This window comes from Phoxinus phoxinus (assembly GCF_949152265.1).
Source record: "Phoxinus phoxinus genome assembly, chromosome: 17".
Taxonomy (NCBI): domain Eukaryota; kingdom Metazoa; phylum Chordata; class Actinopteri; order Cypriniformes; family Leuciscidae; genus Phoxinus; species Phoxinus phoxinus.
Window position 1 is genome coordinate 11762530 of NC_136892.1, and position 60948 is coordinate 11823477.

Genomic DNA, 60948 nt, shown 5'->3' on the forward strand with positions numbered 1-60948 from the left:
TATAGAAGGAGTCGAAGGCAGATGCACTCTCTGAATAAAGAGTGTCTGAGTTGTGTTCCTGAGCCAGGAGAGGACAACCAAGACATGGAGGGAAGTATCACCTTCTATGAGATTGAGGAGACTGATGAGAGTGCCTTCTCCCCAATACCGGTGAGACACCGTTCTACTTTAGTAACAGTTGGGATTTTAAGACCATTCACACCTATAACGATAACCATGTTAGTGTCCATACCAGTGCACCATAACATTGTTTATTGTAAGTGCACTTTGCTGCTTTAAATGCTTGAGCTTTTTAAAGTTGAGTGATTGGCTGTTAAAGCTTTTATCATTCATCAGCTAGAAAAGGAATCCAATTATTTAGTTCCTCTGCCATTTATTGTTATAGTTGTGGTGTGGATTTCACTATTCTTGTAGAATAATAATGATTATAGTTATTGTATAACTGTAAAGTTATATTGGTGTGAATGGGCCTTGATACTAAGATCAGTCTCTTTGTGTGTATCTGAAGGGTCAAGCAGTGTCCAACCCCATGGTTCCAGGGACCACTACTTACTGGGTGCCAAGAGTTCCCAGTCCAATCCCTCCTTCAGGCAAACAGACCATGACATCATCAGAGGAGGACCCTGATGAGAGGAGTACTGCTGGAGACCAAGGTACAGCCAAACCTTGCTAGTGTAGAGTCACTGGATATGAATGTGGTTTGGTTCTGAATACCCCATGGCTCTGTTAAAACTCACTGACAACTAGCCACATGGTCACATTTTTTTTTCATCACCTTGTCTCCTTTGGAGTTTAGGGTACATTCAAAATAAGAGTGTAGGGAGGCGGAGTGAGTTTGTTACACTGTCTTTTTATGATATCCCAAAAACTTCTACAGTGGTGAGTTAACTTTTTCAGGTGCAGAGTTAGTGTCTCGCTTTCGCTCCGACATCAGATTTTGTGCGACAGTAGTAGCTACACGCTGCTCTTTCATATGATGGGTGGCAACCAGTGTTAAGGTGTCATACCGCCACCTAATAGATTGTAGTGTCAGTCAGTAGATGCTTTTTTTCTTTCTTTTTTTAAACAATATATTTAAGCTATCCTCAATGACAAAATATGACTTAGAAAATAGTGCCTTATTCAACAGAAAATCACAAAATGCAAAACAATGCTGGTGCATTTTACTTATCATTTATCTAATCTATGGCTGTCACTAATGATTATTTTGTAATTGGTAAATTATTTTGCTGCCTCAAAGTCCATGAATAAAAATGCTCTCATATATGGGATATACTCGTCAGATTAGATCCCCTAAATCTAAACTCATGCCTGCATTTGATGTTGTCACATGCATTTGGTACACACTGTTGGTAGTGATTTTTACATTTTAACCCATCAATAATTCAGCTGAAGATTCTTTACGACTGAAGCTTACTTTTGTAAGTTACACACACAAGTTTTTACTGGCTACAGTTTGAAACAGCCTTTGCCTTGAAATTATGTCTATGATGCCCATATGTTGTGTAATGATGAATGGTGGTTTATTTGAACGGTTTGTCTTGACTAGGTGAATACTCTGAGGAGTACATCTACTCTGCTGCAGGTTAGTTCATTAACGACTTAAATGCTAGAAACATTTCAGCATTATGCTCTTGTCATTATATCCTGTCCTTTGATATTAAAACATCATGTTTCTGTATTGCAGAGGCAGGATATCAGAATCCATCAGTGTATGCAGCAGCAGCAGAGTCTACCACCAATCTGGTACAGTCTTCTAGACTTCATTTGTCAAAGATGTCCACCAAAATGCTAATACTGTGGCTGACATGAGTTCCAATGAATGGGACAACATGGGAGTAGATGTGCTCTGACAGCTCTGCACAATCTCACCTAAACAAACCTGTATTATTCCCTTCATTTGAGAATATAGAAAATGGGACTATCATTAGATTGTTTCTGTGCAAAAAAAATTTGCTCTCTTATAATTCTTAAAATTGGAGTTTTAATGTGAGATTATATGCTGATCAGATTGAGTTTTAATGTGTCTTGCAGACCATTCAAGAAGGAAGTTCTCGTGCCGGGTCGCCACAAGAGGGAGTCGCCACCTACAGTTACTCACAACAGGCATGCATTGTTCATGATTTTCATAAAATTGTTACACAGTTGTGTTCATCCTCTTTGGGTGGGACATGTTCTGAATCTTTTCAGGTGGTTGTGAAGTCATCTGTCCTCTCCTCTTCTCAACAAATCAACTCTGCCCCGGCTGCAATTTTCACTTCAAACTCTTCCTCTTCATCCACTGGGAGCTCCCAGACTCCCCCAAACCCTCTGCAGCCCAACAGCATCCTGAACCAGGGACAGCCGCCACCCCAGAATGTTCTGGGCAGGCCTGGTATACTTCTCTGAGTTTCTTTATTTTATAACAGAGGAAAAAAGTTAGAAAATGTTAGCCAAGATGATGAATCAAGACACTCTTCCTCTGTATTTCCAGCAGTTCCGTGGTTTGTGAATGAGATGGGAGAGCCAGTCGCCTTGGCACCTCCTCCACCCTACTCGTATGACCCCAATGGCAGTGACCTTCCAAGAGGTCAGAGGGAACCACCTCCTTGTTGAATTATATCCTGCATATTTTTTTTTAACCTTTTTTTTTTACCTTTTCTCCCTAGATTGCAAAGTGCTTCAGTACTACTACAATTTGGGGGTACAGGTGAGTGTTTTTTGTTTTTGTGGATCGCCACATAGTTCACTCTAGAGAACTATATGTAATGTCCCGCACTAAGAAATGAGGCAAGGTTTATGTACGTTATGCTTAAAGTGAAAACCACATGGCATATTCTGGCTTTTATAAAACAAAAGCAGCATGATAAAAGGCTAACTATGAAAATCAACCATTTAGTAACTATTAAATAGTTAATGTAACTTTCTTCTGTGGAACACAAAAGAAAAACATCTCTGGTTACATATGTAACCTGTTTCCCTGAGAAGGGAAAGAGATACAGTGTCATGACGTTGACTCAGTGAACTCTGCGTGAGCCGGTGTCTAAACTTGCCAATCTGATTGGCCCAAAGTATGGAAGTCACAACACAACGTAGTGCATCACCAAGTCCATCAATGGAGGTTTGAAGACGCCGTGGCATGGCAATGAGATGAAACGTCTCGTTCCCCTCTCAGGGAACCAGGTTACATGCGTGAGACAGTTTAGTTACAAAACACTGTAACTAAAACTATTAAAATTAATTGAAAGCTGATATTTTAAAGGTTGCTTTGAATAGTTTTGGCAAGTTGAAACACAATTTTAACTGGAAATTAATTGGCTAAAACGGAAAGAAAAATGTATTAAACCTAAATAGTAATATATATAAAAAAGAAACTAATAAAAACAAAAATCAGATCTCAGTTACAAAAAGTTAAACGAGATTTTTATATTTTGAATTGCCTTTATTTTAATTTTATATTAGTTCTTTGTCCCCCTTGGTGTGGTTCGTTTGGGCAGGTGTGAATGCCATGGTGGCAGTGGCTCAGTGGTTCATGTAGGTTGTCTACAAACCGAAAGGTTGGTGGTTCAATCCCCGGTTCCACCTGACCAAGTGTCGAGGTGTCCATGAGCAAGACACCTAACCCCAGCTGCTCCCGACGAGCTGGATGGCGCCTTGCATGGCTGACACCGCCGTCGGTGTATGAATGGGTGAATGAGAGGCAAAATGTAAAGCGCTTTGGTGGCCATTGGGTCTGTGAAAGCGCTATATAAATGCAGTCCATTTACCAAAAGCGGACCAAGCAAGCGTACCGAGACCTCCTCGGAGAGCTTTCAAACGAACTCTGGAGCGGTTCGTTTGCGGTGAGAACGTGATCCGCCCCCGAACAGACCCAACTGCCAAATAACTGTGCATTTTTGGACTAAACCAGCTGCCGTAGTCAGCTGCGCTGTGCATTATGTCAATGTTTAGCAACATTAATGCACACGTTGCCTCCTCCTGAAGAGACTCGCTGCGTGCATTGCATAAAACATTATTTTCAAGCCGCATTCTCCCTTCATTCTCAAATGTTATTGTTTGCCTAAAGTGGTGTAGACAAACTAATTTAATAAACTATGACCAGGGATACAATCAGCCCACAAAGTTGTTTCTCCATAGTAAAAAGAGGCGTGTTGTCTGTTGGATTTTCCTCCGCTTTGTTTACTTCTGGGAGTTCTGTTGGATTTTCCCCGCACGTTAATTCTGACAATCGAAGTGCAGTTATAAAAATACGTTCAAGACCCACCTGGCCAACGAGTGATGTGGAATTTCACATGACTGCATTTTGGTTCGTTTCATAAACTGATTCGGACCAGAGCAATCATTGTGGTGTGAAAAGGAACCAAAAAGTATAATTTTTCTCCCTTGGTCCGGACCAAATGAACTGAACTACAGATGTGAAAGCACCCTAAAATTACACTGGTCAGCAGGAACTGCATAATGTGACTTGTACTTTAAATGTGACAAACCAGTGTTTTTGTATTTCCTCCAGTGGTATCAGCAGAGTTATTGGCACTCTATGGTGCAAATGCAGCAGGTGTATCAGCAGCCGCCTGCAGACGCTCAGTTCCAGCCGTACTCGAGCGCCATTCCTACCGCTGACCACACAGTTCCCCAGACCTACCCTGATCCTGTCCGCACGTGCCCCCATCCTCAAGGAGACGTGCCCAACAACGGTCAGCGTCCCTCTATCGTTACCACCACAAACCTCCACACTCTCTGCCTTGAGCTTGTCAAACAGTCTACTCTATTCTCCACTGTACACTCACACCCATGCCCTCCTCTCCTCAGGCACCTCTCTGGCTATGGAAAACCCTCCCACGGTGGTCCCCGGCACGGTGTTCTACCCCCTGGTGCAGGAGCAGTGCGGCCAGCCGCCCATTCACCCCAGCTATGAGCCCTACGTGCCTGTGCTTTCCACTACATATCACTACCTCACGCCCTGGACTCACGGTGCTGGCCCGCATCCCCGCGTCCACCATGCCACATACTGCCCCTCTTCCTCTCACTCCCCCGTCAACTACATCACCCAGAGCCACCCCACCCATATGCCACACTCACAGTTTGTCTAATAATCGTTTACCAGCAGAAATGTTCTCGCTTATGTTGTTCAGTTGTTAGTTCTGTATTGTTTTCACAGACGATTGGTTATTCAGGGATCCTGCAGTGTTACTCGGTACATGAATAGAAAGGCAGGACAGAGTAGATGTGCTTTTACCACCCTGTACGTTCTCTCCCAAATTAACATCATTTCACCGATTTAATAAGCATATATTGGATTCCCCCATTCAATTATTTGTGGATTTTAAAAAGTGACTTGATTCTAAATGTAATTAGAATTCACTTCTCATTTGTTTTTACAAATGTTTGCACGCTTCCAGAATGTAGTCGTTTAGCAACACACCAGGAGTTCAATCCTTAGGAAACCATTGTCTGTTTTTTCTATGTAAAAAAAAAAAAAAAAAAAAATCACTTATTGTAGCTGCACAAATAAAAAAGATACTAAATCAAGTTGTTTCCAAATCCATTTTAAGGTTACAAGCTGAACTGAAAATATGTATGTATGCACACACTGCTGCACTACTGTACACTATATACTATTTTATTTTGAATTAAATCAATATTTTTTATTTTTGATGCATTAAATTGATCAGAAATTACAGACTTTTACATTGTTAGATAAAAATCTATTTCAAATTAATGCTTTTTTCTGCATATTAGAGTGGAGCTGCGAGACATCGAGTACCGTGAGAGCGATTAGAGGGCAGGAATATCTCACTGTACTTTGATGTCATAGGTTTGTGCAGCGCCACATCAAGTCGAACACCACTATCGATCTCTGAAGGATCATGTCACTGAAGGCAAAGCTGAATTTTCAGCATCATATACTCCAGTCTTCAGAGGAATAAATTACACTTTAAATTATATTAAAATTGAAAAGTTATTTTAAATTGCAAAAATATTTCATAATTACTTTTTTTACTGTATTGATCAAACTAATGCAGGTTTGGTGAGCATAAGAAACTTTCAAAAAAATTGAAACGTACTGTCCCCAAACTTTACAATGGCTGTGTTACAGTTGTGCTTAAAAGTTTCCATACACCTTTGAGAATCAGCAAAATGTTCATTATTTTAACAAAATAATATAATCAAATATTTGTATTATATATTTAAAAATATTAAATATTATTTTATTGAATGCAGTCCTAAAATAAGTCTCTTATGTCCCCAAAGTCTGTATGTGAAGTTTTAGCTCAAAATACCCCACAGATATTTGTATACAGCATGTTAAAATTGTCACTTTTTGAGGGTGAGTAAAAACGCACCGTTTTTGTGTCTGTCCCTTTAAATGCAAATGAGCAGCTGCTCCTGGCACAGGGGGCGGAGCTACAACAGCTTGTGTCCTTTTACCTCACACATACCCCTTTTCCACCAACAAGAACCAGGTGCTGGTTCAGAGCTAGAGCTAGAGCCGGTTCGGAGTTGGTTCTACTGACGGTTCTTCTAAGAACCGGTTTGCCTTTCCACAGGCTAGAGAGCCAAAACAGAGCCAGATCTTACGTCACTGTGTATACATCTCATGTTGCCCAGCAACGCTAGCGCGGCAGCGCCAAACAAAAACACACCAGGCTTGTTCGAGATGGTTCGGCTTCTCGCAGACCGATCGCCGCGTGACATTAAAGCACTGCTAAAGCGATCAAAAGCACAAGGAGTCGTATGCTCTCCAAACACTCCCGGAGCTCTGATCGGTCCGCGCCGCTCCGATGCATCTCGAACAAGCCATCAACAATAACGGACGTTGCAATACTATGGATCCTCATGGGATTGCAAAAATACATCGGAATCCAACGCGTTCGTGCAGCTCGCCGTAACTTACATAGACGGATATTATAATCGAGCTGCTATTAGCTCGACTAGCTGCTATTTAAAAATGGCGGTCACAAGTTTCTATTCGTCTTGTTGGTCACGGTAACCCCGCCCCCAGCCCCTGACGCAAGCGGTTCTTACTTGGCTCCGTTCTAGACCCTGCAATGATTTGGTGCTACTTAAGAACCAGTTTTACTGGTTCGGAGCTGGTGCTTTGGCGGTGGAAAAACAAAGAACCGATTTGAAACTAGGCTCTGGCTCCGAACCAGCACCAGCTCTGCCTTGGTGGAAAAGGGGTAACAGAGCCATATAGAGAGAGTGAATGGAGTTGTTGCAACTCTCTCTCTATATGGCTCTGACCTCACACAGACATGCACTGAAATTTGCTATGTTTATGTTCAAACCGAAGTCAGACAATGATGGAGAGACTCGAAGAATGCCAACATGTAGAATGCAACAGGACATTTCTGAATGGTTAGTTGATGTAGATAACTACACATAAGCAAATCAGTTCTAGTCATTGATTAGCATATTCTGTCATGATAATCTTTAAATCGTGTTTCTGGGGGTGGTGTTTATGTAAATTTTAGGGTTGGTGATGTCACTAACCCGGGAGGAATGTCGTGTATTCCCTATACCAGCCGTTTGTTGTAGTCCTTAAAGATTTCTTAAGCAAATATCTTCCTTTGCTTTGAGCGTTGTAACTTTGCAGATGTTGTTTGTGCTCAAACAACAACATTACACACTAATTAAAGTTAGAAAAGGGAAATCATAATCAACCACCCCTTTAAGAGCCGAGTGGTGAAAGCTTTTGAACAAGATGATGTCCCAATTTCTTATTTTTAAATAATTATTTTTTCATTTAGTACTGCTCTTCGTAAACAACAGAAGATGCTTGCATGTTTCCCGGAAGACAAATTAAGTACGATTTACTTTGATCTTCAAATAAATAAATAAATCGCCCCCAGCTCTTAATGCATTGTTTCTTTTTCTGGAGCATTCACCTCTTCAGTTCTACATAAAAAAATAAGCATTTTGTATGATCTCTTGTTTTGTTAAAATTAACATTTTGAAAAACACAAAGGAAAAACTTCTGTTATAGCAGTGGGGTAAAGTATTTGAGTAAATGTTATTAGTAGAACTACTTAGTAACCAAAAAGATACTCAAGCACAGTAACAAAGGTATTAGCAACTTTTTACTCTCTATTTGACTACATTTTTGAACTAGCATGTCCTCTTTACTAATACATTTGTGATGGGTGATTCTGTTACTACATGGCAACTCATTTTTTCTGCAGCAGTATATTTCTGCTACAAAAATGATATCGCCGATCTACTGGTCAATGAAGGTGTTATATCTTGTGCATTTTCCCCTTACTCACCCACACCTTTCAACGTGGCTCCTTTACATGAATGCGAATGCATTAGCAGGTAGTTATGAATTTGCAGACGTTTTGTATATGATATGAGGTCGTGAACTGCAACCAGTAAAGAAACAGCAAATACAGTGCAGGTCGGCTTTGACTTGACATTATTTTATTTATCCGTCATATTGAAGAGATTTTTGAAGGATATTGATTAACTGACACTTGTGTTTAAAGACGTTTTGATTTTGAGGTGTTCAGTTTTATTTTGATTTTAGAAAATAATCGTGATTGCTCTCCTCACAATACAGCTTGTTTTTTACTAGCATGTCTCTCAGGTGAGGACTAGTGCATCTTTTAGCCTACATGTATGAGTAAAATACTTCAGTATACTGTTAAAAACAAATACTCTAAGGCCAGGTTTCACAGACAGGGCTTGGATTAAACCAGGATTAGGCCTTAGTTTATTTAGGACATTAAAGTTTAGCTTTTAAAAACGTGCCTTAGAAAAACAATAACATTACTGGTGTGCATCTTGAGACAACTATATTTTAAAGGAATGCTGACTTTTTTGGACTTTAGCTCATTCACCGTATCCCCCAGAGTTAGATAAGTCCATACATACCCTTTTCATCTCCGTGCGTCTGACGCAACCACCGCTAGCCTAGCTTAGCACAAAGACTGGAGGTAAACGGTTCCAGCTAGCATACTGCTCCCAATAAGAGACAAAATAACACCAACATTTTACTATTTACATGTTGTGATTTGCATAGTCACAGCGTGTACACATAACAAGGTCACATGAGAGACAGCCATCTTCTAACCGTATACATACTGGGAACTATATTCTCAGAAGGCGAAGCACTGCTACTTGGGCGGAGTGATTAGCGCAACACTGAGCGAACTCTCTGCTCCTCACCACGGGGCTTCTCAGGCGCTGCGAGCAAATCACTCCACAGAAGTAGCAGTGCTTCCCCTTCTGAGAATATAGTTCCCAGTATGTATACGGTTAGAAGATGGCTGTGAATAAGCGTATACAGTGAATAAGCTAAAGTCCCAAAAAGTTGTCGTTCCTTTAAGAAATGACAGTGCAAGTTGCTTTCAGTTAAAGCAGTTCAAACATGCATTTTAGTCTGGGACTAGCTTAAGCCTTGTCTGTGAAACTGGAGGTAAGACTTTTACTCAAGTTGTATTGCATGAATAGCTAACAAACTATCTTGAACCTGATAACTGCGTCTTTTTTTTGATGAGTGTTTTCGTCCAGGTTCAATTCTTCGTAGTTGCAGTGGCCTTTTGGTCAGGCTTTTTTTTTTTTTTTTTTTTTTGCAGTATTTGCATGTTGTAAAACGGGGACCTTTCCTTGGGACAGCACACCATGAACCGGTACTGTCCCTGAAAAATGGGCATGTCTGGTCACCCTGATTTAAAGATGACTCCCAGAGCAGCAAAAGTGCAGTTTCAATCATTACAGATGATAACCCAGATATGATTTATTTAGTGGCCACACACAAAAAAGAAATGAAATAGGAAACCACTGATGCTTCTATTGCAAATCAAGGTATAAAAATCTCATAGTTCTACATGGTGTAACAAAAAGGTGCCTTTATGTCAGAAAAAGAATATAGAAAAATAATTTGTAAGAAAATAAAGCTTACAAAAAAGAATTTTAGAATTTTACTGTTGATAATTGACAGCATAAATGAATACCATGATAAAGCAACACAAGTGCGAGATTACCAGCCCACAAGAGAAAGTGTAGAATGGATCTGATGTATTATATGTGACGGGTTCAGGGACATGAGATAAACTAAATAGCTCATCAACTTCCACATAAACTAAATATTAGATCATGCGTTGTGGTTTTTAGGAGCCGACTCCCTATTTAATATCAGTTGCTTTAAAACATCTGTGAAAAACAAATTAAAATATATTACCAGTCACATAGATGCATAATTTTTGTAGCATATTTTAAGATTCATTTGAAACCATTTGGTGCCCTTTATGCTAAATGTAGACGTAAGTGTATTACAAAGATGCATATATCTTAAGGTCTCCACCCTGTTACCTGTATTTTCTGATGCTAAAGTGTCACTTCATGGTCAGTCAATAAGTGACATTATGTATCCGACATTATATTACATATGGTTTTACTTCCACTTCTGAGCTCCTAAATGGACTTTCAATACGCGCTCTTAAAGTCTGCAGTTTAAGCTTGTTTTTAAAAAATATTTCACTAGCATAACACTGGAAAACATCACAGCAGAACTGAGCATGCGGCGCGCGATTGGTCTGTAATCTGAAGTGAAGGTTAAAAACATTTAATTTGAAGCTTTGCAAAATGAAACATTTTAAACAAAGGTTTTTACATCAGATGGATTTGTTCGAGAAGGTTGCTACTTTTGTTAAGGGTGCATCTGAACCAAAGTCCCTTTAAGGCAAGTCATTTCACTCGGCGGCCATCTTTGAAACGCCCCGCGGCAGTTATTTCAGTCGTGCAAGTACAGCTACTATCTCTTTGAATGGGGAAACGACATTCTCCAAAGCCGTTCACCAAGCTTACGAATTAAATGTCAAAATTTCACCAATAAAGTCTGACATGAATTGCATCATAAATGTTGTTTCTTACGCTCAAATGGCATTAAAAAGCATTTATTTCCGGTTGGTCAAACCAATGCCCATGTGCAGTCCCAAGTACGAGAGATGGAGTGACTTTACCAACTGCTAATTGGTTCATTTATTAAGAAGGCGGGAATTTTCCGCCATATTGCACATTGCCATTTCATCCCCATTCATAGGTTGCATCCGAAATCGCATACTTTTGAATAAGTATTTACTTTATGCCCGCTAAAAAAAGTATGTTCCATATAGTATGAATGTGTGTAGCATTAAAGTAATCTGGATGTACGACATGCACCATGTTGTCATTATTATGTGTGTTGCTTCAATGCCAATCACAAATCTCTCCCGCGGCCTCATGGGAGAGTAAAGTGTCCATCGTATGCACACTTCAGAATCTCGCTGGAAGTAGTAGGTCATCTGGGGACTTTTCTCAGTATGTGACAAAAGTAGTATGTCTGAATTCACAGTACTCATGAAAGACCTATATAGTAGGGAAGTATGCAATTTCCGATGCATCCACAGTATTATGAGCGAACCATCTTTGTATATCTAGTCTTTGATATGTACACCTCCCACAGAACAAATACTTGAAATAAAGATTGCCTGTTCAATGTAAGTTGCTCGGATACACCCTTAAGCAAATTTCGAAGAGCTCAGAAATACATTTTTGCTTTCTTTGGGATTTCTGATAATCATCACATTCTGACACCACAGGAGGTGACAACATAAAGTCAACAGCAAATGTTTACTTTTAAAGGGAATGTCTTTTTTTAATTAATTTTTTTATGTTCGAATACTTACTCCTGTCCTGGTCAACTAAGTCAATCCACCTTTACACTGCATACAACAGACCGGAACTCCAATTTGGGGAAAAAGTGTAAGCAACTAGACCGCATGAGACGTCAACCAGATGTGATGCATTTAAATCAATCCAATAGGCATTAAACAATACTTTTTTGCTTACCGTCAATTGTTTGTGATAATGTACGGTTATCGATAAAGAAGGAAATAATGATTAATATAATATTTATACTTTATTAAGGTTGTCTCAATACGTTTTATCCAAAAGTACAGGTGGTCATTTGTCCTACAGTAAATGCATAGCTTTTACTATTTGTATTCGATTATTCGTTCCACCATAGTTAAGGTCAAAGCTTGCGGAGATCCAAAAAGTTAATTGCTACTTGTTGTATTCAAATGTTGTGTGCAGTGAAAAGACAGCTCAAGACATTCAAGTTGATTTCCCAGAAAAGTGTAATGCAGTTCCTGCATCGCAATATGCCTATTTCCCTGCTAATAGTATGCGAGAGGTAGTACATCAAATTAGTAGTACATGCAAATTTGCAGTATTCATAAAAACAAATAATCGGGATGACTTGCTACTTCTGCAGAGATTTTGAAGTGTGCATAGATAGACACTTTACTATTCAATGAGGATATGGGAGAGGATCCATAAAAGTAAGGAAGCCACGCAACTGATGTCATAGATCACATGACAATGCCAACATGCCAGATGTACTGTAGTATGTACTAATTGTATTTATACTACACGCATGCATTACTATATAGAACAGGGCCGTGCCCGAAATCGCATACTCTCAGAGTTGGTACTCTTTAAAGCTGCAGTCTGTAGTTTTTTCTCTTTGTCGCCGTCTCTGTTCGAAATCTGCAATTGCAATTATTCGCGGAATTATCAACTTTATGTGGGTTGTGTCTCGGCACGGCACAGTGTGGATGAATCCAATGTTTTGAGGAGAATGTGTGGCTGTCAGTTGCCGCGCCGGTGTGGACACTGGCATTCGCAATCACAGATTATACTTTTTGGAAGTATGACCAACATAAGAATTTTCACCGGAAAATGTCTTCTGAACAAGTAACATCCACTTTTGTTCTGACCAACTAAGGGAAAAAAGCATTGCAGTAAATTGCGCTGATTAAATCTAACGATTGCTTATATCACGTCAAACCATGCAAATTATACTTTGTTCTCAAATTGTTAATGTAACAACATCAGCATTGCGTGATTACATTTAATGTCCTTCCGATATGATCTATGTTTTCGCCTGGGCCCGATTGCAGTCTCTCTTTTTCTGTAGCCACTCTTTTGCATTTTACAACGGTGAATCTCCAGTTGTCATGGGTGATTGTCGTTTGAACCACAATCAAAATTGATAAGTTTAATTATATCAAGTTCTGTGAGAAAAGGCTATAAATCTCCACCTCCAACATCCTCACACACAATATAGCCTACTAGCCGGGACACCTTCTTTATGTGTACAGATGTGACGTAATGACGCAAAGACATGCTCGAATTTCCCGCGGAAATCCACCAGTACCACTGGAATTAAAAACATTATTACAAGCTTACCGTTTTGAATCGAGCTAAGGCAGGCAGATAGTTTTGAACACTGGCTGGTTATGTACTTAATTTTATTTGGGATAATTTTTAACCCAAAAAAGTTACAGACTGCAGCTTTAAATAATTACTTTGTAACCATTAAAAAAGTACGTTCTGTATAGTATGAATATGTTTCGCATGCATGAAATCCAGACGCACGTCCTGATTTTGTGGAGTTAAATGCATTAACATGTCTTGTTGATCCTGGAACAACATTCCTGTCCAAAAATGTAACCCTAATATTCCTACCGCTAACCCTAACTTTTCCCTAACATCAGAGGGAAATAACACTGATGTAGAAGCACCTAACCCTGGTTGTAAGCCTAAACTTGACATAAACTGTAAACTTGTACCTCAAATCTGACTGGTTGATTAAAATGCTGTTCCAGAATCAACAAAGATGTTGATCCAGAAACATGTTGCACTTGGTGGAATCAGGTTCTACGGTTAGATCCATCATGTTGTCATTGTCATGGGATCTACCAGTGTTAGTTGTGTCACTTCACAAATCATCTCCTGTGGTGCCATGGGTTAGTAAAGTGTTCATCCAACACATTCTCACTCCCAACTCATCACACATTGACGCTTGGTCACGTAACGCACAGGGTAGCTTCCCCTTTAGCCTAATTTTTTCGAAGCACAGGGTACCCCATTACTTTCAATGAGAAACCTTTAGCATTTAACACAGGGGCGTTGGGCATGTGAATGTTATCGTCATGATGAACTTATATATTGGGTTATAATCTTGCCCATTATGACATGTTGGAGTGTGATTCTCAATTTAATCAGCCACCATAATTTTATTTACATTTATATATATATATATTTTAGATAAGTTTGAATATGTAACCCAACCCCACCCCAAAATCTAGCCATTTGTGTATTATGCAATATAAACACAGGATATAACAGGCAGATACGACTACAGGCACAATTTATTCAAAAAGTACAAATATCCCAAGTGTTCTGAGGCCAAAGGATTGATTTGTGTGAAGAATAGACCCAAAAGCGTCAGCTTTGCTTGTAAAATGGCATTGGCTCTCGTATGTTTCGTGACCAATTGTGTCATGCTAAAGAGTCGAGTGTATCTTTTAAATGAGATATGACTGCATGCATTCACGGAGCGGCGGCATTAAGATCCACTCTGTTCACTTCACATAAAGATATCGTATGGCTTCAGAAGACTTGGAATGCAACATGAGTTAATACTTGTATACTGTTTTTGGTCAGTTTTTGCAAATAATACCTGTGACTGTACTTTCATTTCCTTGTTATGTGTTTTATATTGTTTAGAGATGGGTAGGTTTAGGGTAGGAGTGGGGTTAGTTGCTCCAAATATAAAAGTAGTCTATAAATATTTATAAAATCATGTCTACTTTTACAAATGCAAAGAATTATGCGTCTTGATCCCTGTGCGTTAAAAAGTGACGCCGAGAAGTGGATTAAAAAAGTTAATCAAAGTTATACTAAGACAAGTTAAAAATTCATGTATAACTTTGATGAAGGGTTTTGATCCACTTCAAATGTTGACTACTGAACTTTTCAACTACTATTTTATAAATACTATTTCCTAATATACACAGGAAGTATGTGATTTCAGATGCAGATTTTGCTTTGAAAGTTATGGTAGTTTGGGGGCAGGGCTTATCTATTATCTGACCAATGGCAGTCGGGGAGTGTCATTATTATTATTATTATAGGAGTCATTCATTTTTAGTTCAGAAATTACTAGCTTTACCTTTGAGTATAAATTCACAGTGTTTAAAGACTATGGGCCTCAATCAATAAACACAAGTGGAACACATTTTTAAAATAATTTGGAACGCATAAATACACATTACGCAAATGTTCGCATTGACTCTCGCATTGAGGTTTTATGAACGTTTTTACACCATTTGTTTTGTTCGTGTTGAGTGAATAAGATCCAGTGTGTGCAAAGCGTAAAGATGCTAAAGTTTGAGTGTTACAGGCCTTTCACTATTGTCAAACCCTTTGAACCCAATGGCCTTAAGCTGTGAAAAGATAATAGTAAGCTGACTTCGGCTACTGCCACTACAGCTGTGTCGTAACAGACTCCTCTTGTTCCCAGTTGGAGGAGCCTAAACTGTCACAGGGTCCCATCCAGCCATGGCACAGGTCATCACTGGAGGCCAAGAGCTGTGCGCTGGACGAAGCACAGTGCAGCGGGGGCGGCCGGAGGAGGAGACTCTCTCTGCCGTTTGCCCGTCGAGATGTGGCCTGCATTGGGTTATGTTCAGGCTCAGAGGGTCCCAATCCCAGCGTGTGCAGGTGCATCTCGCTCTGTGTTACCTTCGACAGCGTCTGAGGGTCGTGCCAAGATGTTTGCGGTACGCTGTCTGAGACGCTGTATGCGGACTGCCGAACTCCCGGGGTCTCCGCGTGCGGATCCGGGACGTGTCCGTTCATGCGCGACATCAGCATTCCCAAACGCTGCAAAGAGTTTTTCTTGGAGCGTGAAAAGGTCCGCACAGATGCAGAGGGGTGGGATATGTTCTTCCTCAAGCCGTTGCTTTCCAGTCTTTCTCTGGCCGGTCCAGACATGGACCTGAACAGGGCCGATACGCTGAATTGGGACTCTCGGTTACTCTTGTAACATTGGGAAAAGCACGTAGATGCTTTGAACCTGGTTGACTCTCCCTCATCCCCACATCGGTGTCCTCCGAGCCCGTCTCCCTCCTCGTCCTCTTCTTCTTCCTCAGGCTCCGCTGTTTCGTCCTGCTGAGTGGCATCACTACTGGAAGAGTATGTGCGGCGCGGGGGTTTACGGTTGCCCAGCAGGTCTAGAACCTCGTAGCGGAAACTGGAGATGTCCTGCTTCAGTTCCTGAACGCAGAGAAACAGAATTCAATTACCAGAGCTTAACCACATCACCTAATTACAGGAAATATTCCAACGTCACAAGATTTATCTCCATAGCTTCTCATGCTTAAGTTTGTATGGTTTTTCTTATGGAGTTTAGGGATATGCCATGTCTGGAGTTTGTTACCTTCCATTATCAGTCTCTTCCCAAGTGTTTGAGGTTTAATATACAAGAGAAGATGGAAGATGGCATCACAGCCGACAAAATGTCCTGTCGCATGGAAATTTAGACATGTCGTTCTTATTGTCATATCATGTCCGGTTATGATTACACTTCGCATTTAAAGAGAAAGCTACATAAGGAAATTAAAGGAAATCATTATTTAGACTATGAAATTCATATCTAGCTAAATAGATGTTCTAAAAGGTTTGGATGAGCCATGTTTGAACATACATTGTGATCGCACTTCAACTTAATTCTATATTTATATAAGTTGCTGTATTGCACTGTAAACTGTGTACAGTCAGGCTAATAAACCATTTTATTAATAATAATACTCGTATGTTAATATAATTAACAATCACAATAATTATATATTGATTTTTTATCGTAATACAACTAAATTTGCTGCTGTATTATAAAAACAAATATGGCTTATTTATGACTTAATTCAAGGTTAATTTACTTTTTGAGTGGACATGTTCCTCCAGTTTCAAAGACAAGGCTTAAACTAGCCCCAGACTAAAATGCATGTTTCGAACGGTTTTAACTGAAAGCAAAGCATAAAATTTGTCAGTGCCATTGTTTTGTCTCAAGATGCACACCAGTAATGTTTTTTTTTCTAAGGCACGTTTAAAAAAGCGACTTAAATGCCCTAATTAAAACTAAGGCTAACTCCTGGCTTAATCTAAGCACTGAAACCATATTATAACCTTTTATAATAATGTCTACTTTACTTTACTAACAACCTGGCAAAGTGATCTTATTATTATTGCCCATGCATAAAAAGGTTTGCTTTTATGATGCTGCCAGTAGCCTATGTTGATATTATATGTTTCAGTGTCTATCCAAATGTACACAAAAACAAATGAGATCATAATGGCCTCTATAAAATTATATAAGTGTCTATAAAGGGAATAAGATGACAAAAAATCCTCACACCTTGAAATTCTCCTCTGTCAGCCCTTCGTCTGTTTTGGCGCTGCGGATCATGGCTGCAACGTATCGCTTTACCAAGTTTCTGATCACCCCCTGAAAACAGGATGAATGACACACACATTTCTCTTGACATGTTACCTTCTGATCTACAAACAACCATGTTTTCCTCTTCAAAATGATTTACAAGGACTTTCCGCATCCCCAAATGAGGTAATGATATATGAGGTGATAAACGGGGTGAGTGTGAGGGACCGAATGAGGGCCATAAAAAAAATCAAAAAGAATCCAAAAATCCAAATAATCAAATCAAATGTTTAGGCCTGTAAAAGAGGTCAACAAAACAAAACTAAAAGAGAAATAAACCGTATCTGATATTTATTGCCAAATAAATTATATGAATACAAAAATGGATGAATGTAGGATGAATGAAGAAAAAAGCATTGCAGTAATGGTCACTGCATCATGTACCATCACAGTAAGATAAGATAAGGGCTTTCGATGTGATTGGCATGCGCATATTTTGAGATCCCAGTTTAATAATGGGTGAAAATCAGTTTTGGGCATATTCATGTATGTATTAGCTGAAGGTGAAAATCTGGATGTGCATTCATTAGCATTGATTTGCATATCCAATAAAGAGTGAGCCAAAACAAGGGTACGCACAATAACAAAAATAACAGCTATTGCAATATCTGCTACTGCAGCTCTTGATTGTTGGGAGTAACATTTGTCTGTAGCAATTATATACAACCTTACACACAAAACACACTGCTTAAAGGAATAGTTCACCCAAAAATGACAACTCTCTCATTATGTATTCATCCTCATGTTGTTCCAAGTCCGTATGCTTTCATTTTCCCACAGAATATAAAAGAAAAGATTTTGAACAATCATCACACAGCTCTTGCTATAGCTCAAAAATAGCAACAACACCAAAAAATGCATCACAAAAGTAGTCAAAACGGCTCCATATAGACTTATTTCCGGTCTTATGAATTCATAATCATGGCACATCAACATTTTTAGGGTTCTTTTATGGTGTTTTTGTCTATTTTGGAACTTTTGGACACACACTTTTCACACACACACTCTTTTAATAGGGATGTTCATTACAGTGTCGCGACCTGCACCAGAGGTTGCTGGAGTCTGTCTGGCTATGTATTAATACATTAGCAATGTCCATCCAGTGGTTATTAAATAAGAAGCAGGACAGGATGTAATGCAATTAGATCAAGTACCGAATATTGTCAAATTACAATTAACAGTATTTCAACATACTATGAAGATATATTTTAAAATCTCACGATTTGTTTCTTTGCAAGCACCTAGAACTATTATTTATGAAAAGCATGCAAATTATATGGCTTGCAAAGCTCTAATAAGTCATTAATATGCATGATGCCCATCGGCTAACATTTGTTTTGTCATTTAAATAAATTGTTGGCATTTGTTAACATATTAACAGCATGGGTTGAATCTAACAGCATGCTGAAAAATGGATTTGTGACATGGATGCCAAAATGTGAAGGGTACAGTCGTTACCTGGTAGTGCTGGTTCTGGATGAGGTTATCGGCATGCCTTTCCTAAAACAGATAGAGCAAAAACAGATTTCAACAATAAATGTGTGGCATTATACAGATGCAAAGGTGAATAGTCTGAACAATCATAAAATAATGCCAGTGTTGATATACTATTGTAGTTTTTGTTAATATGTTCAATTAGATTTTACTTTTATATTTTCTGTTTCACTTTGACTTTAAAGTTTTAGTAATTTTTATTTTAAAAAATGGTCTTTGAAAATATATTTTTCTCAATTTATTTTATTTCAGTTAACATTCATTTTGTTACAAGTAAAGACATTTCATGGTTTTACTTAATGACAAATAATCTTGAATAGTTTCGAATAGTGCCCAAAATGAAAATAGTGGTAACACTTTAGATTAGGTTCCGATTCTGACTATTAACTAGTTATTGCTGGATTTTGGCTGTTTATTAGAATGTATAAATCACATATTAATGCCTTATTCTGCATAATCATATTGTACATCCCTTAATCCTTCCCAAAACCTAAACTTAACAACTACCTTACTAACTATTAATAAACAGCAATTAGGAGTTTATTGAGGCAAAAGTCAGTAGTTAATTAGTTAGTGAGAATTGGACCATAATCTAAAGTGTGACTGAAAATTGTTGTCATTTGTTCCAAACCTGCATGACTTCCATCCATAGAAGAAGAAGAAAAAGTTTTGAAGTCATTTCAATGCAATGGCAATTAAAGTGGACTGGAGCTTTGACTTCAAAAAGGATGCAAAAATATCAAATAGCTATCATAAAAAGTGGTCCATGCATCTTTATTCAAAGTCTGAAACAATACAAAAATGTGGTGTTAACTTTAGCTTGACAGCTCCAGTTCATTATAACTGTATAGACTTCATGCATCAGAGAAACAAGCCTGCAGCCGTCTTTAGAATTTTGTCTTTGAACTTCGGTTTCTGCGGCAGCTCCGTATATTTCTATGGCATCGCTGTCGACGAGTAATGAGCTGGTGAAGTGGATTTACTTATTGTAGTTAATCAAAGTAATCATGAGCTTTGTAATGTTTGAAGTGGATGTCATAAATGTCAGTGGACCGGGTAGATTTTAAACCGAGAGGTTCATTCATAAATCCGTAAGATCTTACCGTCATGCTGTGGAAATACAAACCGGTAGACAGAACGCAACGAGTGCGGCGCTGAAAAGGGGCGGGGCTACATAAGGTCTATACCAGCACATTTTCTCCTATTGTATTCCACAGAAGAAAGAAACACGAGGGTGAGTAAATTATGGAAATTTGAACTATTCCTTGAAATCTTCTAAAAGCATTTTACACACATATTCTTCACTGAAATGCTAGGTAAAAATGAAAAAAAAAAATGATAGCAGCCTTGCATAAAAACCCAAAACTGTGCGCTCCATGTGCTGTGTGTGGGAGAACGTGGGCGAGTGAGTTTGCAGAAACAGTAGAGCCCACCTCACAGAGGAGAGAAGTTCAATTGATCGAAAGATGTCAGGGGAATTGATATGGTTGAAGTGAGGTTGCCTAGCAACCAAAATCGGCATAGGGCAACTTGAGGCTGAACGTCAAATAGTCAAGCCCTAGTAGGTTAAATCCAAACCTTATTTAATGGCAGGACATCCTTGAAACTTAAGGATTTATGTAAGGGATCATGTACGTCCAGCCGGTTGTTATGTCAGAATAAACCCGGACAGGTTGATCAGGATCCCGACGCGAAGCGGATGTACATTGGATGTACATTATCCCGCTTATTACATGGCTACTTGCCACATAAATAAATAATTAGACACTAAGGGCGCTTTCACACCTGCCTCGGTTGAATCGCACTAGAGTTCTTTGTCCCCCTTGGTGCGGTTCGTTTGCGCAGGTGTGAATGCAGCAATCGCACTCGGGTGCGCACCAAAAGCGGACCAAACAAGCGTACTGAGACCTCCTCAAAGAGGTGGTCTCGGTACGCTTTCAAACGAACTCTGGAGCGGTTCGTTTGCGGTGAGAACGTGATCCGACCTCGAACAGACCCAACTGCCAAAGAACTGATTTGCACAAAAGAAGCATTATTTATGATAAACCTGTTATCGTCAGATTATATTCATTATTTGAAATATGTAATAGCTAGGTAATTTAATGTTTTCAGTGGCTGAACATTTTTATTCCAAGACCATTTTCCTAAAACTCCACAAACAGCATGACCAGCTTTACTAATTACTAACCAGTTTGACTTTATTTCTGTTTTAAACAGATAATCTAAAGTCTTTTGAAAAAACATCGTACTCTAAACATCTTGAACTCATGTGTCTATTAGACTCACTTGGACATCATGAATCAGTGAATGAATCTCAACAATGGTGACATGCTTCACGCTGCAGTGCATTCTGGATGCATCATACAAAACTCCCAATGGCTCCCAGAATGCACTGCAGCATGAAGAATGCCCCATGTCACTAAAAACATTATGAGAACAAAACAATTTCAAGCTGGACAGACAGTCCCTTTTTTCACCATACACCAGGCTAAAATAATGAGACTAATTGCTTAGAAAATTAATAGCAGAACGTTCCTCAATAAACCACATAATCTGAGGTAAAAATTTATGTACACAGCACAAACAAAATGTAATCCTCAGCGTTAAGAGTTAACAAAGCATGAGCGATAATGAATGATGCAATGCTTGTCTTCAGCACTACTTAGTGGTTCTTAAAAAATCGCTGTTTATAATTGCAATTATGCTGTTTTTGTTTGCTTTAGTCAAGGGCTGTGTCACATTTACTGAGTGAAAGCTATAATGTACCACCCACGCTGCATTCAGAATGAAAGCGCATAATGCATTACCGTGAACTCTTTGAGTTTTCCATGTTTACACTCGTCGTCATGCCTTGATTCTCCGTGTCCACACAGACGGCAGTGCAGCCACACACACAGGTACCACACAGACTTTGGACTAGGTACGATGTTGAAGGGTGGCGGTAACGTCCCTCCCTCATCAAAGTAGCTCATCCACAGCTTGGTACGAGCAAACTTCCACTCAATGTCTGCGTGATCCTGCAGCAGAACAACAGACGGTTGGATGAAGGACAGTGCTGAAAGTGCCAGTTGGGATAGTGTCCCAGACTGGCTTTTGTTGTGATTGGATGATGCGCGTTTACTCAGAATTGTGTTTACTTGAATAACAGTTCCCATTATGAGACACACGCAGGCGGTGAAAATGGCTCTAAATGTAGCTTATATAAGCACATAACTAACATGCTGAAAAATACATAAACATGAGCCCACCTGACTGTCACAAAACTGCTCAAATATGATGGTCTCTTAGTATCCTAAAGATACTAATGGATTTAATATCCATTAAATCTGAAAACATATATAGGGAATTCACAAGCAGAAACAAAACAAGAAATGATTGTGTCAAGGTCAATAAGTATCTTAATATCAGATAATTTGACTTTTTTTATGACAAGATAGTTGCTTTTTTTAATAATAAGTCACGATATTTATTAAAAAAAACACGATAACACTATTTTACAGTGTCCTTGTTACATATGTTACATGTACTTACCAAAGTAATAACAGTAAATTATGCATAATTACATGCAACTAACCCTCAGCCAAATCCTAACCCTAACCTAGTAAGTACATAGTTGCTTAATATTACTCAGTACTTAAATATATAATTACACTGTAACGATGACACCTTAAAATAAAGTGTTACTAAAAATACTTTTGTACCTTGAAAAATATATTATAAAGTTTTTTGGGGCAGTTTTTTTTTAATGGTATAAATGTTTTGGTTACACTTTATTTTAAGGTGTCTTTGTTACAGTGTAATTGCACAAATAAGTACTGAGTAATATTAATGAACTACATGTACTTACAGTTAAGGTTAGTGTTAGGGCTTGTAATTATGCATAATTTACTGTTGTTATTATTATGAAATGTGTAACCTAAAAATAAGGTGTTGTGCAATAAACATGTTTAGTGCAATATATTTATTATGAGTGCAATATTTATAAATATTTGATCACATAATTGTTTACTTTTGTACTATATGTTTTATATTTGTGTCGTATGTAATATTGTTTTGGTTTGTTGTATAATTTTTTCCGGCACCAAGGGAAGCACTTTTGTTGTCCATGACCATGAGCATAATAACAATTTTCAAAAGGCCTTTTATTCTATTCTATTCTATTCTATTCTATTCTACTCTATTCTATTCTATTCTATTCTATTCTATTATATTATATTCTCAAAGTTTTTAAAAACTATATGAAACTACATGGATGCAAAGAATACTACATACTAAGAATACTAAGAGCTTGGCACATTTAAACTGTTTTAAACTAGCTTTGCTCAAGGACACTCTTATTTCTCATTGACCCAGATGGCAATAGCACAATATTAAAGGAATAGTTCACTTAAAAATTAAAATTCTGTCATCATTTACTCACCCTCAAGTTGTTTTAAACCTGTACAAATGTCCTTCTTCTTCTGAACACAAAAGAAGATATTTTGAAGAATGTCGGTAACCAAACAGTTGATGGACCCCATTGACTTCCATAGTAATTTTTTTTCCTATTATGGAAGTCAATGGGGTCCATCAAATGTCTGGTAACCAACATTCTTCAAAATATCTTGTTTTCAGCAGGAGAAGGAAATTCAACTTAAAGTGACTTTAATTGCACCATACAAATATCTGTTAGTTTTATGAATAAGTTGCAACCTATCAAATATGGCACAGTGCATCTGGTTAAACTGCATTGCATGTAGTTAATAAATACAATACAAGTTTTTTTTGCTGAAAAGTGTAAATAATAGTTAAAATTTAAAATGGGCATTTATTCAATCTGACTTCACATATTACAACAAGTGCTCTAAATCTCTTTACTTTCACTTACTTTCAATCCCAAACAATTGATGTGAGAGCAGAATGAACCCTTATACATTACGAACACTAATCATCAGTGTTTGCTGGCACTCACAGCGATGAGCTGGTAAGAGTTGTTCATCATAGCGATGAGCATGTTCAGTAGCACCACCAGTGAGATGACGTTGTAAGTGCCGAACATGGTGGCCCCTACAAACTCGGTGAACTCATGACGGGCCTTCACATTGGTAACGTACAGATTCAACAGCCCGAACACAGACCAGAAAAGAGACTGAAGAGTTTCAAACAGCCTGAGAAGTCAAAGAGAGAGGGGGAAATAAATAAAGAAGAAAAGCAGAAATGGTTATTTCTCCAGATTCTCTCAAACACACACTGAGTGATGCTCTTTCAAGCCATTTTCCTGCACTATTATCAACAGCTGGCAACTTACAGCAATATAATATAATACAATACTGCACATATTGTTTCTTCTTAAACATAGATGAGAAATGTTTAATGACCTAAATTTATATGCAGAGACAAATCTAAGAAAGACATTTGATTTCCCTGAAAAATATTTGAACAGTGTCATTTGAATTGAGGAGTAAACAGGATGTAGAACTGCAATTCAAAACTTAACATAAGGAATTTGATTATTAACTACAAAAGCAAAGTTTCTCAAGACAAACTTAATAAAGCTTTGTTAGAAAGTTTTAAAGAATAGTAAAGTAAAAAATAAAAAGTTTTAAAAAAAATTGAAAGTTCATAGACCGGATGGATGGATGGATGGATGGATGGATGGATGGATGGATGGATGGATGGATGGATGGACCGATCAAGCGACCCAGATAGATAGATAGACAGACAGACAGACAGACTGACTGACTGACTGAATGACTGACTGACTGACTGACTGACTGACTGACTGACGTGGATAGGATGTTTTCCTAACGGTTTTTACTTAGAAGAAATCAAATATTTGCCCTCTCAAGAGTGGTTCTGAAATGTATTGTTAAGTTGGCTTGTGAAAGCCAATTTACTGAAATCCTATTTAAACTTATTACTGGTGCTTGCTTTAGCAAGGCAACAGTATTGTTATTGCTCATACTTATTAAGTTGGCTTGTGAGAGCCAACTTACTGATATTGTACTTAAACTTCCTATTATTACTGGTGCTTGCTTTAGCAAGGCAACAGTATTGTTATTGCTCATACTTATTACTGGTGCTTGCTTTAGCAAGGCAACAGTATTGTTATTGCTCATACTTATTAATGGTGCTTGCCTATAGGCAAAGCAACATTAGTGTTATCTTGCATACTTATTATTATTAATGGTGCTTGCCTATAGGCAAAGCAACATTAGTGTTATTGCTCATACTTATTATTATTCTTCTGTTTCTTCTTCTTTTTATTCTGGACAAAGTTTGGCGCGAAACTCGCCCCGCACCGTTTGTCACAGACCCCTGAGTGAGGTGTCAAAACGACCGGCTCATTGAGGAGAGGTGTGCTATATCTTTTCTAAGCGATCGGGTGTACGATGTTCGCACAGCGGACGAAAAAGCGGCCAAAAAAGTCCCATTGACTTAACATTGCGGAATTTTCAGAAATTCAAATCCCAACTGTCATTTTTCACACACACAGACACAAAGGGCCTGACACCCCTGCATGTCTCCCCCTCTCTCTCCCTCAGAGGATTTATATTATCCAGCAGCCAATAAGTAATGGCCTAAAATCTTCATAGCCACACCATAGCAACCAGTTACAGCACCCTAGCAACCATAGGCTATAGGCACGAGGCCGCAGGCCTCGTGCACTCATTATAATGCACTCGTTTAATAGAGATTTTAAATACTCTATAAAAACTCACTCATAGGCACGAGGCCACAGGCCTCGTGCACTCATTATAATGCACTCGTTTAATAGAGATTTTAAATACTCTGCGGCCAAGTGCCTAACCTTAGCCCTAACCCCATAGTAACCATCTGTGAAAACTACCAACCACCTAGTAACACCATAGCAACCACCAAAAATACCTTAGCAACCGCCCTGAACACCCTAGCAACCGCCTAGAAATGTCCTAGCAATCACCCAAATACCCTAACAACCACCCAGAAAACCTTAGCAATTGCCTAGAAACCACCCGGAACACCCTAGCAACCACCCAAAATACCTTAGAACTCCCTAGCAACACCCTAGCAACCACCCATAACACCCTAACAACCACCCAAAATACCTCAGAACTCCCTAGCAACACCCTAGCAACCACTCAAAATACCTTAGAACACCCTAGCAACCACCCAAAATACCTTAGAACTCCCTAGCAACACCCTAGCAACCACCCAAAATACCTTAGAACTCCCTAGCAACACCATAGCAACCATCCATAACACCCTAGCAACCACCCAGAACACCATAGTAACCACCCAGAACACCCTAGCAACCGCCTAGCAACACCCTAGCAACCACCCAGAACACCCTAGCAACCACCCGAACAACATGAATAAGCCATATCTCAGCAGCAGAACATCGTACAGACATGGTTGTTGGCTCGTATGCAATCATGTACCACACTCTAGCAACCGAGTGTCGAGTTTTGCCACTGCAAGCACCATTCACATTTTCTTCTGGAAATGTACGTTCTAGTTTTCTTTATTCTTATTATTCTGGACAAAGTTCGGCGCGAAACTCGCCCCGCACCGTTTGTCACAGACCGCTGAGTGAGGTGTCAAAACGACCGGCTCATTGAGGAGAGGTGTGCTATATCTTTTCTAAGCGATCGGGTGTACGATGTTCGCACAGCGGACGAAAAAGCGGCCAAAAAAGTCCCATTGACTTAACATTGCGGAATTTTCAGAAATTCAAATCCCAACTGTCATTTTTCACACACACAGACACAAAGGGCCTGACACCCCTGCATGTCTCCCCCTCTCTCTCCCTCAGAGGATTTATATTATCCAGCAGCCAATAAGTAATGGCCTAAAATCTTCATAGCCACACATTATAATGCACTCGTTTAATAGAGATTTTAAATACTCTATAAAAACTCACTCGTAGACACGAGGCCACAGGCCTCGTGCACTCATTATAATGCACTCGTTAATAGAGATTTTAAATACGGCCTCGTGCACTCATTATAATGCACTCATTTAATAGAGATGGCCTCGTGCCTAACCTTAGCCCTAACCCCATAGTAACCATCTGTGGTGCCCTAGCAACCACCCAGAACACCCTAACAACTGCCTAGCAACTGCCTAGCAACCACCCATTACACCCTAGCAACCACCCAAAATACCTTAGAACACCCTAGCAACACCATAGCAACCACCCAAAACACCTTAGAACACCCTAGCAACCACCCAAAATACCTCAGAACTCCCTAGTAACACCATAGCAACCACCCAAAATACATTAGAACTCCCTAGCAACACCCTAGCAACCACCCAAAATATCCCAGAACTCCCTAGCAACCACCCAGAACACCCTAGCAACTGCCTAGCAACCACCCAGAACACCCTAGCAACCGCCTAGCAACCACCCAGAACACCCTAGCAACTGCCTAGCAACGCCCTAGCAACCACCTAGAACACCCTAGCAACCGCATAGCAACCACCCAGAATACCCTAGCAACCACCTAGCAACGCCCTAGCAACCACCCAGAACACCCTAGCAACCACCTGAACAACATGAATAAGCCATATCTCAGCAGCAGAACATCGTACAGACATGGTTGTTTGCTCGTATGCAATCATGTACCACACTCTAGCAACCGGGTCGTGTTTTTTGCCACTGCAAGCACCATTCACATTTTCTTCTGGAAATGTACGTTCTAGTTATTCTTCTTCTTCTTTTTATTCTGGACAAAGTTTGGCGCGAAACTCGCCCCGCACCGTTTGTCACAGACCCCTGAGTGAGGTGTCAAAACGACCGGCTCATTGAGGAGAGGTGTGCTATATCTTTTCTAAGCGATCGGGTGTACGATGTTCGCACAGCGGACGAAAAAGCGGCCAAAAAAGTCCCATTGACTTAACATTGCGGAATTTTCAGAAATTCAAATCCCAACTGTCATTTTTCACACACACAGACACAAAGGGCCTGACACCCCTGCATGTCTCCCCCTCTCTCTCCCTCAGAGGATTTATATTATCCAGCAGCCAATAAGTAATGGCCTAAAATCTTCATAGCCACACCATAGCAACCAGTTACAGCACCCTAGCAACCATAGGCTATAGGCACGAGGCCGCAGGCCTCGTGCACTCATTATAATGCACTCGTTTAATAGAGATTTTAAATACTCTATAAAAACTCACTCATAGGCACGAGGCCGCAGGCCTCGTGCACTCATTATAATGCACTCGTTTAATAGAGATTTTAAACACCCATAACACCCTAGCAACCACCCAAAATACCTCAGAACTCCCTAGCAACACCATAGCAACCACCCAAATTACCTTAGAACTCCCTAGCAACACCCTAGCAACCACCCAAAATACCTTAGAACTCCCTAGCAACACCATAGCAACCACCCAACACCTTAGAACACTATGAACCACACATAACACCCTAACAACCACCCAAAATACATCAGAACTCCCTAGCAACACCATAGCAACCACCCAAAATACCTTAGAACTCCGTAGCAACACCATAGCAACCACCCAAAATACCTAAGAACTCCCTAGCAACACCATAGCAACCATCCATAACACCCTAGCAACCACCCAGTACACCATAGTAACCACCCAGAATACCCTAGCAACCACCTAGCAACGCCCTAGCAACCACCCAGAACACCCTAGCAACTGCCTAGCAACCACCCAGAACACCCTAGCAACCACCTAGCAACCACCCAGAACACCCTAGCAACCAACCGAACAACATGAATAAGCCATATCTCAGCAGCAGAACATCGTACAGACATGGTTGTTGGCTCGTATGCAATCATGTACCACACTCTAGCAACCGAGTGCCGAGTTTTGCCACTGCAAGCACCATTCACATTTTCTTCTGGAAATGTACGTTCTAGTTACGATTATTCTTATTCTTTTTATTCTGGACAAAGTTCGGCGCGAAACTCGCCCCGCACCGTTTGTCACAGACCCCTGAGTGAGGTGTCAAATCGACCGGCCCATTGAGGAGAGGTGTGCTATATCTTTTCTAAGCGATCGGGTGTACGATGTTCGTACAGCGGACGAAAAAGCGGCCAAAAAAGTCCCATTGACTTAACATTGCGGAATTTTCAGAAATTCAAATCCCAACTGTCATTTTTCACACACACAGACACAAAGGGCCTGACACCCCTGCATGTCTCCCCCTCTCTCTCCCTCAGAGGATTTATATTATCCAGCAGCCAATAAGTAATGGCCTAAAATCTTCATAGCCACACCATAGCAACCAGTTACAGCACCCTAGCAACCATAGGCTATAGGCACGAGGCCGCAGGCCTCGTGCACTCATTATAATGCACTCGTTTAATAGAGATTTTAAATACTCTATAAAAACTCACTCGTAGGCACGAGGCCGCAGGCCGAGTGCCTAACCTTAGCCCTAACCCCATAGTAACCATCTGTGAAAACTACCAACCACCTAGTAACACCATAGCAACCAGTTACAGCACCCTAGCAACCATAGGCTATAGGCACGAGGCCGCAGGCCTCGTGCACTCATTATAATGCACTCATTTAATAACACAACCACTCAAAACACCTTAGAACTCCCTAGCAACCAACCAAAATACCTTAGAACTCCCTAGCAACACCATAGCAACCACCCAAAACACCTTAAAACACCCTAGGAACCACCCATAACACCCTAGCAACCACCCAAAATACCTTAGAACTCCCTAGCAACACCATAGCAACCACCAAAAATACCTCATAACTCCCTAGCAACACCATAGCAACCACCCAAAACACCTTAGAACACCCTAGCAACCACCCATAACACCCTAGCAACCACCCAAAATACCTCAGAACTCCCTAGCAACACCATAGCAACCACTCAAAATACCTTAGAACTCCCTAGCAACCACCCAAAATACCTAACAACTCCCTAGCAACACCATAGCAACCACCCATAACACCCTAGCAACCACCCAAAATACCCTAGCAACCACACAGAACACCATAGCAACCACCCAGAACACCCTAGCAACCACCCAGAACACCCTAGCAACCGCCCAGCAACCACCCAGAACACCCTAGCAACCACTCAGAACACCCTAGCAACTGCCTAGCAACCACCCAGAACACCCTAGCAACTGCCTAGCAACCACCCAGAACACCCTAGCAACCGCCTAGCAACCACCCAGAACATCCTAGCAACCACTCAGAACACCCTAGCAACGACCCGAACAACTTGAATAAGCCATATCTCAGCAGCAGAACATCGTACAGACATGGTTGTTGGCTCGTATGCAATCATGTACCACACTCTAGCAACCGAGTGGTGAGTTTTGCCACTGCAAGCACCATTCACATTTTCTTCTGGAAATGTACGTTCTAGTTATTTTTATTCTTCCACACAAAGTTTGGCGCGTAACTTGCCCCGCACCGTTTGTCACAGACCCCTGAGTGAGGTGTCAAATCGACCGGCTCATTGAGGAGAGGTGTGCTATATCTTTTCTAAGCGATCGGGTGTACGATGTTCGCACAGCGGACGAAAAAGCGGCCAAAAAAGTCCCATTGACTTAACATTGCGGAATTTTCAGAAATTCAAATCCCAACTGTCATTTTTCACACACACAGAAACAAAGGGCCTGACACCCCTGCATGTCTCCCCCTCTCTCTCCCTCAGAGGATTTATATTATCCAGCAGCCAATAAGTAATGGCCTAAAATCTTCATAGCCACACCATAGCAACCAGTTACAGCACCCTAGCAACCATAGGCTATAGGCACGAGGCCTTAGGCCTCGTGCACTCATTATAATGCACTTGTTTAATAGAGATTTTAAATACTCTATAAAAACTCACTCATAGGCACGAGGCCGCAGGCCTCGTGCACTCATTATAATGCACTCGTTTAATAGAGATTTTAAATACTCTGCGGCCGAGTGCCTAACCTTAGCCCTAACCCCATAGTAACCATCTGTGAAAACTACCAACCACCTAGTAACGAGATTGTAACCACCAAAAATACCTTAGCAACCGCCCTGAACACCCTAGCAACCGCCTAGAAATGTCCTAGCAATCACCCAAATACCCTAACAACCACCCAGAAAACCTTAGCAATTGCCTAGAAACCACCCGGAACACCCTAGCAACCACCCAAAATACCTTAGAACTCCCTAGCAACACCCTAGCAACCACCCAAAATACCTTAGAACTCCCTAGCAACACCCTAGCAACCACCCATAACACCCTAACAACCACCCAAAATACCTCAGAACTCCCTAGCAACACCATAGCAACCACTCAAAATACCTTAGAACTCCCTAGCAACCACCCAAAATACATTAGAACTCCCTAGCAACACCATAGCAACCACCCAAAACACCTTAGAACACCCTAGGAACCACACATAACACCCTAGCAACCACCCAAAATACCTTAGAACTCCCTAGCAACACCATAGCAACCACCCAAAATACCTAAGAACTCCCTAGCAACACCATAGCAACCATCCATAACACCCTAGCAACCACCCAGAACACCATAGTACCCACCCAGAACGCCCTAGCAACCGCATAGCAACCACCAGAATACCCTAGCAACCACCTAGCAACGCCCTAGCAACCACCCAGAACACCCTAGCAACCAACCGAACAACATGAATAAGCCATATCTCAGCAACAGAACATCGTACAGACATGGTTGTTGGCTCGTATGCAATCATGTACCACACTCTAGCAACCGGGTCGTGTTTTTTGCCACTGCAAGCACCATTCACATTTTCTTCTGGAAATGTACGTTCTAGTTACTGGTGCTTGCTTTAGCAAGGCAACAGTATTGTTATTGCTCATACTTATTATTATTATTTTTCTTTTTATTCTGGACAAAGTTTGGCGCGAAACTCGCCCCGCACCGTTTGTCACAGACCCCTGATTGAGGTGTCAAATCGACCGGCTCATTGAGGAGAGGTGTGCTATATCTTTTCTAAGCGATCGGGTGTACGATGTTCGCACAGCGGACGAAAAAGCGGCCAAAAAAGTCCCATTGACTTAACATTGCGGAATTTTCAGAAATTCAAATCCCAACTGTCATTTTTCACACACACAGACACAAAGGGCCTGACACCCCTGCATGTCTCCCCCTCTCTCTCCCTCAGAGGATTTATATTATCCAGCAGCCAATAAGTAATGGCCTAAAATCTTCATAGCCACACCATAGCAACCAGTTACAGCACCCTAGCAACCATAGGCTATAGGCACGAGGCCGCAGGCCTCGTGCACTCATTATAATGCACTCGTTTAATAGAGATTTTAAATACTCTGCGGCCGAGTGCCTAACCTTAGCCCTAACCCCATAGTAACCATCTGTGAAAACTACCAACCACCTAGTAACACCATAGCAACCACCAAAAATACCTTAGCAACCGCCCTGAACACCCTAGGAACCGCCTAGAAATACCCTAACAACCACCCAGAAAACCTTAGCAATTGCCTAGAAACCACCCGGCACACCCTAGCAACCACCCAAAATACCTTAGAACTCCCTAGCAACACCCTAGCAACCACCCAAAATACCTTAGAACTCCCTAGCAACACCATAGCAACCACCCAAAACACCTTAGAACACCCTAGCAACCACCCATAACACCCTAACAACCACCCAAAATACCTCAGAACTCCCTAGCAACACCATAGCAACCACTCAAAATACCTTAGAACTCCCTAGCAACACCCTAGCAACCACCCAAAATACCTTAGAACTCCCTAGCAACACCTTGGCAACCACCCAAAACACCTTAGAACACCCTAGGAACCACACATAACACCCTAGCAACCACCCAAAATACCTTAGAACTCCCTAGCAACACCATAGCAACCACCCAAAATACCTAAGAACTCCCTAGCAACACCATAGCAACCATCCATAACACCCTAGCAACCACCCAGAACACCATAGTAACCACCCAGAACACCCTAGCAACCGCATAGCAACCACCCAGAATACCCTAGCAACGTCCTAGCAACCACCCAGAACACCCTAGCAACTGCCTAGCAACCACCCAGAACACCCTAGCAACCACCCAGAACACCCTAGCAACCAACCGAACAACATGAATAAGCCATATCTCAGCAGCAGAACATCGTACAGACATGGTTGTTGGCTCGTATGCAATCATGTACCACACTCTAGCAACCGGGTCGTGTTTTTTGCCACTGCAAGCACCATTCACATTTTCTTCTGGAAATGTACGTTCTAGTTATTATTATTCTTCTTACCAAACTGTTGACTGCTACTCGTCCTAGAGCTTTAACTCTACATACTCCAAACTCGGCTCAGACACTCAAACTGTTCTGAAGTTAGTTGCTATATCTTTTCAGACTGATCGGACTTACGGTTTTCCTATAAATGACGATCAAACTCGGAAAAAACTCCCATTGACTTAACATTGCGGAATGTTCAGATTTTCAAACTCCCCAACTGCCAAAAATTCAAATCAAAATCCCTTGAAAGCCTAGACTAAATCAAACTGCCATTCTATACACTATATGAGCCATTGAGACTCATTTAAACTCATTAAACTCATCTATCTATCCACCTCAAACTATTTTAAACTTCAAACTAATTTAAACTTCAAACTAATTTAAACTGTAAACTACTTTAAACTTCAATCTACTTTAAACTACTTTAAACTTTAAACTGTAAACTACTTTAAACTAATTTAAACTTTAAACTACTTTAAACTTAAATCTACTTAAAACTGCTTTAAACTTTAAACTAATTTAAACTTCAAACTACTTTAAACTTTTTCAAACTATCTGGTCCAAACTTTCACAAGCCAACTTAAAGTTTGTTTCAACGAACTTTTTAATCTAGTTATTATTATTTTTCTTTTTATTCTGGACAAAGTTTGGCGCGAAACTCTCCCCGCACCGTTTGTCACAGACCCCTGAGTGAGGTGTCAAATCGACCGGCCCATTGAGGAGAGGTGTGCTATATCTTTTCTAAGCGATCGGGTGTACGATGTTCGCACAGCGGACGAAAAAGCGGCCAAAAAAGTCCCATTGACTTAACATTGCGGAATTTTCAGAAATTCAAATCCCAACTGTCATTTTTCACACACACAGACACAAAGGGCCTGACACCCCTGCATGTCTCCCCCTCTCTCTCCCTCAGAGGATTTATATTATCCAGCAGCCAATAAGTAATGGCCTAAAATCTTCATAGCCACACCATAGCAACCAGTTACAGCACCCTAGCAACCATAGGCTATAGGCACGAGGCCGCAGGCCTCGTGCACTCATTATAATGCACTCGTTTAATAGAGATTTTAAATACTCTGCGGCCGAGTGCCTAACCTTAGCCCTAACCCCATAGTAACCATCTGTGAAAACTACCAACCACCTAGTAACACCATAGCAACCACCAAAAATACCTTAGCAACCGCCCTGAACACCCTAGCAACCGCCTAGAAATGTCCTAGCAATCACCCAAATACCCTAACAACCACCCAGAAAACCTTAGCAATTGCCTAGAAACCACCCGGAACACCCTAGCAACCACCCAAAATACCTTAGAACTCCCTAGCAACACCCTAGCAACCACCCAAAATACCTTAGAACTCCCTAGCAACACCATAGCAACCACCCAAAATACCTTAGAACACCCTAGCAACCACCCATAACACCCTAACAACCACCCAAAATACCTCAGAACTCCCTAGCAACACCATAGCAACCACTCAAAATACCTTAGAACTCCCTAGCAACACCCTAGCAACCACCCAAAATACCTTAGAACACCCTAGGAACCACACATAACACCCTAGCAACCACCCAAAATACCTTAGAACTCCCTAGCAACACCATAGCAACCACCCAATATACCTAAGAACTCCCTAGCAACACCATAGCAACCATCCATAACACCCTAGCAACCACCCAGAACACCATAGTAACCACCCAGAACACCCTAGCAACCGCCTAGCAACACCCTAGCAACCACCCAGAACACCCTAGCAACCACCTGAACAACATGAATAAGCCATATCTCAGCAGCAGAACATCGTACAGACATGGTTGTTTGCTCGTATGCAATCATGTACCACACTCTAGCAACCGAGTGTCGAGTTTTGCCACTGCAAGCACCATTCACATTTTCTTCTGGAAATGTACGTTCTAGTTAAGTTGGCTTGTGAGAGCCAACTTACTGATATTGTACTTAAACTTATTAATGGTGCTTGCCTATAGGCAAAGCAACATTAGTGTTATCTTGCATACTTATTTTTCTTCTTATTATTATTCCACACAAAAGTTTGGCGCGAAACTCGCCCCGCACCGTTTGTCACAGACCCCTGAGTGAGGTGTCAAATCGACCGGCTCATTGAGGAGAGGTGTGCTATATCTTTTCTAAGCGATCGGGTGTACGATGTTCGCACAGCGGACGAAAAAGCGGCCAAAAAAGTCCCATTGACTTAACATTGCGGAATTTTCTAAAATTCAAATCCCAACTGTCATTTTTCACACACACAGACACAAAGGGCCTGACACCCCTGCATGTCTCCCCCTCTCTCTCCCTCAGAGGATTTATATTATCCAGCAGCCAATAAGTAATGGCCTAAAATCTTCATAGCCACACCATAGCAACCAGTTACAGCACCCTAGCAACCATAGGCTATAGGCACGAGGCCGCAGGCCTCGTGCACTCATTATAATGCACTCGTTTATAGAGATTTTAAATACTCTATAAAAACTCACTCCTAGGCACGAGGCCGCAGGCCTCGTGCACTCATTATAATGCATTCGTTTAATAGAGATTTTAAATACTCCGCGGCCGAGTGCCTAACCTTAGCCCTAACCCCATAGTAACCATCTGTGAAAACTACCAACCACCTAGTAACACCATAGCAACCACCAAAAATACCTTAGCAACCGCCCTGAACACCCTAGCAACCGCCTAGAAATGTCCTAGCAATCACCCAAATACCCTAACAACCACCCAGAAAACCTTAGCAATTGCCTAGAAACCACCCGGAACACCCTAGCAACCACCCAAAATACCTTAGAACTCCCTAGCAACACCCTAGCAACCACCCAAAATACCTTAGAACTCCCTAGCAACACCATAGCAACCACCCAAAACACCTTAGAACACCCTAGCAACCACCCATAACACCCTAACAACCACCCAAAATACCTCAGAACTCCCTAGCAACACCATAGCAACCACTCAAAATACCTTAGAACTCCCTAGCAACACCCTAGCAACCACCAAAAATACCTTAGAACTCCCTAGCAACACCATAGCAACCACCCAAAACACCTTAGAACACCCTAGGAACCACACATAACACCCTAGCAACCACCCAAAATACCTAAGAACTCCCTAGCAACACCATAGCAACCATCCATAACACCCTAGCAACCACCCAGAACACCATAGTAACCACCCAGAACACCCTAGCAACCGCCTAGCAACACCCTAGCAACCACCCAGAACACCCTAGCAACCACCTGAACAACATGAATAAGCCATATCTCAGCAGCAGAACATCGTACAGACATGGTTGTTTGCTCGTATGCAATCATGTACCACACTCTAGCAACCGGGTCGTGTTTTTTGCCACTGCAAGCACCATTCACATTTTCTTCTGGAAATGTACGTTCTAGTTATTATTATTCTTTTTATGAGACTAAAATTTCTATATCTAACTCCTCCTAGAGCTTTAACTCTACATACTCCAAACTCGGCCCAGACACTCAAACTGTTCTGACTCGCGTTGCTATATCTTTTTAGACTGATCGGACTTACGGTTTTCCTATAAATGACGATCAAACTCGGAAAAAATCCCATTGACTTAACATTGCGGAATGTTCAGATTTTCAAACTCCCCAACTGCCAAAAATTCAAATCAAAATCCCTTGAAAGCCTAGACTAAATCAAACTGCCATTCTATACACTATATGAGCCATTGAGACTCATTTAAACTCATTAAACTCATCTATCTATCCACCTCAAACTATTTTAAACTTCAAACTAATTTAAACTTTTTATGAATAAAAACTATAAAAACTCTCTCGTAGGCACAAGGCCGCAGGCCTTGTGCCTCACCTTAGCCCTAACTCCAGGATGCTAATATACACTGAACTCTGAACTCTTAGACTCATGTAAACTCATAAACTCATCTATCTATCCACTTCAAACTATTTTAAACTTTTAACTAATTTAAACTTCAAACTACAACTCACTCGTAGGCACGAGGCCGCAGGCCGAGTGCCTATCCTCAGCCCTAACCGATACTAATATACATTAAACTCTGAAATCTTAGACTCATGTAAACTTATAAACTACTTTAAACTCATGCATTCACTAAACTCTAAACTCAAAAACTCTTGAATGTGTGTGTGTGTGTGTGTGTGTGTGTGTGTTAGAACACCCTAGCAACACCATAGCAACCACCCATAACACCCTAGAAACTGCCTAAAATACATTAGAACTCCCTAGCAACACCATAGTAACCACCCATAACACCCTAGCAACCACCCAAAATACCTTAGAACACCCTAGCAACACCATAGCAACCACCCAAAATACCTTAGAACTCCCTAGCAACCACCCATAACACCCTAGCAACCACCCAAAATACCTCAGAACTCCCTAGCAACACCATAGCAACCACCCAAACTACCATAGAACACCCTAGCAACACCCTAGCAACCACCCAAAATACCTTAGAACTCCCTAGCAACCACCCATAACACCCTAGCAACCACCCAAAATACCTCAGAACTCCCTAGCAACACCATAGCAACCACCCAAACTACCATAGAACTCCCTAGCAACACCCTAGCAACCACCCAAAACACCTTAGAACTCCCTAGCAACAACCTAGCAACCACCCAAAATACCTCAGAACTCCCTAGCAACACCCTAGCAACCACCCAAAATACCTCAGAACTCCCTAGCAACACCATAGCAACCACCCAAAATACCCCAGAACTCCCTAGCAACACCCTAGCAACCACCCAAAATACCTTACAACTCCCTAGCAACACCCTAGCAACCACCCAAAACACCTTAGAACTCCCTAGCAACACCCTAGCAACCACCCAAAACACATTAGAACTCCATAGCAACCACCCAAAATACCTCAGAACTCCCTAGCAACACCATAGCAACCACCCAAAATACCCTAGCAACCGCCTAGCAACCACTCAGAACACCTTAGAAACCCTCTAGAAACACCCTAGTAACTTTAAACTACTTCAAACTATACTTTAAACTATTTTAAACTTTAAACTACTTCAAACTTCAAATCACTTTAAACTAATTTAAACTTCAAACGAATTTAAACTTTAATCTACTTTAAACTATTTTTAACTGTAAACTACTTTAAGCTTTAAACTACTTTAAACTTTAAACTATTTTAAACTTTACACTAATTTAAACTATAAACTACTTTAAACTTCAAACTAATTTAAACTGCTTTAAACTATTTTAAACTTCAAACTAATTTAAACTGTAAACTAATTTAAACTTCAAACTAAGTTAAACTGTAAACTAATTTAAACTTCAAACTACTTTTAAACTTCAAACTACTTTTAAACTTCAAACTACTTTAAACTTCAAACTACTTTAAACTGTAAACTACTTTAAACTTAAATGTACTTTAAACTGCTTTAAACTTTAAACTAATTTAAACTTCAAACTACTTTAAACTTTAAACTTTTTCAAACTATCTGGTCCAAACTTTCACAAGCCAACTTAAAGTTTGTTTCAACGAACTTTTTAATCTAGTTCTCATTGAAATCTCTTCCCATTTCCTAACACATTATTACTGCGCAGCCTTGAGCAAAAGATTCTCATCATTAGACAAGAGTTGATGGATGAAGCGCCACTCTATAATTTCGTCTTCGTCCTCTGAGATCAAATGATTCTTCAAGGCTCATGCTATGTTGCAAAATCTCAGGAAGATCATAACCATTTCCACTCTCGTTTCCCTTCTCATTTCTTTCTCATTTTGACCTCTGCGGGAGGTCAGCATTAAACTGTGTGTGGCATCTTGGCCACATTACTTTCATTGATCAAGGCAACCGATGCTTCCTTGTGGGTTTTATAATACATGAGTCACAGTTCATTTATTTCGATTATTATCAATGCTATGAGACCTCTGTTACTGCAAAGGCAAGCTTGACTGTTGTTGAGCTGTGTCATTATCATCTAATATCTAATGTCTTCAACTCACAGGACAGTTTCACTCCTCTAGGACTCCAGGAGAACAAAACGGATGTTAAAGAATGGTTCACCAAAAAATTAACATTCTGGCAATAGAGGGGTTTTCAGCACTTCCATAATGAAAAATCGGTAACACTTTAGTATGGGAAACACATATTCATATATTCACTATTACCTACGACTTTTGCCTCAAATTCCTAGCGCCCTATTTGAACGATCTGAAACGCAAGTATCAAACGCGAAACGCAAGTAATTTTGTGGGCGGATCCCGGGTTGTGTTGCTATTATACCGGCGGGATAAATGACTCTTGCGCCCGACGCAAATCTAAAATGGGTTGGTCTGAAGCAGCTTCATTATTCATAGGTGTGGTTTGGCCGTAACATGAAATAAACCAATCAAAGCGTCATCTCACATTCCCTTTAAGTGCAGGCGAGCTTGCTCAATGGCGGATTGCTATTATAACGGGGGATTTGCCAGCGCACGACAGGAGCGGTTCACAGCCGAGAATGTGGCGTTCTCGTCAGGGCCGTAAAAGACAGAGAAGTGACATTGGGGATTGAGAAACCCACCCAAATAAGCTTCGGTTAAACAGGCGTATAATAATTTGGGTAAATGTGTAAGCTAATCTTCATGGACACAACAATGATTTCCCTCTTGTGTTAATATTTTTCCTTGTAATAATGTAAGATTTGCACAAATGAAAACTGCAGCGTCTGTTTAGATTAGAGAATCAAAGTGTATGCGTGTTGTGCACACGCTACATTATGGCCAAGCATGCGCCCTTAAAATAGCATATGACTAAACGCATAACGTGCCACTGACTTTAGACTAGGTTTTTCCTGGTCAGTGGTGGAATTGTTTTCTGGAACTGCAAAATAGCGCCAGGGAACGTCTCGGTTACGGATGTAACCCTCGTTCCCTGAGTAGGGAACGGAGACGTTACGTCGAATGACGACGAATGGGGTTCGCTTAGAAGCCTATCCTCTTTGAATATTAATAAAACGAGCCAATGGCAAGCAAATGCCATGGGTCTGCTGAATTTGCATAGCGTAACTCCGCCCCACTGTGTGGGTATATAAGGAAGTGAGCCGGCAACATGCAGATATGTTTCTTCGCTGAAGGAGCCAAGCTGAACTCAGGCTGTTCCAGCGGTACAGCGGAAGTGGCAGGAAGACGTAACGTCTCCGTTCCCTACTCAGGGAACGAGGGTTACATCCGTAACCGAGACGTTCCCTTTCGTTGTCACTTCGAGTTACGTCGAATGACGACGAATGGGGTTCCCAGTCCAATCACGCCACCTCGGCTGTCTTCCAGTGCCCTGCGTAAGTCTGAGCTCCCTGTCGTGAGACTAGCACGGACGAAGGACTCCTACTTAACACAGGAATACCAAGGTACACTGGGAAGCATATCACAGTGGAAATATGCAATCAGTGCCCGCCCGAAGGGGGGGGACTTAAGAAAACACATATGACCCGGAGGGGGGTGCATACGGAGAACACTGGGGTGTCCAGCCCGTAGGGTGGAGTATTTCAACCCCAGGGGTGGCAGACTGGCTTGCCAAGGGAAAGACACATGTTCGAAGGAGGCTTACAGTGGAAATACACACGTGGGGGTCGCCCAGCGGGGGAACCATGCACATGGAGGCACCTAGCCAACGCGAAAGCTGCCGGAGGCATAACTCTGGCGTTGACGTCAACAGCGCTGGAGGAACTCAGGGCTTATCAGGCTCACCTGAGGAATATCGCACGTATCCAGTCCGTGGAGTGGAATGGCGAGCAAGCGAAGACACCTGAGCGGGTCCTAGCACCGGCTGGTTGAAGCGAGTACACAGGAGGACACTGGCTCCACTCGGAGATTATAGAATCTGGCGAATGTGTTGGGTGTCGCCCAGCCTGCAGCTCTGCAGATGTCTGTTAGCGAGGCGCCATGCGCTAGAGCCCAAGAGGAGGCCACACTCCGGGTGGAGTGGGCCGTCACACCAAGGGGGCACGGTCGACCTTGCTGCTGGTAAGCCAAGCAATGGCGTCCACTATCCAGTGAGACAACCTTTGCTTGGAGAGAGCCTTTCCCTTCAGCTTCCCACCATAACAGACAAAGAGCTGGTCTGAGGTCCTGAAACACTGCGTTCTGTCTACGTAAGCACGGAGGGCGCGTACTGGACAGAGCAATGCCAAGGCTGGGTCTGCCTCCTCCAGGGGCAGCGCTTGCAGGTTCACCACCTGGTCCCGGAAGGGAGTGGTGGGAACCTTGGGCACATATCCAGGCCGGGGTCTCAGGATCACGTGAGAAAAGGCCGGCCCGAATTCCAGGCACGCTTCGTCTACAGAAAATGCGTGCAGGTCCCCTACCCTCTTGATGGAGGCCAAAGCAACCAGGAGCGCTGTCTTAACCCCCTGGGGTCGGCAATCACGCCGGCGTGATTTGCGCGATTTTTTTTTACATAGCAGCTGAATAAACTTAAAATACTCCGTCAAATATGGTCATACAGACTTAATAAATATGAAAAAATAATCTGTGAGATGTCTACTTTTGTATGTGTCCACTTACAATCAAAACAAAACGTTGTGCTTTTGTAAAATAAAGAAATTAAACAGGGTGTGCTTTCTGCCTCTCCGTCTCGTGAACTTTTTTTTTTCTTGAGCACGTCTCTAAACAAACAAAACTCAGCGAATACTTGTCACACATTTGTGAGCTCTATATATTTATAAACATTTAAGTGTGTAGTTTTAAATTATCTGATTCAAAACGAAAACAAATATTCTCTGTTAAAGTAATTTGTATAAAACCAACAAGATATCCAAGTTCTCTAATCCTTCCTCATTAGTTTTAATGTGACCACACCCACACGCGCAAAACATATAGAGATGCAAATCGTCCACGCGTCGCGCGAACGCCCCCATTACCTCAACAACAAAGCGCCGCCAAAATTCATCAGTCCTGCAGTCGTCGAGTTTGGAAGACATGCTGTGAGATTATTGGATTTACCGAAGAAGAAGAACGCGATTTGAAGACAAGAAAGATTTTAAGGTAAGAAATAATTCTGAATTATATTAGTTTGTATTGTTGCATAAACTTCACATTGCAGTCAAACTGTTGCTCGATGCTTAGTGAATGTTCTCAGTCGCGCTGTGTGTTTGAAATAGTTCGACCCGAGCCCACATCAGCGCGGCATTGAACATTTTATCTTATTATGTAGGTAGCCAATGTGCCTGATGCTTTCACTTGATGCAACGTTCGTTTTTGTGATTAAAATACATGTAAAATATTACCATAACATCTGTCTCCCTGTGTGCGGAAATTTGTTTATGTAGCCGTGACAACGAGACACGTGCATGCGCGCCAAGAGCCTTGTTGCTCTGCGCGCTGATGCGCTCATCTGTTGACATTTCCGAATAATTTCCACACAAACAAACGTACATGTGTAATTAGTATGAGAAAAATATATATTTATGCCTATCGGACGCGGGCCGGGCTCGGACAGAAAAATCCGCAAAACGCCCCAAACATAGGCTTCATGTTTTTACTCCAATCTCATTTCATAACGTCATATCGATGTAAACATTTGAAGTAACATATGATAATAAATATATTTTTCTCTAGTGTAGTGTTACTGAAGTGTTCCTTTTTAACGATGCCTGCTATAGCCTACTATTGTTATTATTTTATGCAGTCCTGCACGTATGCCTGGTGTTCATTTTATATATATATATATGTATATATATATATATATATATATATATATATATATATATATATATATATATATATATATATATATATATAATGTATATATATATATATGTGTGTGTGTGTGTGTGTGTGTATTTTATAAATTTTAAAAAGCAATTTTAACCAGAATAAATCTAAAATGTATTCCCAAAATCGTGCAGCCCTAGTTTCTCTTGATATCAGCATGTTCACAGGTTGTTGTTTTTTTTTTTAGGTATAGTCCTGCTGACTTCAAGACGAGCAGAACATGGTAAAGTGAAAAATCAAACATCTGGGAAATTACAGGTATGTAGGCTACTATGTTTCAGGAATGGCACAAAGGTGTGTGACTGGTTAAGTCTCTGTCTTTAGTTCAGTGTGTTAAATAATGTGCTTTTTTGCCATTTGTTGTGTATCTTTGGATTATGTTGTGTTGTAAATAAATCCAAACAATCAAAAAGCCGTTCTTTTTAAAATCTCCTCATTCTTTGTTCACAGTTCCTCATAGGCCCTGAGAGCTCCTAATAGGGCCATTATGGGAGGCTCTTTGTCTCTCTCAAGTGTGAAACACTCAATATTCATGGGTGGTTAACGCCTACTCGCATAAAGCTTTCTTACACAAGTCATGTCATACAAATTTTAAATCAATATATTGTCTGATCTGAATGAGTAGTCAAGGTGATTTTCACATAGTTTTGGAGCAAATATTCTAGGCTACGTGATACAATTTTCAAAAGTCTTGTGAATAAATAATCAGTTTGGGTTTCATAACCTCATTTCAGTGACTTTTTTTTTTGTCATTTTCACAAACCACGCATAAATGTTATCATCTCAAATCTACAAACTTTTACATACATGCTGCTGACATATTATTGTAGCAGAGTTTGTGCTGAATGCAGTGTAATAAGATTTTAGCCATGAAAATGTCACAAGTAACAGAAATAAGCACAATTATCAGAGCATGTCAGAACACCTCCAGGACCCACAAAACCCCTCAGACCCCTGAGGGTTAATTGACAGGAACTTAAGCTCCACTGATTGCAAAGGCTCAAAGGGAGCACTCTGCAGGGCATTTAGTACCACCGAGAGGTCCCAAGAGGGAACGAGAGGAGGGCGAGGAGGCTGTAGTCTCCTCGCTCCTCTCAGGAACCTGATGACCAGGTCGTGCTTTCCCACGGACTTACCATCAACTGCATCGTGATGTGCGGCGATAGCGGCAACATATACTTTCAGGGTGGAGGGAGACAGCCTTCGCTCCAACCCAGCAGGAAGGAAAGCACGACACTGATCGGGCATGATCTGGGGTCTTCTGAGTGAGAAGAGCACCAAGACGAAGAGGTTCCACTTCAACGCGTAGGCATGTCTTGTCTTAGTGGACGACGCTCTAGCGGAAGTGATGGTAGCCACCACCGCTGGTGGTAGGGTACTCAAACATGCCTCGTCCCGTCCAGGAGCCACACGTGGAGGTTCCAAAGATCGGGACGAGGGTGCCAAGGGGTGCCCCGTCCCTGAGAAAGGAGGTCCTTCCTCAGAGGAATTGGCCAGGGAGGTGCTGTCGCGAGGAGTACAAGTTCGGAGAACCAGGTTCGGGTGGGCCAGTGCGGCGCAACCAATATGACCTGCTCCTCGTCCTCCCTGATCTTGCACAGGTCTGTGCAAGAAGGCTCACTGGGGGAAACGCATACTTGCGGAGGCCCCGAGGCCAGCTGTGCGCCAGAGCGTCCGTGCCGAGCGTGCCCTCGGTCAGGGAGTAAAACTGGGCGCAGTGGGACGAGTCGTGGGAGGCAAACAGGTCTACCTGTGCGTCCCCGAACTGATCCCAATCAGCTGGACCGCCTGGGGATGGAGTCTCCATTCTCTCGGAAGAGGCTGAAGCCGTGAGAGCTCGCCGGCTGCACAGTTCAGGTCTCCCGGAATAAAATGGCTCGAAGCGACCTCAGATGCTTCTGACTCCATATGAGGAAGTGGCGGGCGAGTTGCGACATACGGCGGGAGCGTAGACCACCTTGTCGGTTGATGTACGCTACTGTCGCGGTATTGTCTGATGGGACTAGTACGTGCTGGTTCTTGAGCAGCGCCCGGAAGCGGTGCAGAGCGAGACGTACTGCCAGCAACTCGAGGCAATTGACATGCCATAGGCGGTGGGGACCTGTCCAGGAGCCCACGGCAGCATGTCCATTGCACATGGCGGCCCAGCCCGTGGAGGAGGCATCCGTTGAGACAACAACATGCCTGGAAACTCGTTCTAAGGGCACTCCGGCCCGAGAAAGCTGAGATTCGTCCACGGGGAGAAGGTCTGATGGCAGGTCGGAGTAACTGGTACTCGGAACGTGCCCTGACGCCATGCCCACCTCGGGACTCGATCGCAAAGCCAGTGCTGAAGCGGTCTCATATGAAGCAATCCGAGCGGCGTTGCCGCGGCTGCAGATGCCATATGCCCCAGGAGCCTCTGAAAAAGTTTCAGTGGAACCGCACTCTTGCCCTCAAATTGTCTCAGGCAAGTCGGCAGTGACTGCGCGCGCTCGCTCGTAAGCTGCGCGCACATGGCGACCGAGTCGAATTTCCTACCGAGAAAAGAGATCCTCTGCACGGGGCAAAGTTTGCTCTTCTTCCAGTTGACCCGAAGGCCCAGACGGGCTAGGTGCCGGAGCACTAGGTCCCTGTGTTTGCAACCCTGGTCCGAGAGTGAGCTAGGATTAGCCAGTCATCGGGATAATTCAGGATGCGAACCCCGTGCTGCCGTAGCGGCACAAGGGCTGCCTCGACGACCTTCGTGAAGACGCGAGGAGACAGGGCCAACCCGAATGGGAGAACAGCGTACTGAAATGCCTGCCCCTCGAAAGCAACCCGCAAGAACGGTCTGTGTCGAGAAAAAATGGAGACATGAAGTAGGCGTCCTTCAGGTCGATCGCTGCAAACCAATCCTGTGGCTGCACACATTCGAAAATGCGCTAGGCCATGAGCCTCTTGAACGGAAGCCTGTGAAGGGAACGGTTCAAGACGCGCAGATCCAGGATTGGCCGTAACCCACCGGATTTCCTGGGGACAATGAAGTAGGGGCTGTAGAAGCCGGACCTCATTGCGGCTGGAGGGACAGTCTCGATCGCACCCTTCGCCAGCAGGGTGGCGACCTCCGCTCTCATGACAGGGGCATAGCCACCGACCATAGTGAAGCGGACTCCCCGGAAGCGGGGAGGAGACCGTGCGAACTGAATCGCATAGCCGAGCCTGATGGTTCGCGCAAGCCAGCGGGACAGGGGGGAAGCTCTAACCAGGCTCCCACGGACTGTGCCAGCGGGGTCATGCGAACGACAGACGTCCCCCCGGGGGTGCAGCGAAGCGGAATGACCGGCCCAGACGTGGGTGGCATAGCGGCCCGGTGTGGGGGCACGGTCATTAGCCGCGTCCTGCCAGAGGAGGCCAGGGAAGGACCAGCGTTCCACAGGGGCGTGCTCTGGCAGGGGTCTGGCGACAGAGGGGGACGAGAGTGGCGAGGCCCGTGAGCGTGCGCACTGTCATCCGAGAACTCTGTGACAGAGGAGGGCGAGAGTGGCGGGACCCGAGGGTGGCGCGCACTGTCGTCCGAGAACTCTGTGTGCTCAGAGATGGGAGAGACAGTTCTTTGGAAAAGAGGTTTTCCCCCGGCCCTCCACCGGGGGAAGGAGTGGCCCTGCAACCACCTCCTAGAAAGAACTGCAACCCATCTCTGAGCTGCCCGTAACGGGAGCACCGCATTGCTGCGGGGCTGGTACGGGCTGGGGCGCCTTCCTGCGACTACCTCCACGGCACGGCCTGGGTGAAGGGTGCTGCTAGGGCCGGCAGGGAGTGTCGCAGGAGGGCGCCCTCGGCGGCGAGCGGAATGAGGCAGCTGAGCCGGCGGCTGAGCAGCTGGCCGCGGGATCAGAGCCTCAGTCCGCTCTGGGCAGCCGAGAACTCTGGGCAGAGTCCTCGACTGCGCCGCCGAGGAGGCCAGTCTGGGATATGGGGAGTTGAGGAAGCGGCTTCGCTCAGCCTCGCCCATATCAACCAGACTAAGCCAGTTTTTGTCTCTGGACCACATATGTGGACATCACCTGACCCAGGGAGCGTGTGGTCACCTTCGTCGCCCGTAGAGCGAGGTCGGTGGCGGCACGCAGCTCTTGCAAGAGCCCTGGACCAGCCCTACCCTCGTGCATTAGCAATGAGCACCCCTGGCCTGGTAGACCTGAAGGATGGGCATAGCATGCAGTGAGGTGGCAGCCAGCCCCGCAGCTCTATAGATCTCTGCCACCGGAGTAGACAAAAACCTACATGCTTTGGGGTGGGTGGGTGCTTAGGGCCGCCACGCCAGTGGAGGCGCTGTGGGGACACAGTTGTGTTGCCACAGAACACTCCATAGGGGGAACCCCAGTGTACCCACTGGCCGCGACCTCATCGAGGGCAGAGAAGGCGGAAGAGGCCGCTGAGTAATCTCATGACCTCTTCATGCACGTCCAGGAAGAAAGGAATTGGGGGCGGGCCGACGTGTGCCGGTGCGTCCCCAAAAACCGATCATCAGCTTTAAGCACTTGGGACATGGCGGAGGGTTTCTCCCAAACACATCAGACAGCGTCCGTGCCCATCAGCTGATTTAATCTGTGTATCGCACCCAGAAACACACGGGCGAACCGTCTTTAAAAAGACGCGCCGCGTGCAGCTCTTTTAGAGAGATAAAACTCAAACAGCAGTGTTGAAGCGCCCAGGGAGAGACACACGACTGGCAGACCACTGCGCAGATCGGCAGGCAATATGAAGCTCGCTGGAATTCGCCGTCACACCAACACTTCTGAAGAGTAGCTCGTCTCGAAGAGTGAAGAGAGATGATCTCAGAATGGCTTGTGGAGTGAAGAATGCTCTTGGCTCCGAAAGCGAAAACATATCTGCATGTTGCCGGCTCACTTCCTTATATACCCACACAGTGGGGCGGAGTTACGCTATGCAAATTCAGCAGACCCATGGCATTTGCTTGCCATTGGCTCGTTTTATTAATATTCGAAGAGGATAGGCTTCTAAGCGAACCCCATTCGTCGTCATTCGACGTAACTCGAAGTGACAACGAAAGGGAACGTTTGTTCCGGAACACACCTCCTCTTTTCGCTGCACCCCCCCTCCCCCTGATTTGGAATGGCGTTCCTTTTCTGATGACGTAGGTTTGACGGCTTGTGTTGAAAACGCTTAACCACTCCCCTCGAACCATTAGTCTGATATGAGCAGAGATGGAGAGGAGGAGCGCTAAAGTAAAACCCTGCCCTCTGTTCAATATTCTGTTTCACTTGGAAATACGTCACAACACTGGAGAAAAGTTCTTTGCAACTTCCGGTTCACGCAAACTTTAAGGGATGTAGAATATGGTAATGCAGAATAAGGGATTCAAATGTGCTTTAGAAGTACTAATAAACAGCCAGTATCCTAGCATGCATGCTAATAAGCAACTAGTTAGTACCAAGATTTGAACCCTAAAATAAAGTGGTATCAAAAAATGTGAGCTGGTTTCTAAGACTGACTAGATGAGAAAAGTGGCCAAAACTCCTCTAAAACCAGTCAACAGACCAGTCTGCTTAGGCTCACATTAGGCTGGGAGACCGCCACTCCAAATGCAAATTATTGGAGAGTACCAGTTTCTTGGAGCCGAAATTTAAAGGAAGAAAGGAGCGAATAGTGGAAATTTCCAAGTCACAAAATTATGGAAGAATAAATACAATTTTGTGACTTCTATGGAAATAGACTTTTATGGTAATATTTCACTAAGATTCTTTTAAAGGCAAGCTTCCTCTTCTTCTATGTGATTGCTGAAATCTCACTAGATTATTGGTCCAGAAAGCTTTGTTCTTCTGTAAGGTAGTATCATTTATATTGTGCAACATTTTATATTGCTACCGAAACAAATATCAAAAAGTATCTCTCTATTTCTCTCTTCTATATATGTACAGCTACCAAGATTTGAAGTGTTCAAGAAAAACAGTTCTAGAAAATAACAGAAAGATCTCAACAGTTCTAGAGTTCAAGCCCCCCAAGAGCTTTGACACAATCCGAACACTGGTCGTCAGTAGATCACACGCAGAACTTTCCACTTCCATCAGCGCTTTTTTATGGAATTGCACTCTCACGCTAATTGGCCCTGTTTTGTCTTGAAAACAATACATCAGTTCATAACTATTTCCATCTTTTTAAAGTATGCTAAAGTGTACTTCATTTTCTCAAGGGGTAACCTGGACATTCTACTAAACAACTGCACAGTGTGTTTCACTCACGTGGAGAAGGCATTGTTCTGCTTCTCACAACGGATCCCTTTGCAGTGGTTGGGCTCTTCGGACGCCTTCGTCTCGTAGTAGAAGTACAGCTGGTTGAGGCCGTTGGCGAAAGCCAGCAGCACCAGACAGTAGATGAAAAGGAACTTGAGGATGTCCAGCAGCATGCGGCCGAGAGAAATCTGCAGCGGGCCCAAGTGAGAGTTGGCGGTGAACAGAGAGATGAGACGCAGCGAGCTGAAGATGTTGGCGATGGCGAAGAGAGCCTCGGCAATGAGCGTAGGGTGCCACATCTCCCACTCCACACGAGGACGAGAGCTATTGTACTGATGGAGAGAGAACATATGTGAGATAAATAAAGGCACTGTGGTGAAAACCATATTCCTTCTTCTACAATCATTTCATTTTAAGTCCTGCTCAAACTCTGTACAACCTGAAGCAAACTATTTACAAGCTTCTGTCTTCTGTAAAGGTATCTACTCCAGGACTGTAGCTTGCATACAAATGATGGTATCAACCTTAAAGTAGGCCACCATTTTAAGAGATATGGTGGCCAGGTAGAGGGAGTTCATCGCAAAATCCATCAGGTTCCACCAGTCATGGATGTACTCTGTGAAACCTCCATCCCACATCTCTTTAATCTCTGCCCAGATGAAGCCTGCAAGGATAAAAAAAATATCTGAAATTATCTGAATTAACTGAAAATCATTAAGAAAAAAAGTACAGTAAAAAAAGTTGCAGTTTGCGTACAAGAAAATAAATTGTGCAAAGTATACAGAAAAATTAACTGAAATTGGAAAATTTTAATTGGAAAAGGCCCTTTAGATGGATTGATTGATTGATTGATTTTTCTTTTTATATTTGATGTTTTTGGTGTCCACAGCCACACACAAATGAAACAAATAAATAACATTGAGAAACCTTAAAATGAAATTCTCCACCCTTCCCCAGATTCTGCAACATTTCTTACCCCTAAAAATTTATTTATTTTTTACTAAAGAGCAAACAAATACTGCTTGTCATGTAGCGTGTTGTATATAAAATCGGACTACGAGGAATACTTCAAGGAGACAGGCTTTAAAAACAAATACTCAGGAAACCGGTTTAACTCACAAAATAAAAAATACACACATACATTGATGCTATCATTAACGAGAACTCACACACACTAAGAGGCTGTTTACACGACACTGTTTTCCACTAAGAATGTAACACTTTTTATGCGTTTTGGCCGTTCATTTAAACGACGATGGCATTTTGGGTGACAGAAAATGCAAAGGTTTGACAACGGGTTTCAAAATTTCAAAACGTGAATCTCTGAAGACTCTCTTTAAGCATATTGTTGTCGTGTAAACGTACCCTAAGGGAGAACTGAAAGCTTATAAGCATGAACAAATAAAGGAAACTAATAAGTTGATTAACAAGACGCAGGTGAATAAAATGAACAATTAAACAGATTGAGGAAAGCTAGGTCACAGGACAGAACCAAAAACACTGAAGGGTGGAAGACAGAACATACAGTACACACACTGCTAGGCTAAAATATATATATTTCAATGTTCCACTGCCTAGTGCTTGGCTTCTTATTCACAGAAATAAAGCAAACTCCTTTCTAGCAGATTTCACCTGTCCTCCAGACTACTGATAATTAGTTTCAAGCCTCCACTTGTGTCTACTTCTGGGCTTGTGTGTACTTTGAGAGAAAACCTCAAGCCATTATGATTGAGCCCTGCTGTAATCAGTTCTGAACTGGGGCTTCAGATATGATTTCGTCTGCTTATGTCTTGAGGTCAATAAATTATTATATCAATAATTCATGAGTATTCATTTACTTCATCAGAGGGATAAAACCATAGCCGTATCCATTTCCTGTGCAGTCGACCAGTTTTACTGCTTGAGGAATGAGCCAGCTAAATGAATGTTACAGATCATCGTTTCGTCATTATTTGAGCTAAATGGATATTTGAGGCTACAATTTTACACTTTGGATTCCACCATTCCAGTGTCCGCCCACTTTATTTTTCTTATTCATTTTATACATAGGGATTTAAAAAAAAGTTTGACTTTGAAATGAAGTTTGAAAAAGATACATAACCTTGTGCAAAAGAAGTACACTTTACCATATATTTTTTTAAAGAGTGCTTATAGGGGATTATCACGCTTCCGAGTTTCATGGGCGGGATTTTTCAACTTTGTGCATGTCCACTTCCGGCGCAGTTCAACAATGGCTAAAACGAAGGCTAGATGTCACTGCTCTGTTCCACTTTGTCAATCAAACAAACAACGCCAACCTTATTTAAGTTTCCATGGATTCCCGACTGAACTGAGTCAAAGGAAGAAGTGGATTAAAGCGGTTCGCCGGGATGAAGGGCCAAACTTTAAAATAAAACAAGGTAGCACTTGTTCATTTAGTCGATGTACGTCAGAAAAAGTTATTTTGGGTAAATTTACCAGGGATGCAGTATAAATAAACTTAGGGTCGTCCATTCGCCAGAGTGATGAGTGATTCACCGGAAGTGGCAGTGCACAAAGATCACTGAATGCGGAAGTACTACATATCAGCGTGATAATCCCCTATTATGGAAGTTACATGTAAATACTTATTTACATTATTTACAAGATTATAGGCCTACTTAAGTGCAAACTGAATGTAATGTTTTCAGACACTTGATTGCATGTTATTTACATGTAGGGCGTAAGTACATCTTTTTGAAAAATTGTTAAAGTGCGGAATGTGCTGACAAGCATTTATGGTAAATTAAAATACACTATTGAAACTTGTATACCATGTATTCAAATATATTTGTAATTACACATCTGTAAGGGTGAAGTTGCAATTCAGTGCATTTAAAATATATATATTTTAAATGTAATACTGAATAAGACTACAGTTAACATTATAACCAGGTACTTTACATGTGCTTTAGTATGTTAGTCAAGACATCGAAATAAGTGTATTTCTATAAAGCACAACAAAAGTTGAAAAAAATAATATTTAAAACGTTTAATTTGCCATTATTGCGAAGTGTACTATTTAAAAGAGTACTTAAGTTTGTAATAAGTGTAATCTCTTTAAGCACACTTTGGCATTTTATTTAATTAATATGGTATTAACTATACAGTAAGGGTATAAAACTGTACAATAAGTACAGTTTTTTTAAATATACTTTTAAGATTTGAAGTACACCAACCTACCCATCCATCCATCCATCCATCTCACAGTTGTGCTCAAATGTACCCAAGGAATCTTACCTAGAACCCAGGGTAAGATCAACCACTCCACAATGGTGGGTGGAGGTCCCTGTACATGCAGGTCCGTTTGCACAATATGCTGTGAGGCGAGGAGGAGGAGCAAGAGGAAGGTCAGGTAGGAGGCAGTGTGGCAGATGAACTTGATGAAAGGTTTCTTGATGAAGGTTCCCAGAGTGCTCTTTGGAGCCAGAAGGTATATGAGGGAGAAGATAGGGAAGAGCAGGCCAATGATGAAGCAAGTGACGAGCTTCACTGCCCAGTGACGACGTCTCCAACCCGGGAAACCATCGTACCAAAGTGTTGCCAGGAGCTGCTGGCAGTTGGGTTGAGCTACAAACTGTCAGAATATAATAATGGTTGAGTGATCTAATAAGCCTGTGAAAATTCATGACAAATACAGATAAAGATGCAATTCATGAATATTGTTGATCGCTTGAGATTAATGCATACAAAATGTTGAAAAGATCAAATCGATGTTAAATTCATACAGATGTTTTGTACATATTCTTGGCTACTTGGTATATGATACTATGAAAGCATATGAAAAACGAATAATTTGTAAAAGAGTAATCTCGTGAAAACTGTCAAGAAATGTCTAGCAAAAAGAAAGTTACAATTATATCTATTGTGATATTAATTTAATGAAAAATAAGCACATTTCCAAACAAAATATATTTAAAAAAATCTCTTAGATATTATTGGTAACACTTTATTTTAAACACTTTATTTTACTATAATAACTATAAATTAGGCATAACTACATGCAACTGACCCTTAACCAAACCCTAATCCCACCCTAACCCTATAGTAAGTACATGTAGTTAATTAATATTACTCAGTTCTTAAATGTACAATTACAGTGTAAAAGAGAAATATTAAAATAAAGTATAACCAAATTATTATATATGAATGTGCAAAAATGTTACGGAATGTGTAAAAATTCCATATCATAGTATTACTGTTTTGTTTTCTATATCGCTGGCTCTGTGATTAAATGTTTATGTTGCTCTATTGTATTTTGCTACTAAGTTTAGTATTGTTTTGAATATTGTTGTACGCAACAGCATAAATGTTGAAGAGGTTTTAAAGCGGGTAAACACCAGTGAGGATTGCATTCACATCATTAAGTAATACCTTTTTTCCACAGGCATTTGAGGGGAAATCAGTTATTAAATCAACCTGTCAGACTTTGAATAAGTATTCATTTAGTATTTAGTAAAACATACATTATGCTTATGTTTACCTGGTACAACTTGCTCAATAGCCCAATGTTGAAGTTTAAACCTGTAACCTTTCATCTACACTCTACTATGCCACACCACCCCAACTTTCCATGACTGCACACAATTTTACAGTTAATCGAAGGTTTATTTAGCATTGCAAAAAAAATAATATCACAAATGCTCCAAAAATGGCTTCCTTTTACACAATGCAGGAGTAAAATGATGTGCCTGTCCATAATAATTGTATATGTTTCTCAAATCACATTTTCTCTTGCTGCCTGGCCTACATTTCTCTGAAATGTTATTAAGTTTTATGAAAGGAGTCCATTCTGCCATTCTCCTATTAAACAGACAAATGATTCAAAATGCAACAGCACCTTGAACTGCCACCTCTCATGAAAGCATTTTGCAATGAAGCCATCAGCATTAGAAAACAACTGTTCTTTTGATAGCCATTCATCTCGAGATAACATTTCTAGGGAAATACAAAAGTTCTGATTTAGGTTCTGATTATTTTGACTGTCCTGGATCAGTTGTTTGTTTGTTTTATTTATTTATTTAATTATTATTTATTTATCAAATGTATGCATTCTTTTCAGCTTGGCAAGAGGTGTATTGTTGATTAATTAAAGAAAAGGAAAAAAACTAGGATTTCCTCACATGCAGTACTTCACATGCATTTGATGCAGGGCCAAAATATAATACACTTATTAAGGCAACATGATATAGTGAAACTAAATTTGATGCCTGAGGACAAAACAATTGTTTACAGGTGTAGATACGCTTTACTGACATTAAAATCTATCAAAATATTGCTTTTAATTTAGATTTATATCATAAGCTGCTTTTAAAATGCCACAAGGAATATGAGCTTGTTATACCGCCTTAGGTTACGTATGCAACCCGGTTCCCTGAGAAGGGGAACGAGATACAGTGTCTGATAATGACACGATGGCGTGATCGGTGTCTGAATACATGTAACACACCAAGCAACACATTGACGGCAGACCATGATGTCACAAGCAGACCGCCCGTGAGTATAAGAGGAGACACGTCATCAACTCTTTTGTTTGAAGAAGACGTGCAGGCAAACCTGATACATGGAACAGGGTTGCATTACCTAAGACGTTGCCTAACCTTACCTTTCAAAGGGAACTTCAATGCTGAGTCTGATAATGACGCTAAAGGGAAACCAGTACCAACTATGTCATGCTGAGGGAATGCCTGCCTTACTAAGCTGTGGATAAGAACAAACATATTGGCCATAGCATAGATTGACTCTAGAGATAGCGATTCAGAGTGTCATCAACTCCCAGGGTGCAAATTGCGACTCATAAACTGATTTGTGGAGCCATTCCCTAAGCCCAATTTTTTTCTCCAATAGTAAGAGAATGAATACAAGCTTCTACGCTCTATTGAAAGGGAAGTCCAGGCCTTTACAATCTTCCTCCCTCCCATGAAAGGCAGGAAACAAGCCTTAAAGGCCCCAAGAGCAAATGTTCTTATAAAGTACTAGCTATGTCCACACCTTGACAAGCCTTTTAGGGAGTAGCTTATTAAAGGGAGTAATTAAACTATGACATTTGATCTACCATTACTTCCAATGGGAAGAATATAACCTTAACTTCACCAGAAGGGAAAGCAAAAAAAAAATATTGCTATTTCAACTTAACCCCTAGGGAAACCCCAGGGGAGCTTAAGCTCTGCTTAATTACCATATGGTCAGATGGGGTAGAGTGCTCAACCCTACTTGAGAAAAAAAACTTCATCAGGCACCACTAGGAGACTTCATGCACTCATCTGATTATAGTGCTATAACAAGAAGAGAGGCCACCTGGCAAACTGCCTCTATACTTGCCAGGTTCTCCAAGCATGGATCAATTAGAGAATGCAGGATACCTAGCCATAGGGGAGCATAAGGTCCGATTCCAAGACCCAACCATAGTAAGGAAATGTATAAATACCGAACCCAAATCTGTTCACCCTGCTCTACTCTAAGGGGTATCTTAAGATCAGCTTAAGAAAGAGGGCATGCAAAGTACTAAAAACTTTAGTAATTGGCTTCAGGCTACAACCTTCACTATTGCTGCCCCTCTAAGAGGGAGCCTAATCCTTACTCCTACTCAGGAAAGGAGGGGAAATAAGAGCAGGATATAATGCAGCGTGCCCACCACTCTTATCACACATACTCTAAACCCCCAGGGAACCACAGGGAGCTTAGGTAACTACTTCAAGACCCCAATATAACTGGGAGAGAACAGCTGAACCCTGCCTTAAAATAAGGCACTCCACCAAAGACTGGTTAAAGCTAGTGCATTTTATGATATTATATGACAGAAAACAAGGAGCAAACTTCCTCTACTTATTAGTACTGTCAAACCAGGGCCGAATACCCCTATGTCACGACCCAACAATAGTTGGGGAGGGGGGTAAACGAAGCAGAGGGATAATTGTATTAGTACCCATCATAATTCCTTCCACTTTGCTCTACTCTAGGGGGTACTTGAGCAGCTTTCCAAAGGGAGCGTGCAAAATGCTAACTTTCTAACTTCAGCATTTCAGGCTACAACCTGAACACTGCTTCAATAAGCTGCTGCCTCAACAGATTTCTGCCAACACCTCCAGAATATGAAGGGAGAGCAACCGAAAGTAAGGGGGTCACATCATCTCACCAAGATCAGCCCTTCTAAGATATCTCTCAACAGTTTCACCAGCTGAGCTAGAGGAAGCGTAGACTAAAAGTGAAGGGGTCCCTCATATGTATGGTGTAAGCAATACGAAGGGTTCTATTTGAGAAGCAAGCAGACTCACTAGTTTGCTTTAATCTCAAACCTGGCAAGGGCAACATAATTGTATGTATTTTACTCTTTCTGCTTCTTGCCAGACCCAACCTCAATGTAAGCTGGAGGGGGAGCCTAGAGCGAGAGAGATATGTTTCTTCTATCTCTGCAAATATTACTCATTCAGCCCTCACGTACCCCCAAAGAGGGATATATCTCCTGGAAGCTGCTGATTGAGACCTCACCTTTGTAGACTTCTCTACGGTCACCTTACCAGTAGCTTGAAGAAGGCCAGAGAGTGAGAATCAAACATAAAGGAGAAAGGTTTTCTCTTTCTCCTTATCATAGATGCCTCTCCGTTGCAACTATAGCAAACCTTTGAACAGCTGATTAAAATGTGTCTAGGGGGGCTAGCGACCCGAGATATGTAATAGTGTAAGCATTTTTTTCTCTGTGCAACAATAATTTAATCTCTGATGCTCAATAAGTGAAATAAGTGCACATGTATTCCTCAAGGTCGCAATGTCTTATAAACAATGATGACGTGATGTTTTACAAATAAATAAATATCATCAGCAAAACATGAAATGGCTCAGCAATTTACTGAACGCAATCAAATATTAGTGTCACTGCCACCTGATGGTGGAGCTGGCGAAAAAGCTGTCAGCGATCAAAAGATTGATATATGAGCGAGAGGCTGAATGTACTGTGGATGTGAGCTCTGACGATGACAGAGATTATGGTAAAAAGCATCTGCTCAAATTGAACTCTTCCAAGTTCTAAAAGGTAACAAAATATACTTCAATCTATTTTTTGAAATTGTTATTAAAATATCAAGAGAGTTTTATACTATTTCAGCAGTTAGAGCCATCTGATCCAAAGACCCAAATATGTATTAATGATTGGTTCATGCGTGTTAAAATCTCTCAGTCTTGAATGCTCACCTCTTTTTGGTGGTACTTGATGGCTAGCTTGAGCTTGGCCAGGTCTCTGCATTCAAGGGGGTCCAGCTCCTCGCTGTGGTCATCCCGATGATTGAGGATGGTCTCCAGTTCACGGGAGCTACGGGCCTGATCCAGCAGGTCTTTGGCGAAAAGTTTGCACTGCTGCGATAGCTCCTCGTACTCTTGCCGGAACTCATTCTCCACCTTACTGAGCTCCTTCAGCTCCCATCCCAGCCTGAACGCTGTGAGGATGGGATCCTCGCTGGAAAGGGCGATGAGAGAGGGGCTAGCAAGAGTTTTGTAGATGTTCAGACGTGAACGGGAGTGCCGCAGGCTGTCCACTTCGGAGCTGGATACACATTCCACGCAATCACAGCGGATCTGGTGTGGCCGTGGTATGGTGACTTTTCGTTGAACTAGGAGCTTGATTATCTCATAGTTGTTAGTGTGGGCAGCCAACATGATTGGTGTGATATCGGGTGTAAACTCCGAAAACTGTGTGTCCATCATAAGAGAAGGAACCTTAAAGAGTGCAAACAAAGAGAGCAATAAATAATAGTAAAATTGTGCTATTAAGGAAGTTTTCAATCTTTAAGGCTACAGTTCAGTCCAATGGACTGTGCATAATATTAAAGATGACCTTGAACATTATATTTTGTGAGTTTTTATAAACAGTCCTGCCATGCTTATAATAATCATTGGCAAAGCTTGTCTTAAATTGTGACAGACCGATAAAACATTCTGAGGATTAGACTGAAATGATCAGAGACCTTATGGACCCTTAAACATGAGACAATACATTATAAGTCACCTATTGCACCATTGGCATTTATTAATCTGTTTAAAGGGGTGACCAGTTCTTATATCACAATACGAGCAATTTTATTTTATGATATCAATATACCACAATACATTTATTTTGACAGGAAAAAGGTTTTTATGATACCAACTTATACCAGTATATAACAAGTATACTAGTAAATAATATAATACTAGTAATGTCGATATCACTGCAAATAATAATATAAGCAAAAATCCCATCTATCCAGCTTACACCATGTTTGGGCGTCATTTACATGTGGACAGGCGTGTTAATGAATCCATCTGTGAGATGTCACAACAAGAATAAGTTGTTTTGCTGCTTGGTTACAATACATACTATTCACGAGTTCACACTCACAAATAAGCCAGATGGAATAAATGGTATGTGTATTTGGCGTGCTGTCCGAGGAGAGGGCTCCGGGCTCGGTATTCGGCCCGAACCCAGAATACTCCCCCCGTATTCCTGGCTGTAAAAGAGAGCCAAGGGTGAGGAGTCGGGGTGGTGGAGGGATGCTGGAAACTGTCAAGGAATGTTAGGTGAGTTGACAGAATGGATATATATATGCTTCTTGTCATGCTGATTAGGGTGGACGTAATTGTTTGATGACAAGTAATTGGATTGGTTATCTGATCGTGCTCCTCCCGAACTTTGTTTATAAAACATCATTTTGAGAGGAAATTTTCAGGTCTTAAAGTTACATTCAGTTTTTAAAGTACATCAAGTTTTTTTTTATCTCAAAAGATAAAGGAAAATTGTATTCCTTTGAGGCATTTCATGAGCCTCTTCAGATATGAAATGAGCCATCCTGATCTATATTTTTCACTTCACTTGAAAAAGGTCAGTGTTTAAATTCAGATGTTTCCTAAAGGCACCTCACATTTACATGCTGTGATTTATTTTTATTTTTATGCAGAATAATGCTAATACTGTACAGAACATTCAGCCAGGGGGTGGAGTGTATAGAAAAAAACTCAACAACAAAGCATACAGTAAAAAGGGCAGGACCTCTGCAATAGATCTGGCTATTAACATTTCCATTTGATTCCGATTCACAAGCTCTTGATGACTTTGATTAATTTGGACATACAGTAGGCTATATACGTCAATTTTTCTAAAGGAAAACAATCTCTCAACTAATGCTGAAAAACTTTTCAGGAAACCATGTTGGTACATTTCTATAAAGGTTATACTACAAATACATAATAGGCGTAATCTTTGCTCAAATAAAATGTTATATTGCACATAGGCTACAGTAAAGCAGTTTTAGCTATATAAACGATATAATCTGCTCTTGGTGTTTTTTCTAGTTTACTAACTAGATTCAATGGCTTTCCTGAGGTAAATGTAATGTTACATGACATTGTTCACAAGCTTTCCACTGTTGAAATACTGATTGAGTGATTACAAGGCACATAATATATTTCAATAAGTTTGTAGTCTACTGTTTTTTTTTTCTTCAACATACCTTCTGAAGTTCATTCTTGTATATTTTGAGCTATAACAAGAGGAAGAGATGAACGGTTCACATGCGATCCGCGCTGCCGCTGAACTGATGTGGATGACGCCAGAGAAGTGTAAAAGAGCGCCAAAACGGTAATTATTAAATTTCGTGATAATATTGACAGAATTTGAGAGCTGATATCAGAAGTAAAAAAGAACAAATCGTGACTATTAGATGGGAGGCGTTGCAACAAATAATGTTTAGTAAAGTTTTGTTCACACATCTGAAAACAGCAAAAGATCGATCTTGGGATTTAAGAATCGATATCGCTTCATCAAAATGAAGATTGATTAAAATCCAGTAATCAGTATTATCAACCCAGCCCTACTCTGCAACATGTCTTATTTTTCAGTTTTTCTTGTTCTCCTCAAAATTAGGTATGGCATATCAATACACCCTCACACACCTGTTTCTCTCCACTGGGCTTCCTGTAGGACAGCAGTAACTCCACTGCTCCCACCACCTCCTTGCGGATGGCGTAGAGGAGAGCGTCGCCCATGAGCACTCCATGACTCAACAACAGCTCCATCACCTCCAGGTTCTCATTCTCAATAGCGATGAGGAGTCCGCTGCGGCCTAATGGGTCCAGGCAGTTCACGTTGATGTTGTAATAGATATCGGCCTCCTCAAGGGCCTGTTTAACTCCAGCATAGTCGCCCTTCTCCACCGCCGTCAGGTAGGCTCGTTCCTTGGCAGACAGCTCAACCTCCGCCCTCACGATCTGCAGGGGGATGCGATCGCGGTACGGGGAGTTACTGGCCTTGTTGTAGTACAGCTGCGCCATGGGGTTTATGTGGACTCGGTGACATAAGATGACACAAGTCCAGAAAAAGCTGAGCAGAGATTGAGCAAACAAACAGATTACACATTCCTTTTATAATTGATATGCTAAATCAAAACACATCTACATGGCAAGACACTTTTTAATCCAGTGAATATTTCTCAGGATGGTTATTTTTGAAAGCCACATATATCGGTTATCCTTTCTTTAAAGAAACGAAAATGATATGATTTACTCATTTACTCACCCCTCATGTTGTTCCAAACTTGTATGACTTTCTTTTTTGTAAACCAACAGTTTTGTTGACCACTGACTTCTGACATGAGGGTGAGTAAATGATGACAGAATATTCTTCTAATATTCAGAATAGTCTTTCATTTTTGGGTGAACTATCCCTAATATGGTTTTAAGGTATTCACAGCAACAGTAATTAACCTACAAAGATATGTTGATTTTGTCAATTTAATTAGAAAAATAGAATTCACAGTTAATGAAGTATAGTAGGTGTTTGAAAGCACAAAGGAAAAGCACAGTTAGATCCTAACATCTTTTATGCTTTCAACGAAAGTTCTGTCTGACATAAAGGTACAGAATAGTAATTCATGTGGGTTTTGGTATTCAGTTTCTCTCTCTTCACACAAGCACACACTCAAACAAGCAAATTACTGCCATTGTCCCTGAAGTCCCTCTTTCT

General features: G+C 41.6%; 2 protein-coding genes across 20 annotated transcripts in view; one reads left to right on the forward strand and one right to left on the reverse strand.

Annotated features, from left to right (window-relative positions):
* Window positions 1-5506, forward strand: part of alg13 (ALG13 UDP-N-acetylglucosaminyltransferase subunit) — a 17784-nt gene extending 12278 nt beyond the window's left edge. For 11 of the 18 annotated variants that reach the window (XM_079585583.1, XM_079585571.1, XM_079585574.1 and 8 more), the window contains 10 exons: window positions 6-150; window positions 509-653; window positions 1550-1585; window positions 1688-1746; window positions 2035-2106; window positions 2191-2374; window positions 2474-2569; window positions 2649-2689; window positions 4490-4673; window positions 4789-5506. In XM_079585583.1, the coding sequence (XP_079441709.1) occupies window positions 6-150; window positions 509-653; window positions 1550-1585; window positions 1688-1746; window positions 2035-2106; window positions 2191-2374; window positions 2474-2569; window positions 2649-2689; window positions 4490-4673; window positions 4789-5069 (1243 nt within the window). In that variant the 3' untranslated portion in view covers window positions 5070-5506. The remainder of the gene's footprint in view (window positions 1-5; window positions 151-508; window positions 654-1549; window positions 1586-1687; window positions 1747-2034; window positions 2107-2190; window positions 2375-2473; window positions 2570-2648; window positions 2690-4489; window positions 4674-4788) is intronic. The other 7 variants (XM_079585578.1, XM_079585588.1, XM_079585582.1 and 4 more) reach the window with 3 other exon arrangements.
* Window positions 5507-14425: 8919 nt separating this feature from the next.
* On the reverse strand, window positions 14426-60257 carry trpc5b (transient receptor potential cation channel, subfamily C, member 5b; the record flags this gene model as incomplete). Of its 2 annotated transcripts, none has more annotated exons than XM_079586602.1 (10): window positions 14426-16089; window positions 17228-17317; window positions 18767-18808; window positions 21610-21819; window positions 23754-23949; window positions 48954-49276; window positions 49469-49608; window positions 52203-52539; window positions 57150-57671; window positions 59880-60257. In XM_079586602.1, 10 exons carry the CDS (start codon window positions 60255-60257, stop codon window positions 15298-15300), a joined length of 3030 nt encoding a protein of 1009 aa, XP_079442728.1. In that variant the 3' UTR covers window positions 14426-15297. The 2 variants fall into 2 exon arrangements, with proteins under 2 accessions (XP_079442728.1, XP_079442729.1); XM_079586603.1 differs by lacking the exon at window positions 59880-60257 and adding an exon at window positions 59438-59463.
* Window positions 60258-60948: the final 691 nt, after the last annotated feature.